Raw genomic sequence first — 63,418 nt, 5'->3', positions numbered from 1 at the left:
GCCATCTTGGGTGGCCTGATCATACAACAATCAAAAAGAAATGCTAGAGATAAAAAACACTGTAATAGAAATGAAGAATACCTTTGATGGGCTTATTAGTAGACTGGACTGCTGAGGAAAGAATCTCTGTACCTGAGGATAGTTCGATAGGTACAGAAAAACCAAAAGGCAAAGAGAACAAAGACTGAGAAAAACAGAACATTCCAAGTACTGTGGGACAACAACAAAAGGTGTAACATATACATAATGGGAATACCGGGAGAAGAAGGAGCAAAAGGAACAGAAGAGATATATATTTTTTATTTTTATTTTTTTAGAAGGACATTTATTTATTTATTTATTTATGGCTGCATTGGGTCTTCGTTGCTGTGCGCGTGGGCTTTCTCTAGTTGCGTTGAGCGGGGGCTACTCTTTGTCACGGTGCGGGGGCTTCTTGTTGCGGTGGCCTCTCGTGTTGCGGAGCACGGGCTCTAAGCACGCGGGCTTCAGTAGCTGTGGCGCACAGACTTAGTTGCTCCGTGGCATATGGGATCTTCCCAGACCAGGGCTTGAACCCGTTTCCCCTACATTGGCAGGCGAATTCTTTTTTTAAATAATTAATTAATTAATTTTGGCTGCGTTGGGTTTTCATTGCTGGGCGGGGGCTTTCTCTAGTTGTGGCGAGCGGGGGCCACTCTTCGTGCGGTACACAGGCTTCTCATTGCGGTGGCTTCTCTTGTTGCAGAGCACAGGCTCTAGGTGTGTGGGCTTCAGTAGTTGTGGCACATGGTCTCAGTAGTTGTGGCATGCGGGCCCTAGAGTGCAGGCTCAGTAGTTGTGACGCACTAGCTTAGTTGCTCCGTGTCATGTGGGATCTTCCTGGATCTTCCCACCGCAATGAGAAGCCCACGCACGGCAGCAAAGAGTAGCCCCTGTTCACTGCAACTAGAGAAAGCCCACGTGCAGCAACGAAGACCCAATGCAGCCAAAAAAAAACAAAAAAAAGACAGAGATTGTCAGGGTTAATCAAAAAACAAGACCCAACTATACACTGTCTACAAGAAACCCACTTTAAATATAAAGACATGTACAGATTAAAAGGAAATGGATAGAGAAATATACCATGCTAATACTAATCAAAAGAAAGCAGGAGTAGCTATGTGAATTTCTGACACAGCCGACTTCAGAGCAAGCAAAGTTACCACAGATAAAGAAGGGCATTGCGTAACGATAAAGGAGTCAATTCTCCAAGAAGCCATAACAATTCTAAACTGTATACACCTAACAACAGAGCATCAACTACATGAGGCAAAAACTGATAGAACTGAAAGGAGAAATACATGAATCTATTATCATAGTTGGATATTTCAATATCCTTCTCTCAAAAATGGACAGATCTGGCAATAAAAAAGCAGTAAGGACATAGTTGAACTCGACAACACCACTGATCAACTGAATATAATTGACATCTATAGATTACTTCATCCAACAACACAGCATACACATTTTTCTCAAGTTCATATAGATCATCCACCAAGACAGGCCACATTCTGGGCCATAAAACACACCTTAACAAATTTAAAAGAATAGAAACCATACAATGTCTGCTTTCAGACCACAATTAGCAAACTGAATCCAAAACAATATAAAAAGAATTATACACCACCGACCAAGTGGGACTGATTCCAGGTCTGCAAGGCTGGTTAAACATTCAAAAATCAATTAATGTAACCCAGTACATCCACAGTCTAAAAAAGAAAAATCACGTGATCACATCAGTAGATGTAGAAAAAGCCTATGACAAAATTCAACACCCATTCATGATAAAAACTCTCAGTAAATTAGGAATAGATGGGAGATTTCTCAACTTGATAAAGACTATCTACAAAATAACCTAGAGCTAACATCACACTTAATCGTGAGAAACTCAAAGGTTCCTGCTAAGATCAGGTACAATGCAAAGATGATCCCTTTCACAATTCTTTTTCAACATTGTACCCCAAGTGCTTGCTAATACCATAACGCAAGAGAAGGAAATAAAAGATATACAGATTGGGATGGAAGACATAAAACTGTCTTTATTCACAAATAACATGATCATCTATGTAGAAAATCTGAAAGAATCAATGAAAAAACTCCTGGAACTAACAAGCAATTATAGTAAGATTGCAAGATACAAGGTTAATATACTGAAGTCATTGCTTTTCTATATACTACAATGAACAAGTGGAATTTGACATTAAAAACATAATACCATTTACATTAGCCCCTCAAAAATGAAATACTTATGTATAAATCTAAAACAATATACACAAGACCTATATGAGGAAAACTACAAAACCCTGATGAACAAAGTCAAAGAACAATGAAATAAATAGAAAGATATTTCATGTTCATGGATTGGAAGACTCAATACTAAAGGTGTCAGTTCTTCGCAACTTGATCTACATATTCAGCGAAATCCCAATCAAAATTCCAGCAAGTTATTTTGTGGATATCAACACGCTAATTCTAAAGTGTATATGCCATGGCAAAAGACCTAGAAGAGCCAATAAAATATTGAAGAAGAATAAAGGAGGACTATATTACCCAACTTTAAGACTTACTATAAAGCTATGTTATCAGGACAGTGTGGTGTTGGTGAAAGAACAGACAAGTAGATCAATGGAATAGAATAGTGAGCCCAGAAATAGACACCCCTAAATATAGTCAACAATCTTTGACAAAGGAGCCAAGGCAGTGCAACGGAGTTAAGGTAATCTTTTCAATTTTTCAACCTTTTCAACCTGTCAGTGATGTTAGACCGACTGGACATTCACATGCAAAAAAATCTAAATATAGACCTTATATCCTTCACTAAAATTAACTTAAAATGGATCATAGACCTAAATGGAAAACACAAAACTATAAAACTCCTAGAAGATAACATAAGAAAAAAACCTACATGACTTGGGGTCTGGTAATGCTTTTTTGTATATTTTTTATTTTTATTTTTTTTGGGGCACACGGGCCTCTCACTGTTGTGGCCTCTGCTGCCGCAGAGCACAGTCTCCGGACACGCAGGCTCAGCGGCCATGGCTCATGGGCCCAGCCGCTCCGCGGCATGTGGGATCTTCTCGGACCGGGGCATGAACCCGTGTCCCTTGCATCAGCAGGCGGACTCTCAACCACTGCGCCACCAGGGAAGCCCTATTTTTTATTTTTAAAAATATTTATTTTTTGGCTGCGTTGGGTCTTTGTTGCTGCGCATGGGCTTTTTCTAGCTGCGGCGAGCGGGGGCTACTCTTTATTGTGGTGCACGGGCTTCTCACCGTGGCTTCTCTTGTTACGGAGCACGGGCTTTAGGCACGCAGGCTTCAGCACTTGCAGCACACGGGCTCAGTAGCTGCGGCACGTGGGCCCTAGAGCACAAGGGCTTCTGCAGTTGCAGTGCGTGGGCTCAGTATTTGTTGCTCACAGGCTCTAGAGTGCAGGCTCAGCAGTTGTGGCACACAGGCTTAGATGCTCCGCGACCTGTGGGATCTTCCCGGACCAGGGATCAAACCTGTGTCCCCTGCATTGGCAGGTGGATTCTTAACCACTGTGCCACCAGGGAAGTCCCTGGTAATGCTTTTTTAGGTACAACATCAAAGGCAAAATCCGTGAAAGAAAAAATTGATAACCTATACTTCATTAACACTAAAAACTTCTGCTAGAATAAAAACCATATGATCATCTCAGTAGATGCAGAGAAAGCTTTTGATAAAATTCAATATCCATTTATGATCAAAACTCTCCAGAAAGTGGGCATAGAGGGAACGTATCTCAACATAATAAAGGCCATCTATGACAAACCCACAGCTAACATCATACTCAGTGGTGAAAAACTAAAAGCATTCCCTCTAAGATCAGGAAAAAGTCAAGGATGCCCACTCTCGCCACTTTTATTTAACAAAGTTTTGGAAGTCCTAGCCACAGCAATCAGAGAAGAAAAAGAAATAAAAGGAATCCAAATTGGAAAGGAAGAAGTAAAACTGTCACTGTTTGCAGATGACATGATACTATATTTAGAAAATCCTGAAGATGTCACCAGAAAACTACTAGAGCTCATCAATGAATTTGGTAAAGTTGCAGGTTATAAAATTATAACACAGAAATCTCTTGCATTTCTGTACACTAACACAACTATCAGAAAGAGAAATTAAGGAAACAACCTCATTTACAATCACATCAAAAAGAATAAAATACCTAGGAATAAACCAACCTAAGGAGGCAAAAGACTTGTACGCTGAAAACTATAAGACGCTGATGAAAGAAACTGAAGATGACACAAACAGATGGAAAGATATGCCGTGTTCTTGGATTGGAAGAATCACTGCTGTGAAAATGACCATACTACCCAAGGAAATCTACAGATACAATGAAATCCCTATCAAATTACCAACGGCAATTTTCACAGAACTGGAACAAACAATTTTAAAATCTGTATGGAAACACAGATGATCCCAAATAGTCAAAACAATCTGGAGAAAGAAGAATTGAGCTAGAGGAAACATGCTTCCTGACTTCATACTATACTACAAGGTATAGTAATCAAAACAGTATGGTACTCAGGACTTCCCTGGCAGTCCAGAGGTTAAGACTCCGTGCTTCTATTGCAGGGGGCATGGGTTTGATCCCTGGTCAGGAAACTAAGATCCTGCATGATGTGTGGTGCAGCCAAAAAAAAAAAAAAAAAACACACAGAAAATAACCCAGTATGGTACTGGTACAAAAACAGACACGCAGATCAATGGCAAAGGATAGAAAGCCCAGAAATAAACGCATGCACTTATGGTCAATTAATCTATGACAAAGGAGGCAAGAATATACAGTGGAGAAAGGACAGTCTCTTCAATAAGTGGTGCCGGGAAAACTGGACAGCTACGTGTAAAAGAATGAAATTAGAACATTCTATAACAGCATACACAAAAATAAACTCAAAATGGATTAAAGACCTAAATGTAAGACCGGATACTATAAAACTCCTAGAGGGGGCTTCCCTGGTGGCGCAGTGGTTGGGAGTCTGCCTGCCGATGCAGGGGACACGGGTTCATGCCCCGGTCCGGGAGGATCCCACATGCCGTGGAGTGGCTAGGCCCGTGAGCCATGGCCGCTGAGCCTGCGCGTCCGGAGCCTGTGCTCCACAACGGGAGAGGCCACAGCAGTGAGAGGCCTGCGTACCGCAAAACAAAAACAAAAACAGAACAAACAAACAAAAAAACCCCAAAAAACTCCTACAGGAAAACATAGGCAGAACACTCTCTGACATAAATTGCAGGAATAGTTTTTTGAATCCATCTCCTAGAGTAATGGAAACAAAAGCAAAAATAAACAAATGGGACCTAATTAAACTTAAAAGCTTTTGCACAGCAAAGGAAACCATAATCAAAACAAAAAGACAACACACAGAATGGGAGAAAATATTTGCAAATGATGCAAGCAATGAGGGATTAATTTCCAAAATATACAAACAGCTTATACAGCTCAATATAAAACAAACAAACAACAGAATCAGAAAATGTGTAGAAGACCTAAACAGACAGTAGGGAAGCCTCCTACACTGTTGGTGGGAATGCAAATTGGTATAGCCACTATGGAAAACAGTACAGAGGTTACTTAAATAACTAAAAACAGAGTTACCATATGATCCAGCAATCCTACTCCTGGGCATATATCCGGAAAAGACAGAGACTCTAATTTGAAAAGATGTACCCCAATGTTCACAGCAGCACTATTTACAATAGCCAAGCCATGGAAGCAACCTAAATGTCCATCAACAGATGAATGGGTAAAGAAGATGTGATACACACACACACACACACACACACACACACACACGCACAATGGAATATCATTTAGCCATAAAAAGGAACGAAATAATGTCATTTGCAACATGGATGGACCTAGAGATTATCATACTAAGTGAAGTAAGTCAGACAGAGAAAGACAAATATCATATGATATCACTTAAATGTGAAATCTAAAAAAATGATACAAATGAACGTACTTACAAAACAGAAATAGACTCACAGACATAGAAAACAACTTATGGTTACCAAAGGGCGAAGAGTGGGGAGGGATAAATTAGGAGTTTGGGTTTAACAGATACGCACCACTATATATAAAACAGATAAACAAGAACCTATTGTATAGCACAGGGAACTACTGGGTTGGCCAGAGTCTGTTTGATTTTTTTCTGTATGATGGCTCTAGTAGTGCTTGTCTTTAACTTCATTCGAAACAATTTTGTTAGATTGTATTGTGACAGCATATCAGCATGCATTAAAAAAAAACTTATCAAAATTGGTGAATTTTTGTGTAGCCATTTTAATACTGAAGTTGGAAGAAAAACAGCAACATTTTCAGCATATTATGCTTTATTATTTCAAGAAAGGTAAAAACGCAACTGAAATGCACAAAAGATTTGTGCAGCGTATGGAGAAGGTGCTGTGACTGATTGAACGTGTTGAAAGTGGTTTGCAAAGTTTCATGCTGGAGATTTCTCGCTGTATGGTGCTCCACCGTCGGGTAGACCAGTTGACGTTGATAGCGATCAAATTGAGACATTAATTGAGAACAATCAACGTGGCTATACCACATGGGAGATAGTCGACATACTCAAAATACCCAAATCAAGTGTTGAAAATCATTTGCACCAGCTTGGTTATATTCATAGCTTTGATGTTTGGGTTCCACGTAAGTTAAGCGAAAAAAATCTTCTTGACCATATTTCCGCATGCGATTCTCTACTTAAACATAACGAAAACGTTCCAGTTTTAAAACAAATTGTGATGGGTGATGAAAAGTGGATACTGTACAATAATGTGTAATGGAAGAGATCGTGGGGCAAGTGAAATGAACCATCACCAACCACACCAAAGGCCAATCTTCATCCAAAGAAGGTGATGCTGTGTATATGGTGGAATTGGAAGGGAGTCCTCTATTATGAGCTCCTTCCAGAAAAACCAAACCATTAATGCCAACAAGTACTGCTCCCAATTATATATATAACTGAATCAGTTTGCCGTACACCTGAAACATTGTAAATTAACCATACTTCAAGTAAAAAAAAAAATTCTGCTCTGGGAAAGACAATATCAAGGGAATTAGCAGACAAGCCACAAATGGGGAGAAAATATTTGATAAAGACCGTTATCCAAAATATAAAAAGGATGCTTGAAACTACAAAATGTAAACAACCAATTAAAGAATGGGACCTTAACAGACATCAACCATCAATAGACCAAAGAAGATCTACACATGGCAAATAAGCATATGAAAAGATGCTCCACCTCATATGTCATCAGGGAAGTGCAAATTAAAACAAGACACCATTACACACTTGTTAGAATGGCCAAAATCTGGAACACTGACAACACCAAATGCTGGTAAGGATATGGAGCAATAGAATCTCTCAGACATCAAGGGTGGAAAAGCAAACCGGTATAGCCACTCTGGAAGACAGTTTGATTTTGTAACAAAACTAAGCATATTCTTACCATATAATCCAGCAATTGCACTCCTTCATAATTACACTCCTTCATAATTACACCCCCAAAGGAACTGAAAACTTCTGTCCACACAAAACTCGACAAATGGATGTTTTTAGCAGTTTCATTCATCATGGCTCAAACTTGGAAGCAACCAAGGTGTCCTTCGGCAGGTGCATGGATAAACTGTGGTACGTCGAACAATGGAATATAATTCACAGCTAAAAAGAAATGGGCTATCAAGCCATGTAAAGACATGGAGGAATCTGAAGCTCATATTACGAAGTGAAAAAAGCCAAACTGAGAAGGTTCCATACCGTATAATTTCAACTATTTGACATTGTGGAAAGGGCAAATCTATGGAGACAGTAAAACTAATCAATGGCTGCTGGGGGTGAGCGTGGAGGGGGAGAGATGAATATGCAGAGCACAGAGGATTTTTAGGGCAGTGAAAATACTCTGTACGGTATTATAATGATAGATATATAGCCATTAGTCATTTGTCCAAACCCACTGTACAACACCAAGAGTGAACCCTTAGTTAAATTATGGATTCTGGGTGACTATGATGTGTCAATGTAGGTTCATACCTGGTAAAAAATGTACCATTCTGGCAAGTGATGTTGATAAAGGGGGAAGGCTATGTATATCTTGGGGTAGGGGGTGTATGGGAGATCTCTGTACCCTTATCTTAATTTTATTGTAAACCCAAACTGCTCTCAGAAAATAAAGTCTTTAAAAAAAAAAAAAGAACGGAAGGAGCATTGCACATAGACTCTGAGGGGATACATGGAGACTGGTGGTCCCTAGCCTTGGTAACCAGCCCCCTTGACCACGTACACAGGGAACATAAGGACACCTCTGGATGCAGCTTCTGTGGTTGCAGAGGTTGACCAAACTGAGGGAGGAGGAGTGCCAGAGAGATACAAGGATAACCTGTAAACAGATTATTTAGGCCACAGATGCTAGGAAAATGACAGGTATGGAGTAGTGCCTCAGGTAAGTCACAGAGTGCAGATTTAAGAAATAGGGCCACTCTTACCCTTCCTCAAGGGAGGTCACAGTCAAATGAGCCAGACAGGGCGTAGTAGAACGGGCAGTCACAGGTGCCAGCTCTGAAGACAGACTGCCCAGGTACCTCACCAGGCTCTGTCATTTGCTGGCTGTACGGGCAAATTTCATAATTATTCAGGTCAGCGTCCTTACCAGTAAAATGGGGATAATATTACCATTGCTGTGAGATGAGGAATGTAAAATAACATGCTTATGTCTTATTACAATTCTTACTTGTCTTCCTTATTATACAGATTTCATTTTGCATTAGGAGAGGCAGTTTACCTTCCCTGCTATCAACCTTAACCTTTATCTCCCGGTGCCCAGTACTTGTGCTTCTTAGAGACATCTTCAGAGGTCTTCCAGACAGTCAAGTGGGAGACAGGGAGAGATGTAGGAGAGAGTTATTAAATCCCCGGGTCTGGACCTTAGCTTTACAGGAGGGAGAGACAGGAAATAACATTTGTTGAGCTCCTACCATGTCCCAAGCTGTGCTAAGTAGGCCATCTACATACATTTTCTTACTCCAGTAGGTATTTTTATCTTCTCCATTTTAATTTTAATTTACATTAAGCCTCAGTGTACAGATTACATTCAGATTACATTTTCAGTAAGTGGAAGAATCAGCATTGCAGAATTCAACCTTCTTCCTCAGGTTATAGTGAGCCTGGATTTCTAGCAGTATCAACTCATTCATTCACTATTCTTTTGACAAATAATTAAGGCCTTTGATAGAGGTTACTGGTTGCCCCTCAGTATCTGCTCCCTTCCCCTCCTTCCTTATTTACTGAATTCTTGTTTTTAGATGAGCACATGACTGCCAATAATAAAAAACCCTCAACCTCCCTTGCAGAGGGAAGGCTGCCATTACAGGCATAGTTTTTTGTAGGACAGTGGGAGCCTCAGGATTAGGTGATGGTGGCCATCAAGACCATCTGACTAACTCCTCTCACTTTGATTTTGTACTCACCAAGCAACAACTGATTATTATGTGAAGAGAGAGAGAGAGAGAGAGAGAGAGAGAGAGAGACAGAAAGATGTGAGAGGGTCTATGAGGTATTACTAGAACAGCCAGCTGGCCCCCTTCTCTCTCATCTCAGTTGACTCTGACAGAATTAATTTTTAAAGATAGACTTGCTTTGGGACTTCCCTGGTGGTCCAGTGGTTAAGACTCTGCACTTCCACTGCAGGAAGCACAGGTTCCACCCCCAGTCGGGGAACTAAGATCCAGCAGGCCCTGCGGTGTGGTAAAAACAAAACAAAACAAAACAAAACAAAACCCATAAAAACCCCAACAGAGTTGCTTTTGTTAAGAACATCTATAAATCTGTTTTAAAATTATTTATTATTAGATTAATTTTAAAACACACACAAAAAAATCCCTTAAAAGTCAGTTTTCTGTCCGCCAACACAAAAGACAAAAGAATCATTCCCTTAGTAAATATTTTGGTGACAGTTAATGATTTGACTACTATGAGTTTAAAATACAAAGATACCAAATAATTATACAGTGGGAAAGATGTGCTGATGACTTTGTAAGGAAGGTCCCCAGGGTGGTTTTTCACTGATCCTTACCTGGATTAGTGGGTCCCAGCCTCAACTGCATGGCTATATCTTGTGCTTTTAAAAAAATCAGGATGCCCAGGCTGTGCTAATTAAATCACAGTCTCTGGGGAGAGGTCCTAGAAATCAGTATTTCTTTTCCCCACACTCCCAAGGTGATTCCAAAGTTCAGTCAAGCTTGAGAGCCACTAATCTGAATTTTTGGTCTAATGTTTAAGATCACAGAGCTATTTCAAATGGAAAGGTTTGTTTGTTTCTGTTTGTTTTTGTGGGCTTTTAAAATTACTTTTGTTTTACAGTTTTAGAGTTGCCATGAAAAATGAGAGAAAGTTCACTCGTACAGGAAGCAGAAGCACAAAATATTAAAAGCTTCATATTCTTTTTTTCTTTGTGGCCAGGGAAATCTAAAGACAGACCTTAATACCGACACACATCCAAGAAAGACTCAGAAATAGATATTTAGAAAAGGAAAGAGTTTACTTGCAAAGGTGCAAGGTAGGCAGACTGAGAAACTGGTTTGCCGAATACAAGAACTTAAAGAAAAAAAAACTACTACAAAAATTGCTAGAGTTACTAGTTTACATAGCCTGTTTATGGTAGACAAACAGTAACTTTCTCACATGATTATCATACAAAGGTTGTAAAATACCATTACACACAGCAAGGCAAATATTAAAACTGAGGGGAGGGCTTCCCTGGTGGCGCAGTGGTTGAGAGTCCGCCTGCCGATGCAGGGGACACGGGTTCGTGCCCCGGTCCGGGAAGATCCCACATGCCGCGGAGCGGCTGGGCCCGTGAGCCATGGCCGCTGAGCTTGCGCGTCCGGAGCCTGTGCTCCGCAACGGGAGAGGCCACAGCAGTGAGATGCCTGCGTACCGCAAAAAAAAAAAAAAACTGAGGGGAATCCAAGGAATTATTCAAGGCGTTATTATTTGGGGAATCAGAACAAGTCAGGATGATCCTGCAGTTTTTGGATTACCTAGTGTGAAGTTTGGTCATACCGGAAGCAGGCAAAACAGGAGATTTTGCTTTAACACACCTGTCAACGCTCTAGGCTGGTTCTACCCCGAAGAGGGCACAGTGTATCTGACCTTCTGCGCACGCTCCGACCCGGCTCCAGGGGGCGGGGCGAGGGCACGCGGGGACTTGTGGGAAAGCCCAGGAAGGCGGGGCCCGGCGTGAGTCATTGCGGGCGGGAAGCTGCGGCAGTGGGGACGGTAACAGCACGTTAAGGTGAGCCGGCTTTGCGGTTATCACCGGCTGCAGCAGCGAGGAGGCTTTTGGGGTCGCCCTGCGGGAGGAGGGGTGCAGCCGTGGGTCCCGGGTGAGGCCGAGAGGGCAAGGGCGGACGGCAGGGCCCGGCGTTGGGGCGGCGCGGCGGTGTCTAGGGTAGAGGCGCACCGGCGAGCTCGTTCCGGGAGGGGCTCGCCCCGAGCAGCCCGGGCCTGGACGGACAGCCTTGCTGTCGGTCTCTCCACCCCGGCTGCCTGGATTATTGGGCGATTTGCGTTGGTCAGGACCTTAGATCCACCCTCCCTAGGGTACCTCGGTGGGGCCCGCCGCCTTTTGGCGTGGGTGTGCAATGCTCGCCCGGATATTGGGTATGAAATTGATACCCCAGGCGGTGGAAGTTTCTGGTTGCCTGCCTGGACGCAGGTTCCGTGGGAGCAGAGGTGATAGGTGAAATGGAAAAGGTTTCTTCTCCCCCCCACCCCCCAACGTATCTCAGTGGCTTGCTGCGCTTTTATTCACTTTTTTTTTTTTTTTTTTTTGCAATACGCGGGCCTCTCACTATTGTGGTCTCTCCCGTTGCGGAGCACAGGCTCCGGACGCGCAGGCCCAGCGGCCATGGCTCACGGGCCCAGCCATTCCGCGGCATGCGGGATCCTCCCGGACCGGGGCACGAACCCGCGTCCCCTGCATCGGCGGGTGGACCCTCAACCACTGCGCCACCAAGGAAGCCCTTATTCACATTTTTGAGTCCTTCGGCAAAACATTGTACTAGCTTTGTTTTTTAATGAGATATACGTATGTGATCAAACATGGGCACTGCCTGAAAGAAGCTTAAGTTTAGTTTACTTTCTGACGCAAGGCCGGGGGGTCAGAAGACCTATATGCGGTTGCAAACATCTGTTCCTCCTCCTAAACGAATCCCTTTTCTAATCTCTTCTGTCTCTCCCATCCTAACCAACCCTCACCCCCCTGTCCACCCCATACACACTTAAGCTTTGAATTCCCTCCCACCTTTTTGGGGACCTTGCCGCATCACGCATCCCCTTTCCTATATTTTCTTTTACCTTGCTCCTCAATTCTCCCCTATACTCGTGGGCAATTTTAGGTTATGAAAGGCAAAATTATGCTAATCCCCATATAATCTCATTTACTCAGCTCATTTTATTTCTCTCCTTAAAAAAAATCCCATTAAAACTAAATCTTTATATGACTAAATATAATGCACTTTATTTCCTCCATGTGACTTCTGTGGCCTTTGACACTGCTAACTTTCCGTATTCTTGAACTAAAACTTCTCTTCCGTGACAGTACTCCAAGTTTTCCTCCCAGCTCTCTAGATGCCACTGCCTGATTTTTACTGTGTTGGCATTTCTTCCTTGGTTTGTTCCCTAGATATGTGTTCTTCAGGCTTCCCCCAGCGCCCCCCCCCCATTGTCACAGTAATTAAACATATCCAAATCTCATGATTGTAGCTTCTACCTTTATGCTAGTGACACCCAAATTTATATTTCTAGCCCTCTGTAACTACATACTGGCTATGTCCTGATGTCCCATAAGAACTCAGTCACCTTATCCCAAACTGAAAAAAATCTGTCTTTACACATGTTCTGCAATCCTGAAACCTCTTTTCCTTTTAAAATTGTGATTCCTGACTCAGAGTGGTACCACTAATCTTACCAGGCTCCCAAACCAGAAATCTAAGCCTTTGAGTCCTTCTCTGCTCACCAACTCCTCAATCTAATGAGTCATCATGTCCCTTTTATTTTACCACCTTAATGTTTCCCACAGCTTTCAGACTGTAGGTCAGATCTCATGGCCTGGCATTTCCTGATCTGTCCCGTATTTGTCTTCTCTTCCGTTATTCTCCCTCCCAGTCCCTCATTCTCCTGGCCCACTCCTCCACATTAATCACTTGGCTGGCCCCTTTTGAAACATGGCTAAATTTCAGCACCTCTGGGGACTCTTTCCTTGAACCTGCCACTCTACTGTCTGATTTATACCTGTCCTTTGTGGTCAGCCCCATTAGCATCTGCATGTACCGCTAGCACAGTGGTTCTCAGCCAGGGGATATTTGAAAATGTCCGGAGACATTTTTGCTTGTTACAGTCCAGAGGGAAGGGAGTAATACTGGCAGCTAGTTAGTAGAGGCCAGGGATGCTGCCAACCATCCTACAATGCACAGGACGGCCAACCCACAACAAAGAATTATCCGGCCCAAAATCTCAGTAGTCCCAAGGTTGAGAAACCCTGCCTAGCATAATATTTTGTTACTCAGTACTTCGATCATTTTCTTTTCTCCTCCACTAGAGAAGGGACCTTGTCTTGTTTTTGCATCCCTAAATCTTGATACAGAGCGTTTCACATAGCCAAAGTTCAATAAATGTTGGAAAAAAAAAAAGAGTAAAGGAGGTAATTAGGCTAAACTTATAAACTCTAGAGATGAGCAGCCAATCTGCTACCATAGGCTGCTTGCTAATTTTCAGTGATTTCCTCCCTGTTGCCTTTCATTCACGTTGCATGGATGCCCAGCCTATCTGTTTACTTTGCATTTGTCTATTCAGCAAACATTGATTGACTCATTTTAAGCATAATATACTGATATTTTCTTTCTTCTGCATCACTGTAGGTTCCTTTCCTTACATGTATCTTGGCCATTTATGAAGAGGTAAAGATCATTAATTAGCTGGATTTCAAAAAAAAATAAACCAAATAATTCTATTTAATTCTTATCAGAGGTTGGTTGATAAAAACTGTGCAGGCCACAATGACTTCAGCAAGTAAAGCAATTGAATTACAACTACAAGTGAAACAAAATGCAGAAGAGTTACAAGACTTTATGAGGGATTTAGAAAACTGGGAAAAAGATATTAAACAAAAGGATATGGAACTTAGAAGACAGAGTGGTGTTCCTGAAGAGGTAAATTGCTTAATTAAATTCCTACTTTAGCATCCAGCAAAACTATCTTAAAGTAAAGCACCACCTTTAAAATGTTTTGTGGAAATACTGATTGAAGTGATTTGCTTTCTGCCAACATTTTGAAAAATTCTACTTTTTAAAGTCTTTGTAATAATTGTATTAACTATATTAAGACATTTTAAGGCTTAGTGAATAGTTCCTGAAAGGAAGACCATGTGATAATTTTAAGGTAAATGAACAGAATCATAAAATATGTGGGTTTGTATATAATTCTGTATATCATATGTAATTATATATTTAGTGATATATTAACGTACAGTATTGCCGTAAAAACTTAGGTAGTACCTAGGCTCAACCAAATGGTTTTCTTAAGACAGTGCATTCAAATACGGATAGCGTTTTCATACTGTTTGTAATGATGTGGAGTCAGTTCAGTGTGCCATTGTACTGCTGCTAAATCATTGTACCAAGGCTGAAGATCAGGCAGTTTTTGAATTTAGGATTGCAAATCCTAAAATGCAAAGTGTATAATTAAAATTTCTAGGTAATATCAATACTTTTCTTATGACTGAACAATGTTCAATATTTGTCAAAGGATGAATTAAACTTTTCAGGCATAAGTTATCATTATAAATGAGTGAATTGGTATTTCTAACCACTTGAAAATTAAATTAAAAATTACTTTTACTTGAAAATATACTTTAGTGAGAATTTTGAACATCGCTAGTTATACAGAAAAGAAAAGAGCAGTCTTAAAACGTTGTGTTGTTTTCCCTTCCTAGAATTTACCTCCTATTCGAAATGGGAATCTTAGGAAAAAGAAGAAAGGCAAAGTTAAAGAGTCATCTAAAAAAACCAAAGATGAAAACACAAAAAACAGGATAAAATCTTACGATTATGAGGCATGGGCAAAACTTGATGTGGTAAGTTAATCTGCTTATATGCTTCTTAGTATTTGAGTAAAATTTTCTTGGAGTTAGTTAAGAGTCATGGATTAAATGAAAAATCATGTAGAGTTCTTAGGACCTGTGTCTTTCTCTTATAGAGTATTTTGTGTGGAATAAAAACTTAAATACCTAGCTGTTCAGTTAACTAGATTATGTTTTCTCCTACAGTCCTCTATCAGTGAATAGTGGCTAAAACAGCTGGATTCTTTTCTTTTTTCCTATTTTTTCTTTTTTTCTCCTTTTGCACAAATAGTACATAAGAGATCCAGTGTACTCTTCACCCAGTTTCCCCTAATGGTTACATCTTATTTAACTATAGTACAGTATCAAAACCAGGAGATTGATATCGGTGCAATGTATGTATAGTTCTTTGCCATTTTATGACCTGTAGATTTGGGTAACCACCATTGCAATTAAGGTACAGAAATATTGCATCACCACAAAGACCTCTCCACCTATAGTTGCGCCTACCTCCTTCCTCTTCATCATCTCTAACCCGTAAACAGCCAGAATTCTAAGATAGTAATAATATGAGAAAAGAAGGACTCTACCAACATTTTTTTTTTTTTTTTAATAGACTGAAGGACCTGTAGAATACTGGCTAAAAGAGAATGCCTTTGGGTTTAGTCTTAGGGCTAGGGCTGCGTGACAGTAGAATTAGGGCTATCTTGATTTCAGGAAGGGCCCTTCTAGGCTGGTGTGGTGCATGCCTCCCATCTCCCACACATGAGACACAGTGTAGCTGGAGAATTAATTACTCTGCCTCATAACCCTCTACCCAGTATTCCAAGCAGCCACTGTCAGGCCAACCTGTGAACGGGAACCTGTTGGCCAGCCTTATTCTAGACTCTGACCCACCCTAAGGGTTGATTTTGTTAGGTTGATTTGGAATACACACTCGCTTTTAGTCTTTTTAAAAGTGTTCATTATGTAATGTTTGATTCATACAAAATAGTTTGTAGAGATACGTGTTCTAAAGCATGATAATAAAGTGAATACATAAACCCACCACCTAACATAAAGAGAATTTTTTCAATCCCATTGAAGCTGCCATTGTGCTCCTTCCCTGTCCCATCTTCTTTTCTCCTCTCTATCTTCAGAGGTAACTACTATTCTGATTATTATGTGTATTATTTTCTTTGCACTTTTTTGTTTAACATTTTTATTGAGGTATAACATTCATACAGTAAAGTCCCAAAATCTTAAATGTACAACTTCCTGAATTTTCACTCATGTACAAAACTGAGAAACTACCATCCAGATCAAGATATAGAACATTTCTCGTATCCCAGAAACCTCCCTTTTCGGTTGATTACCTCCCAAAGGTGGCCACTGTAGGAATCTCTAATATTGTAGATAGGTTTTGCCAGTTTGGGAATTTCTTACAGTTGTATCGTACAGTATGCACTGTTCTCTGTTGGCTTCTTTTGCTATTATTGTCTGAGATTGATCTGTACTGTCAGTAGCAGTAGTTTGTTCTGTTTCATTGCTCATCAGAATTCCATTGTGTGGATATATCACAGTTTGTGTATCCATTCTCCTGTTGATATACACTGAGTTGTTTTCAGCTTGGGGCCGTTATGAATAAACCTGCTATGAACATTCTTGTACATGTCTTTTGATGGATATAGCACCTGGGATGGTATTTGCTTGGTCATAGTTTGTATATGCATTTAGCATTAGAGGATACTGCCAAATGGTTTTTCAAATTAATTGTATTTCTCTTTTTATAAAACATTTATTTTTAATTAATTAATTTTTAAATTGAAGTATAGTTGATTTACAATTTAGTTTCAGGTGTACAGCAAAGTGATTCAGTTTTATATGTATATATACACACACACTTATCTGTACTTTTTCAGATTCTTTTCCATTATAGCTTATTACAAGATACTGAATATAGTTCCCTGTGCTATAGTCGGTCCTTATTGTTTATGTTTTATATATAGTAGTGTATATCTGTTAAACGCAAACTCCTAATTTATCCCTCCCCCACTTCCCCCTTTGGTAACCATAAAGTGTTTTCTATGTCTGAGAGTCTGTTTCTGTTTTGTAAGTGAGTTCATTTGTATCACTTTTTTCTTTTTCTTTTTTAATTTTTATTTTATATTGGAGCATAGTCGATTAACAGTGTTGTGTTAGTTTCAGGTGTACAGCAAAGTGATTCAGTTATACATATACATGTATCTGTTCTTTTTCAAATTCTTTTCCCGTTTAGGTTATTACAGAATATTGAGCAGAGTTCTCTGTACTATACAGTAGGTCCTTGTTGGTTATCTATTTTAGATATAGTAGTGTGCACATGTCAATCCCAAACTCCCAATCTACCCCTACCCCCCGACCCTTCCCCCCGGTAACCGTAAGTTTGTTCTCTAAGTCTGTGAATCTGTTTCTGTTTTATAAATAAATTCATTTGTATCTTTTTTTTTTTTTTTAGATTCTGCATATAAGCAATATCATATGATATTTGTCTTTCTCTGTCTGACTTACTTAGTATGATAATCTCCATATCTATCCATGTTGCTGCAAATGGCATTATTTTATTCTTTTTTGTGGCTGAGTAATATTCCATTGTATATATGTACCACATTTTCTTTATCCCTTCCTCTGTCGATGGACATTTAGGTTGCTTCCATGTCTTGGCTATTGTAAATAGTGCTGCTAGGAGCATTGGGCTGCATGTATGTTTTCAAATTAGAGTTTTTGTCTTTTCCGGTTATATGCCCAGGAGTGGGATTGCTGGATCATATGGTAGCTCTATTTTTAGTTTTGTAAGGAACCTCTATACTGTTCTCCATAGTGGCTGAACCAATTTACATTCCCACCAGCAGAGTGGGAGGGTTCCCTTTTCTCCACGCCCTCTCCAGCATTTATTATTTGTAGACTTTTTGATGATGGCTGCTCTGACTGGTGTGAAGTGATACCTCATTGTAGTTTTGATTTGCATTTCTCTGATAATTAGTGATGTTGAGCATCTTTTCATGTGCCTATTGTCCATCTGTATGTCTTCTTTGGAGAAATGTCTATTTAGGTCTTCTGCCCTGGTTGTATTTTTCTTAATGAAACCAAGGCTAATTGAGTCCAGAGAGAGCACACATTATTATTTAAATAGTATGTCATCTGCTTTAGTAATGTCTCGATGCAAGAGAAGTATGATTTTGGGTCTTGAATTTATTACTGTTGGAAATGATACTTTCTGAACATGATTTATTCTCTGCTAAGTATTATTTAGTCTGCTTTCATTTTTTGTAACTTTACCCCCTTCTATGTAGCCTTTTCCTTTTCATAAATTGGAATCTTCTTAGAATGCCCTTTCCTAAAAGGCATCATGTCAGATGATTTCTTAGAGAGTTGCTTTCTACAGTCATTTATTCATTCAACAGATATTGATTGAACTCCTGGTTTGTGTGGCCAGTGCAGTCATGGTTGTTCCATTCTAGTTCAGATCTGAGCAGTGGCTTTGGTGTTCTGCTGCTGTTAGTTTTCTACACGTCTGTGTAACAGGGTGGGACAGTCTTGGCTTTAATCTTGGTAGGCTGATGGAATTTCTAGAATCTTCATGCTAAAACACATAGCTAAATTTCAGTCCATCTTTGAATGTTCATTCAATGAAACTAAGCATAGGTCTTATTTTGTTTTTTAATTTATCAACAATTTTTTCCTACATAAATTATTTAAAATAGTATATTGTTAAATACAGAAAGGATTTTGTTTATATAATAATTAAGTTTTTGTTTACATGAGGTTTTTTTTAATAAATTTTTAAATTTTATTTTACTTATTTTTGGCTGCATTGGGTCTTCGTTGTTGCGTGCGGGCTTTCTCTAGTTGCGTCAAGAGGGTGTGCTACTCTTTGTTGCAGTGTGCGGGCTTCTCATTGTGGTGGCTTCTCTTGTTGCAGAGCATGGGCTCTAGAGCACGGGCTCAGTAGTTGTGGCTCACGGGCTTAGTCGCTCTGCAGCACGTGGGATCTTTCCGGACCAGGGCTTGAACCCGTGTCCTCTGCATTGGCAGGCGGGTTCTTAACCACTAGCGCCACCAGGGAAGCCCCGTTTACATGAGTTTTAATGAACTCTTTAATGGTTACTGGTTTAAAATCTCTTACTAGGGAGTTCCCTGGTGGCCTAGTGATTACGATTCTGGGCTTTCACTGCCGTGGCCTGGGTTCAGTGGGGAACTGAGATCCCGTGAGCCAAGTGGTGTGGGAAAAAAAAGAAAAATCTCTAACTAAAAATCATTCTTTTATTATATGTGCTAAAAAAAATGATTAAAAAAATACTGATGGGGTCCATGAAATGATTCATTACCGTGAAAGGAATGTGTGAGTCAAAAGAGATTGGGAATTGCTGGACTAGCATGTTATGTATTTTCTTTGGTAGAGTCAGTTATATTTGGAATAGACTGAGAAACAGTATAATATAGTCATTGAGAGCCCTCTGGAGGAGGCAGACTGCCTGGGTTCAGATCCTCATTTGGCCACTTACTAGCTGAGTGACCCTGAGTGAGTTAACTAACTTCTATTTGTCATTTCCTTCAAGTGAAACACATGGGTAATTATGTCTACCTCATAGGTTGCGGTGATAATCAGGAGTTAATTGTGCTCTACAAGCAGTTTTTGTTTTAAAAATAAGAGAAAAAAAAGTTTTTAGATAAAACCTTTCTCTGCTGTTGGTTGCAATTACACAGATTTGGGGTTATTTGCAAACTTCTCTTATGTAAAGGAATAATACTTCACTGCTAATAGTTTGTGATTTAGGGGTGATTTTTAGACTCTATTGACTTAGCTTACTTTATGAATTCAAAGTCAGATTCTCTAAGTGGTTTGGATCTTGGTTTTCTAAGCAAGAATACCCTTTTGTCTGGGTTTAGTCTTAAGAATGAGAGGTTACTTGAGTTGCTTTTGTAGGCCTTTAGGTCCTTAGATTGTAACAACTTAATGTTCTGTTGAATGTTCTTTTGGGGGGGGCGGAGTTTATCTTCTGTTTTTAATGGTCATGTAATTATGAGCACTGTTTCCCTACTTTTGATTTCAGGACAGTATCCTTGATGAGCTTGACAAAGAAGAGAGTACCCATGATTCTGTGTCTCAAGAATCGGAGTCAGAAGAAGATGGGATTCATGTAGATTCACAAAAGGCTCTTGCTCTAAAAGAAAAGGTACTCTTTAGGTTAGCCGTTGGTTCCTTCAAGTAAGCAGGATATGTAGAAGATCATGTCCATCCCAAGATGTCTACAGCATAATTTAGGGGGTGTTCAAACTTTAAGCTGTTATTGGCTGTATCGCTATCGGGAGGCAGTACAGTGTAGTGGTTAGGAGTATGTGCTCTGAAACCAGATTATCTAGGTTCACATCCTGTGACAAGTTCTTTAAGTTGCCTGTATGTACTCAGTTTTCTCAGCTGTAAAATAAGATTAATATTATTACTAAACCTCAGTGGGTGGTTGTGTTATTAAATGAATTATTATATGTAAAGTGCTTGGAGCATACAGAGAGTTACTCCAGGGCTTTAAGTAGTAGACTGAAATACTAATCAGATCAGCGCGTGATTCTTGACATGGACGTCATATCCCACTCCTCCATATCACAGACCATCTTTGGTTGCTCTTTGGAACGTTCAACATCTCCCTGAGGAATGCCTCATTATTGTAAAACTGGCTGTATTGCTTTTCAAAGAGGTGGCACTCTTCCAGATTAAAATTTATCTTTATGCCTTTCTTTTGTTACATTTCTGTGGGTTCATATTGTCAACAAGAAGTATATAATGCTAGGGATTTTACTCATTTTTCTGCCAGGGCTCTTGGATTGTGACCAAACTGTGACTATGTAGTGAATTTTAGCACTTGTAAAAAGACCACTTTGCTTAATTCCCTTGCCTATCCTGTGAGCCTTGATCACATGGCTAATGAGATAGGAAGAGATGGATAATAATGAAAGAAAATGGCTCTGGAATTCTGTGCCAGTATATATCTGACTCGTATGCTTTTTCAGGGTAATAAACACTTCAAACAAGGAAAATATGATGAAGCGATCGAATGCTACACCAAAGGCATGAGTGCTGACCCATATAACCCTGTGTTGCCAACAAACAGAGCATCAGCGTACTTTAGACTGAAAAAGTAAGGAGTTTCCATAATGTGTGTGAATATTGTATGTGTATATGGAGACTTGAAAAAAAAAACTTCCGTGATAAAATGTGTGGGAACGCTTGAAAAAGTTTTACATTTCTTTTCAACTACAAATTTTTGTAACTCACTCCCTTTTATTCAGTTCTTTTACTTAAGCCGTTTTAAACATTCAGGTGCTCAAACCCTGCTCCTGTAGCCCACTTTACCGAGGTGTTCCTCCTCTAAAAGTTGAGTAATGATGCTCTTTACCTAATTCACAGGTGCAAAAAACGTCAGCTGGGTAAAAATTTTTTATAAATTAATTTTGCTTCATTATTTTGAAAAATTATTTATCCACTATTTAACACAGAGAAATTTTATTATGGTAAACTTAAAATGTGTTTCAACATTTGTTTAAGTCATACCCTTTAAATAAATACTTAATGTTGAAGAACATAAATGTGTATGGTCTTAATCCTAAGCAGGGAACTGACCTATCATAAGAAATTTTAAAAAGACAAATACCATCAAGGAGGACATGCTTACTGTTTTAATTATTTGGAAATACGAACTATATTGGTGTCTGAGTTTTTACTGTTTGAAATAGAATATTTTTAGATCTTTGAAACTCGTGCTATTCATATCCTGACAAATTAGGGGAATATTTACATTTTATAATATTTGATATCTACACTATGTAAGTGATGAAGAAAAATTTTAAATAAACCTGCATGAGCCTGCCACCCAGCTTAAGAACCAGAACATTATTTTTGAAGCTACCTTTGATATTCTTTTCCATATCCTGACCCTTGTCCCTCCCAGTAAACCATTATCTTGAGTTGTATATCATTCTTTTGATTTAAAAAAAAAAAAGTTCATTATATATGTATGTATCTTTAAATAATATATTGTATAACATTGCTTATTTTTGAGCTTTAAAAGTATTTCATACTGGATGTAGTCTTCTGTGGCTTGTCTATTTCTTTGAATAGTATCTTTCTAAGGTTTGTTTGTATTTTGCATATAGCTGTAGATCTCTCATTTTCACTGTTATATGCAGTTCCTTTTTAGTAATATACCATTATGTATCCATTCTCCGGTTGCTGGATTGTTGGTTTGTTCCTTTCTTTCTCTCTTTCCTTTTCTTCTCCCTGCTTTCTTTCTCTGCCTTCCACCCTCCTTCCCTTTCTTATTTAACAACAGTGATACTGTGAACACCCTTGTACCTATTTCTTGGTGCTGGGTCATAGGATGTGCACAGGTTCAACTTTAAATGGTGGTAACCAGTTGCTACAAGGGTAGTTGTAACATTCCTGTTAGCAGTGTATAAGAGTGAATGTTCCGTATCTTTACCAACACGGGTATAATTGGGCTTCTGAATTGTTTTCAGTCTAGGGGGTGTAAAATGGTAATTCACTGTGGCCTTAACTTGCATTTCCCCAATTTCTAATGAGGTTGAGCATCTTCTTATATGTTTATTCACCACTTATTTATTTTTTTTCTGTGAAACGTCTGTTTTATCTTTTGACCATTTTTCTGTTAGGCTGTTTTGCTGTTGATTTTTAAGAGTTCTTTATTCTAGATACTAATTCTTTAGTGTTTATAATAATTATCTTGTCTCAATTTGTAGTTGGTCTTCCTTTTTTTATGGAGTCTTGGTGAGCAGAAATTTTTAATTTAATGTAATTTTTTATTATTATTTTTATTTATTTGTTTAATTTTTGCGGTACGCGGGCCTCTCACTGCTGTGGCCTCTCCCGGTGCGGAGCACAGGCTCTGGACGCGCAGGCTCAGCGGCCATGGCTCACGGGCCTAGCCGCTCCGCGGCATGTGGGATCTTCCCAGACCGGGGCACAAACCTGTGTCCCCTGCATCGGCAGGCGGACTCTCAACCACTGCGCCACCTAATTTTATTTTTAAAAAATATATTATTATTTTTTCGACCCCACCATGTGGCATGTGGGATCTTAGTTCCCCAACCAGGGATTGAACCTGTGCCCCCTGCATTGGGAGCTCAGAGTTTCAACTACAGACTGCCAGGGAAGTCCCAGAAATTTTTAATTTTAATGTGTTTCATTTATTGATTTTTGTAAAATGTTGGCACTTTGAAAAATATGATTTGTTAAAGTAGTTTCCTTCCCTGAGTTCGTAACAGTCTCCTATATTTACTCCTAAAAGTTTTACTTTTCACGCTTAAGTCTTTTTATATATGCTGAAGGTAGAATTCCAGTTTCGTATCTTTTCACATGAATATCCCAGTTGTTTCAGACCTATTTGTTGAATATCCATGCTTTCCCCATGAATCTGCAATTCCACTGTTGTCATATGTCAAGTTTGCACGGATCTCTTTTTCATCTCTGTATTCTTTACGTTGATCTGTTGCCCATTACTATAACCATTCCACACTGTCTTTAATTATTATAGCATTATAATTATAATTTCTTGGTATTTGGTATAGGGCATTCTCGTACCTTATTATTCTTTAGGAATGTTGGGTATTTTTGAACTTTTACTTATCAATATAAATTTTAGAATCATCTTGTCAAATTCCTTGAAAACTTTTAATTACAATTGCATTGGATTTATAGATCAGTTTGGAGAGAACTATATTGTTGTGTTTTTGTGTCTTATTATAGATGAATGTGAAATTGCTCTACTTCTTTGATGTCTTTGAAGACAGTCTTGTAATTTTCTGCATATGGATCTTGTACATCTTTTGTTAGATTTATGAGTTTTTTGTTGCTGATCTCTAGTAGAGTAGCCACCTTGCTAAACTTTCATTATTTCTAACAGTGTCTCCAGATTGTTTTTGAGTTTTCTTGGTAGACCATCATATCATCTAAGAATGTCAGTTTTGTTCCTTCCTTTACAGTTCTTTTGGCTGTTATTTCTTTCTTATGGAACTACATTGGCCAGGACCTCTACCACAGTACTGAGAAAAAGCAGTGATAGTGGGCATTTTTGTTCTTTGCTTTAAAGGGAGTAGTGCTCAAGTCTCAGCATCAGGAATTATTGGTTTTAGTGGGCTTCACTAAAAGGAGATGGGAAACATGCCTTCAGTTGGGAAGTAAATTCCCTTTTCAGAGATTTCAGAAACAAATTTTTTGAAGTTTTGGTTTAACAGATGATTTTTATTTATTTTTTTAAATTGTAGATTTGCTGTTGCTGAGTCTGATTGTAATTTAGCAATTGCCTTGAATAGAAGTTATACAAAGGCTTATGCAAGACGAGGTGCTGCTCGAGTTGCTTTGCAAAAATTAGAGGATGCCAAAAAAGGTATTAATATTTTCCAAGTCATCCATATCTAAAAAATTATTTAAAATTTTAATTTAACTGATGCTATATGAAGAATAATAGAGAATGATAGTTACTACCTTCAGAGATCTGTCTATTATTGAATAAAACTCATTTTTGCAATTTAAACTGTGTCTTGATATTTTGGGAAAAGAGCATGTTATTTGCCACCAATTAGACTTTGGTTCAAATTCTCATTTGACCATGAGCTGTGTGACCAGGAGAAGGTTACGTATCTTCTCTGATTTTCAATTTCTCATCTGTAAAATAGGGATTAAAACATCTTGTTGGCTATTATGAGGCTAGAGGTAATGCATGTAAAGCCTTAACACATTTTTATTTATTTGTAAATTCTAAGCCTTCCATTATTCCATAAAATAGGTTTGCATAGTACAAATCACAAAATCTGAATGACGCTGATGTCTGAAAGATTGTGCTCCTTCTTGGTTTTATGAAGTATAACTTATGATAGCAAGTATTCTTCCCGGGGCTGGTAGAAGAAGGTGATCTGTCACAAGGATTCTGTCAGGGTTTTGTCTGTCCTGGGGGAATGGAGGCAGTCCAGTGGCATAATGTTAGTGTTTCTTAGTTCCTCTTAATTTTGCTACAGGATAGTTACCTATTTGTCACATGTAAGCAAATGATTGTTGTTCTATACCGGTTTTTTAATCTCATATGTCTTTCAAATATTCTTTATCTTCTGTTTTACTCAGATTATGAAAAAGTATTAGAACTGGAACCCAATAACTTTGAAGCTACAAATGAACTCAGGAAAATTAATCAGGTAAACTGGTTATTTAAATTAAGTACATTACTTATTACTTTTATTTGATAAAGTAAAGGTTTTTGCATAGACTTTGTACTATGTAACATAGACATTTTTCTACTTTTAATTCTTTGTACTATAGAGTTTTTTACTAAACAAATGTGTAAGCTAGAGGTGGTATAATGGTATTTAAAGATTCTTAATTAGTTATTATCTTAAAAAGTTGTCTGAGATATTTAGAACTACTGCTGCTTCACTTTTTCCTAGATGTCAGAATCATTTTTCTTTATCTCACTGATTTTTCTGATTTGGCTTGTGCTTTGATTTTTGTACTTTTGCATATTTCTTTGATTTTGTATAGTTTTAAAGTTGCTCCATCTTTATGGTCTATATAGCAAAAATAATACTAATTTTTTAACAGTAAGAAAATAGGTACTTAAATGTAAAATTTGCTGTCAAATGATACTGAACAGTTACATATTCCTTTTACTTTGCTGTTGAATCAGTTATAATTATTTTGCCATCTGTTGAAACTTTGATAAAAAAGTGACAATGATTGGGGAAAGTCTGCCTTTAAATATTGCCATTACTTATTGCACATAAAATCTGTTGGTAGATATATCAACTTGATTATAATTGTGAACTGTATTGTGTATTTTCGTGTTTTGTCCTAGGTCAAATAATGACTATGAATATTAAATTTGAGAAATTTGGTGATGTGGTCTCAAATACCTTCTTTATTTTTGAAAATTGTTCCTAGAACAGTGTAGAAATTCAATAAATATTTGTTGAATAAATAAATGAACAACTGTCTTTAGTGAATATTACTTATTTTAATTGGAATAAGATACACATTAAATTTCTTTGCTTTTTATTTTAGTAAGTAGAAAGATTTTGAATTGGCATAAATATTATTTTAATTATTTGAAATGTGGCAGGAATTCTAATATATTTGAATAATTTATTGTTTTAAAGTCAAATATGTATGCGTCTTCCATTACTTGTTTTATTTTAGCTGACTGCTATGTCTCCTAGGCTTTAACTTCCAAAGAAAACTCATATCCAGAGGAAGCTGATACAATGATTAAGTCAGCTGAAGGAGAGAAAAAACAAATTGAAGAGCAACAGAATAAACAGCAGGCCATTTCAGAGAAAGATCGGGTAATCCAGGATTCCAACAAATATATGTTTCTCTGAGCTTACTCTTAGCTTTTTGTGTATCAGTTAAGTTTCTGTCTTTCCTAATATTATATTAAAATTCTTCTTCAGTAGAAACTGAGACTTAAATATACTAAAACTTCTGGGGCCTACTAATTAAAACTTTGAGTAATTGATGACTTAATACATAATATTAAAAAAGTATTTAAGTTTAGGAAACAAATTATTTTTGAGCATTTTAACATATATTTACATATTGTGGTTATAAATTTAAAATACAAATAAATTACAATTCATTCTTACTTATTTTTCATTAACTCCCACTGAACTATTTCTGATAAAAATTTCTTTAGAAATCCTGAGTTGAGATTTAATTTAACATATTATAGCCTTTCATGGACCCACAACAAATACTTATGGAATGATTATTGATTGTGATATATCTGATTCTGATTAGAAATAAATGTTACAGTGAACTCTAGTATACACATTCCAATACAGTTTAATTTATCCTATGTTTAGGTATATTAATGTTACTGAAGAGTGAGCTGTACAGTCTGATACTCTGTTCTTTCACAAAAATTATTTGAGTTTTGAAATTCTTCTGTAGAGATTCTATTTTTTTTGGCCGTGCCTTGTGGCTTGTGGGATCTTAGTTCCCTGACCAGGGTTTGAACCAAGGCCCTCAGCAGTGAGAGCGTGGAGTCCTAACCACTGGAACGCCAGGGAATTCCCTGTACAGATTCTAATATTACTAAAGAGTATAATATTCGGGCCTATATTTATTTATTTATTTATAAAATTCTATTTACTTATTTATTTTTTGGCTATATTGGTCTTCGTTGCTGCGCGCGGGCTTTCTGTAGTTGCCGTGAGCGGCAGCTACTCTGCGTTGCGGTGCCCAGGCTTCTCATTGTGGTGGCTTCTCTTGTTGCAGAGCACGGGCTCTAGGCACACGGGCTTCAGTAGTTCTGGCGCACGGGCTTCAGTGGTTGTGGCTCACGGGCTCTAGAGTGCAGGCTCAGTAGTTGTGGCACCTTGGCTTAGTTGCTCCACGGCATGTGGGATCTTCCCAGACCAGGGCTCGAACCCGTGTCCCCTGCATCGGCAAGCGGACTCTCAACCACTGCGCCACCAGGGAAACCCCTGGGCCTATATTTATTAAAATGTGTTTTTAATTTAAGCTTTGTCCAATCTTAATTAATAAAATATGGTTAATGCCACAAGGTAATATAGTAGCATACTTTTTTTTTTAGTACTGAAAAGAGATTAACACCATTGGAAAAGCAATCCAAACTAACAGATTCTAAAACAAGTATCATGGATTTTTAGCAATTAAAATATAGTTTAATTACTGATATAATAATGATGGGTATACTTGCAGTGTTGCTAAAGATTTGAATTCAACTAACTTTTTTTTTGCATTTTCTTTTTTATTCTTCTCCATACTTCTTTCCAAAATGACAGGGGAATGCATTTTTCAAAGAGGGGAAATATGAAAGAGCAATCGAATGCTATACTCGAGGGATAGCAGCAGATGGCGCTAATGCCCTTCTTCCAGCTAATAGAGCAATGGCCTATCTGAAGATTCAGAAGTAAGTATTGGTTACTTTTAATTCTTTTCAAGATGAAAAATGAAATTTACCATAAATTGGCATATTAGCTAAATAATAAATTTAATTCATTTACTTCTAAGCATTAAAGTTAGAGAGAGAGAGAGAGTTGTGTATGTGTGTCATAGTACATATTCAGTAAAAGTTAGCTCTAAAATATTTTTCCAGTTTTAATGCTCTGGCATTACACAATTTAACGCTTCTTTTATTTCTTTATGTTATTCTGAATTAGCGATTTGAAAGTTATTTTTAACCTCAGAACCCTTTGGGCAGAATCTTACCTGGAAGTGTATACATATATAACAAAAGGGAATTGCTGTCATTGAAACTGCTGATTGATTACATATACAACTAAAACTTGGTCCTGTGATACTAACCACATATTTCTGGATGCGCTCAAGGGCTCCATGTTGGACAGTCAGCAGGATAATATCTGATGACAGAAACTATGTCTTTGAATCTGTTGTAATAATACTTTACACACTAGTTACAGAATTAAAAATTCCTATAAATATTATAAGTAAGGATTCTAAACTATTCTGGTGCCGTAGACCACTTGGGCTGCATGATGCATCTTTCTCAAGATAATATTTTTAACTGCATAGTGATACATTTAGGATTACAAAGGAAATCAACTATGTTGAAATAGAGTTTTAAAAATATTAAAATTTGTGATACATTGGTGTACATACTTTTAAAAATTAACATAGTACAAAATGAGAAACTATGTTTAAAATACAGGCAAGTTAAAAATAAAAATACAGGCAAGTTAAAGTTAAAAAATTTTTTAAAGACATATTATTGTGAAAGTTTGAATAAAGCCACTAGAATTTGGGGGTGTTCTTTGACACATCTTCCACATATTGATCAACCAGTATGTCTAGGTAATGCCCAGAAAGCAGCACAGATGATTACATTATACCAGTGTGATAACATATGGCTTCATTCTTTGGCATCCGAGTGACTGCTAGGGACAGCATTGCCTGGTAGCTGGCCAGCTGTGTCGTAAGAGCATTTATAAACAGGGGTACTATGATCACATGCAAACAAACAGCAGGTTAAACTGCCACTGTATTCCTGAAGTAGTTGTGTTATCTTAAAGATGTCTGTAACAAATGTAATGTGATATGAAAATAACTGATTTTTATTGGTGACAAAGTCATAGGTACTGTTTTTACTACTGTGGTTTGTTATCTACACTTGTAATTGAAAGGAAAGCTGCATTTCATTTAAAAGTTAATGAAAATAAGGGTACAGTATTTTTCCCAACCAAGTTTTCAGATCTCTCACAGGATCTCAGGATAGGAACCTCTATCATATAAGAAAATTTTCATTGTATATTTAACCTCATTGAAATTAATAGACACATTAGAAGTGTATTATTTTGATTAGTCAGAGTAAAGATCATTGCATATCTTACTAACTTAGGAAAATTTTGAATTTTGCTATTCCAGAATTGCACATGATTTAAAAATTGTAAGGCCTACATTTTTAGGTTTGACTAGTGCCAAGAATAATACCTTCTAATAGGTGATTATATTTACATTTATGAGAGCTCTAATTTATTGTGTTTTATTACTTTAGTTGATAACCACATAAGTATATTATGACAAGTTAACAGTATTTTTTAATTTGAAAGAACTATTATGTGACTTTTTAAAACACCTTTAGTGGAGTATAATTGCTTTACAATGGTGCGTTAGTTTCTGCCTTATAATAAAGTGAATCAGCTATACATATACATATGTCCCCATATCTCCTCCCTCTTGTGTCTCCCTCCCATCCTTCCTATCCCACCCCTCTAGGCGGTCACAAAGCACTGAGCTGATCTCCCTATGCTATGCAGCTGCTTCCCACTAGCTATCTGTTTTACATTTGGTAGTATACATATGTCCATGCCACTCTCACTTCGTCCCAGCTTACCCTTCCCCCTCCTGGTGTCCTCAAGTCCATTGTCTACATCTGCGTCTTTATTCCTGTCCTGCCCCTACGTTCTTCATAACCATTTTTTTTTTTAGATTCCATGTATATGTATTAGCATAAGGTATGTGTTTTTCTCTTTCTGACTGACTGCACTCTGTGTGACAGACCCTAGGTCCATCCACCTCACTACAAATAACTCTATTTCGTTCCTTTTAATGGCTGAGTAATATTCCATTTTATATATGTGCCACACCTTTTTTATCCATTCATCTGTCGATGGACACTTAGGTTGCTTCCATGTCCTGGCTATTGTAAATAGAGCTGCAATGAACATTATGGTACATGACTTTTTGAATTATGGTTTTCTCAGGGTATATGCCCAGTAGTGGGATTGCTGGGTCATATGGTAGTTCTATTTTTAGTTTTTTAAGGAACCTCCATACTGTTCTCCATAGTGGCTGCATCAATTTACATTCCCACCAACAGTGCAAGAGGGTTCCCTTTTCTCCACATGCTCTCTAGCATGTATTGTGTGTAGATTTTTTTGATGATGGCCATTCTGACTGGTGTGAGGTGATATACCTCATTGTAGTTTTGATTTGCATTTCTCTAATGATTAATGATGTTGAGCATTCATTTGTTTGTTGGCAATCTGTATATCTTCTTTGGAGAAATGTCTGTTTAGGTCTTCTGCCCATCTGCGGATTGGGTTGTTTCTTTTTTTGATATTGAGCTGTATGAGTTGCTTGTATATTTTGGAGATTAATCCTTTGTCAGTTGCTTCATTTGCAAATATTTTCTCCCATTCTGAGGGTTGTCTTTTGGTCTTGTTTATGGTTTCCTTTGCTGTGCAAAAGCTTTGAAGTTTCATTAGGTCCCATTTGTTTATTTTTGTTTTTATTTCCATTTCTCTAGGAGGTGGGTCAAAAAGGATCTTGCTGTGATTTATGTCATAGGGTGTTCTGCCTATGTTTTCCTCTAAGAGTTTTATAGTGTCTGGCCTTACATTTAGGTCTTTAATCCATTTTAAGTTTATTTTTGTGTATGGTGTTAGGGAGTGTTCTGATTTCATTCTTTTACATGTAGCTGTCCAGTTTTCCCAGCACCACTTACTGAAGAGGCTGTCTTTTCTTCATTGTATATTCTTGCCTCCTTTTATCAAAAATAAGGTGACCATATGTGCGTGGCTTCATCTCTGGGCTTTCTATCCTGTTCCATTGATCTATATTTCAGTTTTTGTGGACAGTTCCATACTGTCTTGATACTGTAGCTTTGTAGTATAGCCTGAAGTCAGGGAGGCTGATTCCTCCAGCTCCGTTTTTCTTTCTCAAGATTGCTTTGGTTATTCGGGGTCTTTTGTGTTTGCATACAGATCGTGAAATTTTTTGTTCCAGTTCTGTGAAAAATGCCATTGGTAGTTTGATAGGGATTGCACTGAATCTGTGGATTGCTTTGGGTAGTGTAGTCATTTTCACAGTGTTGATTATTCCAATCCAAAAACATTGTATATCTCTCCATCTGTTTGTATCTTTATTTTCTTTCATCAGTGTCTTATAGTTTTCTGCATACAGGTCTTTTGTCTCCTTAGGTAGGTGTATTCCTAGGTATTTTATTCTTTTGTTGCAGTGGTCAGTGGGAGTGTTTCTTTAATTTCTCTTTCTGATTTTTCATCATTAGTTTATAGGAATGTAAGACACTTCTGTGCATTAATTTTGTATCCTGTTACTTTACCAAATTCATTGATTAGCTCTCGTAATTTTCTGGTAGCATCTTTAGGATTCTCTATGTATAGTATCATGTCATCGGCAAACAGTGACAGCTTTACTTCTTCTTTTCCAATTTGGATTCCTTTTATTTCTTTTTCTTCTCTGACTGCGGTGGCTAAAACTTCCACAACTATGTTGAATAATAGTGGTGAGAATGGGCAACCATGCCTTGTTACTGATCTTAGTGGAAATGGTTTCAGTTTTTACCATTGAGAACAATGTTGGCTGTGGGTTTGTCATATATGGCCTTTATTATGTTGAGATAAGTTCCCTCTATGCCTACTTTCTGGAGGGTTTTTATCATGTGTGTGTTGAATTGTGTTGAAAGCTTTCTCTGCCTCTAATGAGATGATCATATGGTTTTTATTCTTCAGTTTGTTAATATGCTGTATCACATTGATTGATTTGCATACATTGAAGAATCCTTGCATTCCTAGGATAAACCCCACTTGATCATGGTGTATGATCCTTTTAATGTGCTGTTGGATTCCATTTGCTAGTATTCTGTTGAGGATTTTTGCATCTATGTTCATCAGTGCTGTTGGCCTGTAATTTTCTTTCTCTGAGACGTCTTTGTCTGGAAGTGTTTGAGAAGGATAGGTGTTAGCTCTTCTCTAAATGTTTGATGGAATTTGCCTGTGAAGTCATCTGGTCCTGGGCTTTTGTTTGTTGGAAGATTTTTAATCACAGTCTCAATTTCAGTGCTTGTTTTTGGTCTGTTTATATTTTCTATTTCTTCCTGATTCAGTCTTGGAAGGTTGTGCCTTTCTAAGAATTTGTTCATTTTTCCAGGTTGTTCATTTTATTCGCATATAGTTGCTTGTAGTAATCTCTCATGATCCTTTGTATTTCTGCAGTGTCAGTTGTTACTTCTCCTTTTTCATTTCTAATTCTGTCGATTTGAGTCTTCTCCCTTTTTTTCTTGATGAGTCTGGCTAATGGTTTATCTATTTTGTTTATCTTCTCAAAGAACCAGCATTTAGTTTTATTGATCTTGCTATTGTTTCCTTCATTTCTGTTTCATTTATTTCTGATCTGATCTTTATGATTTCTTTCCTCTTCTTAACTTTGGGGTTTTTTGGTTCTTTTTTCTTTAATTGCTTTAGGTATAAGATTAGGTTGTTTATTTGAGATGTTTCTTGTTTCTTGAGGTAGGATTGTATTGCTATAAACTTCCCTCTTAGAACTGCTTTTGTTGCATCCCATTGGTTTTGGGTCGTCATGTTTTCATTGTCATTTGTTTCTAGGTATTTTTTGATTTCCTCTTTGATTTCTTCAGTGATCTCTTGCTTATTAAGTAGCATATTGTTTAGCCTCCATGAGCTTGTAATTTTTACAGATTTTTTCCTGTAATTGATATCTAGTCTCATAGCATTGTGGTTGGAAAACATACTTGATGCAATTTCAATTTTCTTAAATTTATCAAGCGTTGATTTGTGACCCAAGATATGATCTATCCTGGTGAATGTTCCATGAGCACTTGAGAAGAAAGTGTATTCTGTTGTTTTCGGATGAAATGTCCTATAAATATCAATTAAGTCCATATTATTTAATGTATCATTTAAAGCTTGTGTTTCCTTGTTTATTTTCATTTTGGATGATCTGCCCAGTGGGGTATTAAAGTCTCCTACTATGTTTGTGTTACTGTCGATTTCCCCTTTTATGGCTGTTAGCATTTGCCTTATGTATTGAGGTGCTCCTATGTTGGGTGCATAAATACTTTCAATTGTTATATCTTCTTCTTGGATTGAGCCCTTGATCATTATGTAGTGTCCTTCTTTGTCTCTTGCAATAGTCTTTATTTTAAAGTCTATTTTGTCTGATGTGAGAATTGCTACTCCAGCTTTCTTTTGATTTCCATTTGCATGGAATATCTTTTTTCCATCCCCTCACTTTCACTCTGTATGTGTCCCTAGTTCTGAAGTGGGTCTCTTGTAGACAGCATATATATGGGTTTTGTTTTTTATCCATTCAGCCAGTCTGTGTCTTTTGGTTGGGGCATTTCATCCATTTACATTTAAGGTAATTAGCAATATGTATGTCCCTATTACCATTTTCTTAATTGTTTTGGGTTTGTTATTGTAGATCTTTTCCTTCTCTTCTGTTTCTTGCCTAGAGAAGTTCCTTTAGCCTTTGTTGTAAAGCTGGTTTGGTGGTGCTGAATTCTCTTAGCTTTTGCTTGTCTGTAAAGCTTTTGATTTCTCCATCGAATCTGAATGAGATCCTTGCTGGGTAGAGTAATCTTGGTTGTAGGTTTTTCCCTTTCATCACTTTAAATATGTCCTGCCACTCCATTTTGGCTTGCAGTTTCTGCTGAAAGATCAGCTGTTAACCTTATGGGGATTTTCTTATATGTTATTTTTTTGTTTTTCCCTTGCTGCTTTTAATATTTTTTCTTTGTATTTAATTTTTGATACTGTGATTAATATGTGTCTTGGCGTGTTTCTCCTTGGATTTATCCTGTATGGGACTCACTGCGCTTCGTGACTTTGATTGACTATTTTCTTTCCCATATTAGGGAAGTTTTCACCTATAATCTCTTCAGATATTTTCTCAGTCCCTTTCTTTTTCTCTTCTTCTTCTGGGACCCCTGTAATTTGAATGTTGGTGCATTTAATGTTGTTCCAGAGGTCTCTGAGACTGTCATCCATTCTTTTCATTCTTTTTTCTTTATTCTGCTCTGCAGTAGTTATTTCCACTATTTTATCTTCCAGGTCACTTATCCGTTCTTCTGCCTCAGTTTTTCTGCTATTGATTCCTTTTAGAGAATTTTTAATTTCATTTATTGTGTTGTTCATCATTGTTTGTTCACTCTTTAGTTCTTCTAGGTCCTTGTTAAACGTTTCTTGTATTTTCTCCATTCTATTTCCAAGATTTTGGATTATCTTTACTCTCATTACTCTGAATTCTTTTTCAGGTAGACTGCCTATTTCCTCTTCATTTGTTTGGTCTGGTGGGTTTTTACCTTGCTCCTTCATCTGCTGGGTGTTTCTCTGTCTTCTCATTTTGCTTATCTTACTGTGTTTGGGGTCTCCTTTTCGCAGACTGCAGGTTCGTAGTTCCCATTGTTTTTGGTGTCTTCCCGAAGTGGCTAAGGTTGGTTCAGTGGGTTGTGTAGGGTTCCTGGTGCAGGGGACTGGTGCCTGCATCTGGTGGATGAAGCTGGATCTTGTCTTTCTCGTGGGCAGGTCCGTGTCCAGTGGTGTGTTTTGGGGTGTTTGTGACCTTATTATGATTTTAGGCAGCCTCTCTGCTAATGGGTGGGGTTGTGTTCCTATCTTGCTAGTTGTTTGGCATAGGGTGTCCAGCACTAGCTTGCTGGTTGTTGAGTGGAGCTGGGTCTTAGCGTTGAGATGGAGATCCCTGGGAGAGCTTTTGCCATTTGATATTATGTGGATCTGAGAGGTCTCTGGTGGACCAATGTCCTGAACTTGGCTCTCCCACTTCAGAGGCACAGGCCTGACACCTGACTGGAGCAACAAGACCCTGTCAGGCACATGGCTCAGAAGAAAAGGGAGGAAAAAAAGAAAGAGAGAGAAAAAAAAGAAATAAAATAAAGTTATTAAAATAAAAAAATTAAAAAGTAATAAAAAAAGAAAAGAAAAGAAAAAAGAGAACAACCAAACCAAAAAACAAATCCACCAATGATAACAAATGCTAAAAAACATACAAAAAACCCCCCAAAAATTAATGGACAGACAGAACCCTAGGACAAATGGTAAAAGCAAAGTTGTGCAGACAAAATCTCACACAGAAGCATACACATACACACTCACAAATAGAGAAAAAGGAAAAAAATATATCGTTGCTCCCAAAGTCCACCTCCTGAATTTGGGATGATGCGTTGTCTATTCAGGTATTCCACAGGTGCAGGGTACATCACGTTGGTTGTGGAGATTTAATCCACTGCTCCTGAGGCTTCTGGGAGGGATTTCCTTCTCTTCTTTGTTCGCATAGCTACAGGGCGTTCAGCTTTGGATTTGGCCCCGCCTCTTCGTGTAGGTCACCTGAGGGCGTCTGTTCTTAGCTTAGACAGGATGGGGTTAAAGGAGCAGCTGATTAGGGGGCTCTGGCTCACTCAGGCCGGGGGGAGGGAGGGTTACGGATGTGGGGTGAGTCTGCGGCGGCAGAGGCCGGCGTGACGTTGCAACAGCCTGAGGTGCACCGTGTGCGTTCTCCTGGGAAAGTTGTCCCTGGATCATGGGACCCTGGCAGTGGTGGCTGCACAGGCTCCTGGGAGGGGCAGTGTGGAGAGTGACCTGTGCTCGCACACAGGATTCTTGGTGGCTGCAGCAGCAGCCTCAGCATCCCATGCCGTCTCTGGGGTCCGCGCTGATAGCCGTGGCTCATTCCCGTCTCTGGAGCTCGTTTTGGCAGTGCTCTGAATCCCCTCTCCTTGCGCACCCCGAAACAGTGATCTCTTGCTTCTTAGGCAGGTCCAGACTTTTTCCCGGACTCCCTCCTGTCTAGCTGTGGCGCACTGGCCCCCTCAGGCTGTGTTCATGCTGCCAACCCCAGTCCTCTCCCTGCACTCCGACCAAAGCCCGAGCCTCAGCTTCCAGCCCCTGCCCGCCCCGGCGGGTGAGCAGACAAGCCTCTCGGGCTGGTGAGTGCTGGTCGGCACCGATCCTCTGTGCGGGAATCTCTCCGCTTTGCCCTCTGCACCCCTGTGGCTGCGCTCTCCTCTGTGGCTCCGAAGCTTCCTCCCTGCCCACCCCCTGTCTCCACCAGTGAAAGGGCTTCCTAGTGTGTGGAAACTTTTCCTCCTTCACAGCTCCCTCCCAGAGGTGCAGGTCCCATCCCTATTCTTTTGTCTCTGTTTTTTCTTTCGCCCTACCCAGGTATGTGGGGAGTTTCTTGACTTTTGGGTGGTCTGAGGTCTTCTGCCAGCGTTCAGTAGGTGTTCTGTAGGGGTTGTTCCACATGTAGATGTATTTCTGATGTATTTGTGGGGAGGAAGGTGATCTCCACGTCTTACTCTTCTGCCATCTTGAAGGTCTCCCTACGTGACTCTTATTTGTATCTTTTTCTAGTGTGTCTTTTAGATTCAGTTAATATCAGAAGTTTTCTCTTCTACATAGTGACTGCTGTCAGATATTACAGACTAGATGAGGAACAAGGAGAAGAGCAACTCTTTCAAACAGGAGTTTGACCTGAACCGAGATCTAAAGGGATAGTATGATTAGTGAGGTGAAAAAACAGGTCGAGTGTCCTCGTGCAGGTTCACAGGCACAGGAGTTGGAAATTCCATGGTACCTCTGGAAAGGACAAGTGGTTCATATGATGGCTGGCATGCAGGGGCAGTGATAGAGATAAGGCTGGAGCGTCATGCAAGCCCCCGACTTTGTGCTCTGCAGACTTTATTGTAAAAAATGTGGGGACCATGCAGTATCTTGAATGGGAGAATGATATAATCAGTCAAGTAGAACATATACTGGTTGGGGCATGGACACGAACACACACAAACATGTTCTTTCTCTTGCTGAAAAGTGAATTAAAGAATTCAGAGGTGTTTAATCTTTTTCACCCTAGGTCTTGTTTTGAAGGTAGAATGGCATTCACTTAGGCCTTGGGAAGAATGTGATCACAGAAGATTCTTTTTTAAAAAAATATTTGTTATTATGAAACTTTTCATAATAAGCTCTATGTACCAAATCATCTAGTGTTCACTAGCCATACCTTTTTTGTCATATTTGTTTCAGCTGTTTTCCCCCGGAATTATTGTAAAGCAAATCAGAGACATTATGATATTTCATCCCTGAAGGATGTTTCATACATAACCACAATACCATTATTATGCCAAATAAATTCACAATAATTCATTAATGTCATTTTAATATATATGAGGGTCTCAAGTTTTTTCTATTGTTTGGTTTTTTTTTTAGCTTTTCTTAGCTTTTTGTTGTCATAAAGCAGTACTCAGACTGAATTAATTGCTGGTTGCATGACTGAGTAGAATTTATGAAAAGTAGTAGGTGGTATGCTTTCACGTATATAATGGATCCTGAGTTCTGTGTGTGCTGTTTTCCTTAGGTGATGTGTACTGTGGGTAAATATTAATGAAGTTTGGAGATTTAATGCCAGTTATAATTTTTATTATAGTAGCTGTACATACTGAGAGTTGGAGGGGAGGTACACTGCCAGCAGTGGTGTTCTTTTGTCTGCTCTACTCATATTTTATCATCATTAATTTCATCCTTCCAGCAGACTCATTCCTGACTTCCCCTTAATCTGATACCTTCTCTTTCCTCACCAGATGATTCCAAAATTTGGTGAGAATAAAAAATTTAAAAATTAGTCTTTTCCCTCAAACACAGATTTGGGAGCTGGTAATTGAAATTATATGTATATTTTTATATTAGAAACTCAGTTTATATGAAGTTTGCTGTAAGCTACATTTTTCCACTTGGTCGTTTTATCATGTTTAATAGGTATGAAGAGGCTGAAAAAGACTGCACACAAGCTATTTTATTAGATGGCTCATATTCTAAAGCCTTTGCCAGAAGGGGAACTGCAAGAACATTTTTGGGAAAGCTTAATGAGGCCAAACAAGGTAAGACTATTTTTATAACACCCGGCCCTCACTCTTCCTGTTGACACTCCTGTTATAGAAGCAGAGATTTGCATAGCCTTCCCATGTTTCAAGGATACAGAACCTAGAAAAGTACGTTTTCTTTCACAGTTTAGATCATGAATACGTTTGTAGATTTGAAGGAATTCAGCTTCCATAGTGGACCTGGTTATCTTTTAATAGCATACAGTACAATCTGACCAAAATTAATGAAAAATTCGAATTATAGGTGAGAAGGAAAAAAGCAAGAAAAAGGCAAGAATGAAAAGGGAGTCAGCAACCAGGAGGTAGAGGATAATATGAGACTGTAGTGATGCCCCCGCTTTTTTTCTTATACTAGTTATTCTTATTTTTTCATGATCTTTTACATATTTATTCTGTTAGTTATTTTGAAGAACCAACTTACTTCTCTTGTGTGTTTTCTGTTTTACATATTTCTGCTTTTTATTTCCTTCCTTCATCTGTCTTTTGGCTTAATTTGCTGGTTTTCTAACTTCTTGACACATCAATGCTTACATAATTGGTTTTCAGCCTTTGTGTTTTGAATGTTCATTTAAATCTGGCAGTTTAAGTCTGGCTTCAGCTGTAGCCCATGCATTTCTTTATCATGGTAAAATAGACATAACATAAAATGTACTGTTTTAACCATTTTTAAGTGTACAGTTCAGTGACATTGAGTACATTCACATTGTTGTCAGCCATCACCATTACACATCTCCAGAACTTTTTCATCATTCCATTCTGAACATGCTACCCTTTTGACAATAACTCTCCATTCCCCCTTCCTCCAGCCCCTGGTAATCAACATTCTACTTTCTGTCTCTGAATTTGACTATTCTAGTACCTCATGTGAGTAGAATCATGCAGTAGTAGTAATCAAACAAGTAGTCATACAGTAGTAGTATCATACAGTAGAATCATACAGTAGTAGTAATCAAACAAGTCTCTGGCTTGTTTCACTTAGCACGTCTCTAAGGCTCATGCATGTTGTAGCATATATCAGACTTTGATTCCTTTTTAAGGCTTAATAATATTCCATTATCTGGGATTCTCTTAGATTCTGTCTTATGTTTGGTGATTACCCTGTCGTTTGTTAACAGTGTGAGTTTTGGTAAGTTAGATGACCTCTAGATCAAGGCCTCAGTTGTTTCACTGTAAAGTGGAGTTGTAGTCATGGTTACATGAGAATTCATATAAAGCAACTAGAATAGCAGTTGGTAAATGTTAGTTCTTATTATTGCTCACCAGCTTCCTAGCATCCTGAGTAAAACTTCTTGAGATAAATATGGGGTTACTAACTAAATATATAATTTTTTGAACTCCATAAAGTATTTTCACTAATTTATTATATTTCTTAAAAATTCATTTTAGATTTTGAAACTGTTTTACTTCTGGAACCTGGAAATAAGCAGGCAGTGACTGAACTTTCCAAAATTAAAAAGGTATGCATTCTTTCCACCAAAATATGGTCTTATTTTCTGAAGCATAAACACATTTATTTGCTGCGTGATTAACTTGAGCATATTTTGATAGTCATGGTTACACATTTATTTTCAAGGAATTAATTGAGAAAGGACACTGGGATGATGTCTTTCTTGATTCTACTCAAAGGCAAAACGTGATAAAACCCATTGATAATCCACCTCATCTTGGATCAACTGTAAGTAAAGCCCTTTAATTTTTTCCCTTGCTATTTAAATATCAGTGTTCTATTAATAAGAGCTGAAAACAAATGTTGAGTTAGTAGACTCTGAAAAGAAATGTTGAAATCTCTTCCAAGAGCCATTTTTAGAATCTTTAAAAAATACTTCTTAGGAATATTGGCATAATCAAATTGGGGAAAATTGAGCTTTTTAAAGTTCTGGGGTAACTTTTTAAAGCGACTTTTAATTTAGCACTAAATATTTCTACATATTTTCTGGCTTTAAAGGAATTTGGAGCTGTTTTACATTTTGTAATTAAATATTTTTATTTCTATTACTATTATTTGAGATTGGGATTTTATTACAGTAGTGTTGCATCTTCTGTGGGGTTTGATCTAAAGTTAGCACTTTGGCAAACATCTAGTACAGGCATACCTTGTTTTATTGCACTTTGCAGATACTGCGTTTTTTACAGATTGAAGGTTTGTGGCAACCCTGTGCTGAGCAAGTCTATCAGCGCCACTTTTCCAATAGCATTTTCTTACTTCGTGTCCTTGTGTCACATTTTGGTAATTTTTGCAATATTTCAAACTTTTTCATTACTATCATATTTGTTATGGTGATCTGTGATCAGTGATCTTTGTTACTATTGCAAAAAGACTTGCTGAAGGCTCAGATGATGGTTAGCATTTTTTTGCAATAAAGTATTTTTTAATTAAGGTATGTACGTTTTTTTAAGACATAATGCTATTACACACTTAAAACAGTACAGTATAGTGTAAACATAACTTTTATATGCATTGAGAAACCAAAAGATTTATGTGACTTGCTTTATTGCAATATTCACTTTATTGTGGTGGTCTGTAACTGAACCTGCAGTATCTCCAAGGTATTGCCTGTATAGGCAGAGTTATTCTTAAGAATATACACTGCACATTGTTTTTGGTATGCCATACTGTTTTTCATTAAATCCAACAAAGCCAGTTTTTTCCTGCAATATTGGAACAGAAAGAGTAGCTGGTAAAATGCAGTGGTTTGTTTTGTTTATATATATAGATATGTATCTATATAGTGTGTGACTCTATGGTAATTTCTAACATTTACATGGTATTATATATAGAAATAATGAAAGATAAAATGCATATAGAAAAGTACACAGAACAAATTAAGATTTAAAGAATAAAGTGAACATCTGTGAAACCACCAACCAGGTCAAAAAATTGAAAGGTATCAGCCTCCAAAAATCTCCCTGTGTGCCCCTCACTGATCATGATCTCCCTACACCCTAGAAGTAACTGTTATGCATGGATGATGCTTTGAGAGAAATAACAATTTTACAAGGAAGTCGGAGCAGATATTTTTATCCTCCTTTTACGAAGGAAGAAGGTGAGGCAAAGAAAGTTTTGTGTTTTGCCAAGCTCATAGTTCAAGTTAGTAAGAGATAGAGAAATTCTTTGTTTAATATTTTTCTTGGGTTCTTATTTTGACTTTATTCTTGAATTTTCTGAGATAATAATTGTTTCATGGGCCAGGCATAAATCTTAGTTGCTTTCATACATTTTCATATATCATGTTCATTTTCAAATATCATATTCACTTGCTATTATTCTATTAACAATAAAGGTGATTAAATGTTTAATCCAATGTGATTTAAACTTTTATCTCTTTGTAAAACTTTGTCACAGAAGTTAATTCAAAAGGTAAAAACAAAGCCTTTGTCAGACTTTTGCTGTCCATAATTATAAAGACATTACCATGTGGTAAATCAGATATCTGTGTATGGAAGAATGTCCCATGGCCAGTATACCCTAAACAGCTTTTATAAATCTGTTGGGTACTCTTCTCCCTCAGTTTAAAAATCAGTTTATGTTAATAGCTGTGAAAATGCAACATAAATTTGAATCTTTTGTGGCTGGATCTCAAAACAGAACACCTTCATGAATTGAGAGATCTGGGGTAAACCATTTTGTAACTGATCCAACAGAAACAAAATCATTATCCTAGTGGGAAGGGGAAAAATTGCTATTTATTTTTATAATAGGTCTCCATTTAAAAAAGTGGGCATTATTTAAAAAATAGTAGGTGCAGTTTGGTATGATGCTTTTGAGTTGATTTGAGCCCCATTTCATAAGCTTTAAAATTTTAGGCGAGTGTGAACCCTATGTGATTCTTACTTTTTCTACTTAAGTTGAGAATAACTCACAGGTTAGTTGAGATCAAAGGAAATAATGTCCAATAATGCTAAGGCAGTTTCACGTAAAACAAATGTTAATTTCCTTTTCAGTCATATATGTGTGAGGCCAGCTGGACACTGAGGAAAGTGGTCAGGAAAGAAAGGAAGGCCCAGGAGGTGGAGAAAAAAGAGTCCTGGGGTTACTTTATTCAAGCGAGAGGCTCAGTTGGGGTGTCCTGTGCTTGAGGGTTTGCAGCGGGGAGTACTGTTAATATATCTTCTATAGAGAGACTGTAGGAGAGCAGTAATGTACGTCAGCTGGGCCTGGGGTTCCTAGGTAGGATGGTGGTAAATGAGAGTTTGTCCTGATCTCTTGGTCTCCACTAAAATATTTAATTTTTTTCGTTTTCCTGTTTCCCCATATAAAAAATTCACCTTTCTGCTTGGTCTCCTTTGTCTCTTTCTCCTTTTCTGTTTATTCTTTTTTTTAAAAAATAATTTTATTTATTTATTTTTGGCTGTGTTGGGTCTTTGTTGCCGCACACAGGCTTTCTCTAGTTGCGGCATGCATTGATACAATTCAGTAGTTACAGTCTATTTTTTATAGTCTGTTCTTTAACACTATTTTTTAACACTAACACGTATCCATTCTTGGTCAATATCTTGATAGAAAACTATTGGTGTTGATAGTTATCAGCAAAGCAAAGGCCTTAGATTAACATGATTATCCTTAAAGATAGAACCGCTAAGGGGATTCTGTTAACAGACTTTTAATAGCTTTTTTATTTATGTGCATTCATCTAGTAACACTCAGTTGTTACCATTAGGTCTTTTCTTAGTTATGCTAATGGAATGCCTGGTTTTAACACTGAGTTTAGTATATATGTCAAAAGTTTTCATATTTACAGCTTTCTGATTTAAAATTCAACTGTACAGTTGGAATGAAAACTTAGAGTATACTGAAGAACGTCTTTTATTAAAAAGCAAAGAGTATTACATGTAAACTTAGGAAGAAATTGAAAATATTTGCCACCTGTTATGATTGAAATAAATAGTGAATGCTATTTATATTAATAAATTAAAGACCATTATTGTGGTCAGGTACTTACCAACTTTGTGTAAATTATTTGGCAAATCTTTAATTCTAGGCTGGTTTTATCCAGCAGTTAGAGGATGCAGTTAGGTTTTTGTTTTTGTTTCTTAAAAATATTTATTTATTTCCTTATTTGGCTGCATCAGATCTTAGTTGCAGGATCTTCGTTGCGACATGCAGGATCTTTTCTTTCATACAGAATGCAGGTTATTGCCTGGCCTTGTTCTACTTGCCTTCAGCCCACAATACTGATGTCACTTGGTCATATTTTTTTCTTGGCTTTGTTGCCTCTAGGATAAACTTCAAGCTCCTTGATACAGCACACAAGTCCCTTTATAAGCTGCCTTTAAGCAGCCTTTCAGGCTTTGTCTCCACCTCTCCTCCCCTTGCACCAGCCCTACTGGACTTCTCACCTTTCCACTGACCATACCCTTCAACACTGCCATTCCTGGGTACTTTTTCTGTGAAGCCCCCCGATGTCAATTTTTATCTTCCTTCCTCTGTTCTTTTAGCACTTTGTACCTGTACCTTTTATAATGCATATTCCATTGCCTTGTAATTATTTATATATGCATCTTCTTTCCCCCATTTAGACCTACATATGGTAGTCTGGCAGTATGACTCCAAATTGAATTTACTTACAACTGGGATGTTGGCTGTAAAAACACTGTAACCTTTTAATTTGTGCCCCTAAAATAGGAAACCTTTGTATGTTGATGCAAAGAATTGATTTTAATTGTTTTAGAAACCACTCAAGAAGCTTATTATCGAAGAAACTGGTAATTTGATACAGACTGTTGATGTGCCAGATAGCACTACTACTGCTGCTGCTCCAGAGCGTAATCCTATTAATCCAGCAAAGGTAACAGCAACCGCTGGCACAAGTAAGAAGAACTCAAGCCAGGATGACCTTCTGCCCACAAGTGATATCCCAAAAGCAAAAGTATTGAAAATAGAAGAAATCAGTGATACTTCAGCTCTGCAGTGAGTAGAAATACTTTTATCTGATAGTCATCTAGAATGGCAGTAATCCCACTAGAAAATAGATATTGCTGATGAGACTTCTGGTTTGTACTCATCCACATAGTTTTTTGAACTATCCAACTTTACATTGTAGTTTTTCTTTTAACTGTAAGAGAGGTTTTGCTGAAGGAATGATCACTATTCCTTTACCACACTGAGGACTTTAGAAATAAGAGAGAGTATCTTTTTAAAAAAATATATTTTAATTTTATTGGAGTATAGTTGATTTACAATGTTGTGTTAGTTTCAGGTATATAGCAAAGTGATTCAGTTACACATATACATATATTCATTCTTTTTTAGATTCTTTCTCAATATAGATTATCACAGAATATTGAGCAGAGTTTCCTGTGCTATACAGTAGGTCCTTGTTGCTTATTTATCTTACATATAGTAGTTTTTGTATGTTCATCTCAAGCTCCTGATTTATCCCTCCCCTCCACGTTTCCCCTCTGGTAACGATAAGTTTGTTTTCAATATCTGTAAGTCTGTTTCTGTTTTATAAATAAGTTCATTTATATCTTTTTTAAAAAAATTAGATTCCACGTATGAGTGGTATCATATGATATTTGTCTTTGACTTAATTCACTTAGTATGATAATCTCTAGGTCCATCCATGTTGCTGTAAATGGCATTATTTCATTCTTTTTTATGGCTGAGTAATATTCCATTATGTGTATGTACCACATCTTATTTATCCATTCCTCTTTCGATGGACATTTAGGTTGCTTCCATGTCTTGGCTGTTGTAAATAGTGCTGCAGTGAACATTGGGGTGCATGTATCCTTTCAGATTATCGTTTTCTCCAGATATATGCCCAGGAATGGGATTGCTGGATCATATGGTAGTTCTGTTTTAAGTTTTTTAAGGAACCTCCATACTGTTCTCCATAGCAGTTGTACCAATTTACATTCCCATCACCAGTGTAGGAGGGTTCCCTTTTCTCCACACCCTCTCCAGTATTTATTGTTTGTAGATTTTTTGATGATGCCCATTCTGACTGGTGTGAGGTGATATCTCACTGTAGTTTTGATTCGCATTTCTCTGATAATTAGTGATGTTGACCATCTTTTCATGTGCATTTTGGCCATCTGTATGTCATCTTTGGAGAAATGTCTGTTTAGATCTTCTGCCCATTTTTTGATTGGGTTGTTTGATTTTTAGACATAGAGCTGCCTGAGCTGTTTGTATATTTTAGAGATTAATCCCTTGTCGTTTGCTTCGGTTGCCAATATTTTCTCCCATTCTGTGGTTTCTTTTCGTTTTGTTGATGATTTCCTTTGCTGTGCAGAAACTTTTAAGTTTAATTAGGTCCCATTTGTTTATTTTTGTTTTTATTTTCATTATACTAGGAGGTGGATCAGAAAAGGTATTACTGCAGTTTATGTCAAAGAGTGTTCTGCCTGTGTTTTCCTCTAAGAGTTTTATAGTATACAGGCTTACATTTAGTTCTTTGATCCATTTTGAGTTTATTTTTGTGTATGGTATTAGAGAATGTTCTAATTTTATTCTCCTACATGTAGCTGTCCAGTTTTCCCAGTACCATTTATTGAAGAGACTGTCTTTTCTCCATTGTATAGCCTTGCCTCCTTTGTCGTAGATAGTTGACCATAGGTGTGTGAATTTATTTCTGGGCTTTCTAGCCTATTTTATTGATCTGTATTTCTGTTTTTGTGCCAGTACTGTACTGTTTTGATTACTCTAGCTTTGTAGTATAGTCTGAAGTCAGGGAGTCTGATTCCTCCAGCTCTGTTTCTCTTTCTCAAGATTGCTTTGGCTATTCAGGGTCTTTTGTGTTTCCATATAAATTAAAAATTTTTTTGCTCTAGTTCTGTGAAAAATGCCATTGGTAATTTGATAGGGATTGCATTGAATCTGTAGATTGCCTTGGGTAGTATAGTCATTTTGACAGTATTGATTTTTCCAATCCAAGAACATGGTATATCCTTCCATCTGTGTCATCTCTGATTTCTTTCATCAGCATCTTATAGTTTTCACAGTAGAGGTCTTTTGTCTCCTTAGGTAGGTTTATTCCTAGGTATTTTATTCTTTTTGATGCAGTGGTAAATGGGAGTGTTTCCTTAATTTCACTGTCAGATCTTTTGTTGTTAGTATATAGGAATGCAGGAGATTTCTGTGTATTAATTTTCTATCCTGCAACTTTACTGAATTAATTGATGAGCTCTAGTAGATTTCTGACAGCATTTTTAGGATTTTCTATGTATCGCATCATGTCGTCTGCAAACAGTGATGAAAGTATCTTGAACAAATTGATTTTGTGCATTTTCTTTTCTAGAACTTCAGTAAATATGTTTCACTTTGTAATTCAGGATTTTTAATTTTTTATAGGGAAGCTTCATAAACAATGTAGAATTTAGGCATTATTATTCTAGCCATTAATATTTAAGATATTCATGGGCTCTTTAAATTTTGTTTGGAATTTTTCAAAAAGTCATGCATTTTCTTAATGATGAGAATATAAAAGACATAGTTTAGTAGTTTACTTTGGGGTGTTGAAATTTTATTCATATATTTTTGCATTGCTACTCAACAGTCCTATTAAAAGGTTTTTTTGTTTTAAACTTTGAACTTTAGTAGTTGTTTACAGTGACATTATAGATTGTGGGAAAACTTTAAGTAGGCAGTTTTTTTTTGTTTTTTTTTTTTTAAAGGAGGAAGCATTTCTTCCTTCTTGGAATCTTTCTTGAAACTGTGGTAATTCCCATAATTCAGAGTGAAAGGTTGACTTGTGAGTATATATGATATAATAATGCAGTGTATAGAAATGTTTTCTCAAAAGGTGGCCAGGCTATTAGCTCAGCTAATGAGAATAGTCATTACGTAACCAGCATCTGAAAATTTGCACAAGTATAATCTGTCTTGCCAAAAGTATACATATATTATCAGCTGAAAGAATTTACTACTGGCAGAATATAAATAGATAATACAGTATTAATAAAGTCAGAAATTTAAAAATCTCTGTTGATGTTTCCTTACATAAGCTTTGACTATTTGTGGTTCTTCTCTTTGTTTTTCTTTTTTATTATTATTATTTATTGATTTTTGGCTGCCTTTGGTCTTCATTGCTGCTTGCGGGCTTTCTCTACTCTTTGTTGCAGTGCACGGGCTTCTCATTGAGGTGGCTTCTCTTGTTACAGAGCACGGGCTCTAGGCGCGTGGGCTCCAGTAGTTGTGGCATGTGGGCTCAGTATTTGTGGCTCACGGGCTCTAGAGCACAGGCTCAGTAGTTGTGGCGCACGTGCTTAGTTGCTCCGCGGCATGTAGGATCTTCCCGGGCCAGGGATCAAACCTGTGTCCCCTGCATTGGCAGGCAGATTCTTAACTGCTGCGCCACCAGGGAAGCCCTGTGGTTCTTTTCTAATTGTTTGATGCTTCTGAAATATTTCAGACCTGAAGTCAATTTGAAAAAGGATGTATGTCGGACTTTCAGTGAGAAGATTTCTATAGAGGTAGACAAAACACCTGCTCAGTTTATCAGGACTGCTCTTCCTCCAGTTCCTGCAAACTCATTTCAGCTTGAATCTGATTTCAGACAACTGAAAAATTCTCCAGATATGTTGTATCAATATTTGAAGGTAAGAGGGAGGAAGGTGGTAGTTCTCCTGTAAGTTAGAGGTCAAAGAACTTCTTTGGTCACTATATAATAATAGTACTATATTTGCTTATAATATGATTGTAGAAAATGCTCTTATCCCTTGCCTGATACGTATATCAGCCTGGTCAGACCATTTTAAATATTTGCAACCAGTGAACCTCTGAAAAAGGTTCTGTGTTAAATTTTGTTTTCTAAAATAACTTAATCTAATTTCATACATCATGACTTAAACTTAATTCTTCATCCTTCAAGATGAGGAAAGAAGCTAAAATACATTGAGTGCCTTCTGTGTGCCAAGCAATGCTTGCAATATTTAGGCCGTCAGTTTCCTGAAAATGAGCTTTTATTTGCTCAAGAAAAAGAATTAACTCATATGAAATTTACCAAATAATGGATTTTTAGCATTGTCTTTTTCAAGTAGTTCTATTTTTTAAACTTTCTAATTCTTTTTATTGGTCCTTGAGAGCTCGCTTTCATTTCCTGTTTCTGTTGGGTAGTACACATCTCTCTATGAGATTTTTCTCTGTCTGGAACAGAGTGATTATTTTATAGTTCCTCTAACTTTCATTCTTCTATCATAGTTGCATTTCAGTATGACTCCATTATTATTCATTGAATACTAATGCATAATAGTTATTTTTTACTATGTTGAACTAAGCAGTTATTACATAAATAGTTTGTGATTGGGAATGTTGCCATAATTGAATTTTCTAACACCTTATATTTTTCCCAAGCAAATTGAACCATCCTTGTATCCCAAGCTGTTTCAGAAAAATCTAGATCCAGATGTATTCAACCATATCATTAAAATTCTGCATGACTTTTACATTGAGTAAGTAAGTTTAGTTATGCTTTCATGTTGTAATGCTCAGCTGTTTCTAGTGATTTGGGAAATTCATTCTTTTTCATGTCATATTACCTTTTGTATAGCAAAATTAGCTCTCTTATAAATTTAGCTGTTGCAGAAGTTGTAAAGAGATGACAAGTACAAACAATGAAAAAGGAAATGATTAGGAGGAAAAATGACTTAAAATTTTTTTAGAGAAAGGTAGAGTATGGAAGTGGCAAATATTATAGCAGATTAATAACGTCTGTGCTGTGCCACACATTTAAGAATATTACGATTTTTTCAGTTGACTTGATAAAATTCTTCATTTGGGCACTTAAAATATAGACAGTATGCAGGGGAAAATGATACATGAAGACCTTATTTATATATAATTAGAAATATTATTTTAGTAAGCAGACAATGAGCTGCTTTTAATTGATCATTTGTTTTTTTATTTGGATTATTTCAGGAAAGAAAAGCCATCACTCATCTTTGAAATCTTACAAAGACTTTCTGAACTAAGAAGGTTTGATATGGCAGTGATGTTTATGTCAGAACCTGAGAAGAAAAGTGAGTTCTGTGAAGAAAGCTTTTTCATATCTCTTTATTCTTGTGTGTTCCTTTATTCAACAAATGATAGCAAATATTTATTGAATGTCAATTATGTACAATTAAATTAATTACAATTAAGCTAATTAAATTGAATTACTATTAGATTAAGTAAAGTTAAATTTTTTCATCCTGACAACAACTTTGTGAGGTGTAGGTATGATTATCATTTTGGTTTTACAAAGGAGGAAACTGAAGCATACACAGGTAAGGAACTTGACCGAGGTTCCATAGCTAGGAAGCCAGACCCAGGAGTTAAACTGAGGTGTTCTGGGCTCTTCTACTAGAAAACACAGTGATAATGTAATGGTTGAGCTCCTGGCATGATGGAGCTCGTGCAGGGTTCCTGCCACAGGAGCTTGCAACCGGGCGTGGGTGCATCGGAGGTCTCACCCATTTTTTTGAGCTAATTTCCTTGAGTTTCTTTGATTTAAGCTGAATTCTCAAAAAAGTGCAGGAGTCAGTTGAAGGAGGTGGGAATGTGCAGAGGTTTTGAGGCAGGAGAGAGCAAATTGAGCTCAGAAAATTAAAAGGAGTGCAGTGTGGCTGGATTGTAGAGTTAGAGGGTAGAAAGAGGCAGGTGATGAGCCTGAGGAGTTAGATCCCTTGTTTATTTCTACATCTCAGTCTTTGGCATAAAATGTCAGTTTTGGGGAACGCTAATTTAAGTAAAATCAAACTATGGAGAAACTTCAATTACAATTGACCCTTGAACAACATGGGAGTTAGGGGCGCCAACCCTCCACACAGTTGAAAATCCACGTACAATTTTATATTCGGTCCACAGGATGTGAGGTTCCTCATTCACAGATTCAGCCAACCGTGGATCATGTAGTGCTGTAGTGTTTACTATTGAAAAATATCCGCCTGTAAGTGGATCTGTGCAGTTGAAACCTGCGTTTTTCAAGGGTCAGTTGTACTTGGAGTTTTAAGGCTATACTGTAGTTTTAGGAAAAAGAGAAAAATCATTAGAATGCAGGAGTACCAGTTTTTTAGTTTAAAAATAGCAAAAACTATGATTTTCAGATACTTTCTGGACTAAACATACTTTGGGCTCCTTTTCTGTTTCTTCTTTATGTTTGTAGCAGTGACATTGAATCTGAATTACTAAGAAAAATACTCTGTATGTTGAACTTAGGGAAGTGGACATGTAATTTAGAGAGATTCCTAATAGGGGTAAACCAAAAGAAGTTTCTGCTTAATCTTTAATCAGAAACAGTCCCTGAAAGTATTATCTGCATTCAGTTGAATGCAGACCTCATTTTTTATCACTTTTTTTAGTCATTCTGCCCCACCTCACTGACTTTGTGTCTTTTTAATATACCAAATTACCAAACTTCTTATAGCCTCAGGGTCTTTGTGTTTGACTTACCCCTCAGCCTAGACTATCCTCCCCTGCCTCTTCCTCACTTCATGCAGTTTCCACCTAATAGTCACCTCCTCAGAGACACCTTTCCTCACAGGCCTACTCACAGTAACTGCCTGCCTCCCTTTCCTCATCACCCTCTGTCATCTTACCTCGCTTTATTTTTCTTCATAATACAGAACGAGCTGACAGTATTTTAAGTATTTGTTTATTATTTCTCTCTCCCTAATAGAATGGAAGCTCCATGACAGCAGGAACTTTGTCTACCTTGTTCTCTAGGTCTCAGCGTGTAGAACGGTGCTTAGTACATAATAACCTCTTAGTATAAGTGCATGAGTGAATGGATTTCTTGCCACTATGATGTGATAACTTGAAGTGTGCTCAAAGAATGTGAGTTGGCCCTTCAGACTGGCCTCTACCAACAGTACTGTCTTGGTGGGGTCACCACTGTCCACTAAGTTAAACATGGGAAGCACTTACAGTGGTTCCTGGCGTGTAACTTAATATTCAATAAATAGTAGCTGCTGTTGTCTTTTATTATTGTCATTATTATTAAAAACTGTTAGCTAGTTTTAATGTTGAGGAATGTATGAACTATAATAGCGTTTTCCATAGTGTTGAGTGTAGACCGGCCATTTCAGTGGTATGAAAGATATTAAATGACTCATAAGCAAATCTTTTTTTAACTTTTAATTGTTATTATAAAAATGTACAGCTTGCCCATCAAACATGATTTTTGTGAATGTTATTGCTAATTCTTAATTTATAGTAGTGATATAAATTTTTCTTTTAAAATAAAATGATTTAAGTTTTGAAAAAGTTAATTGGAATATTAAATAAGTAAAAGTATACTTGTTACACAGGTCAAAAATCTTTAGGGTAGTACAGAATGAATTATGTTTCATCTGCAAAGTTAATGTCATTGAGGATGTAGGGGAAATTTTTTACTGCCAAAGCAAAATATTCTGCTAAGAAACATCATTGGACTGCTGTATAGTTTTCTGTTCTCAGGTTGGCTTTTTAAATATCTGAATTAGAATCTATAAATAATCCTAATGATTGCTTTATAATGTAAAAAATATTTAACAGATTTGATTACTCCCTTTAATTTTTGCCTTACTTTTTAAAAATGGAGATTAAAATGAATTTTTTTTCTTTTTCAGTTGCACGTGTATTATTCAATCACATAGACAAATCAGGATTGAATGATAATTCTGTTGAAGAACTCAAGAAAAGATATGGTGGTTGATTTCCATTTTTACTGAAATTATTGCCTTTGGATTTCATATGTAAATTTTTTTCTACTGAAAATAAAATGTTTTGCTTTTTAAGAAAATGATATACAGGAAAAGTACCATTTTTGGATGTAAGCTAATTAAATATAAAGTGAATTGTGATTTAACTAGTGAGAAATATACTTAAGTGAACTATTTATAAGTTTTTTTCTGAAAATAAAAATATAAATAATGAGGTATACTTGTAAAGATCGGTGTTTTATGTCATTTTATTTTATTATTTTTATCAACAAAATTTTTTTTATTTTTATCTTTGGCTGCGTTGGGTCTTTGTTGCTGTGTTTGGGCTTTTTCTAGTTGTGGTGAGCGGGGGCTACTCTTCGTTGCGGTGCACGGGCTTCTCGTTATGGTGGCTTCTCTTGTTGCGGAGCATGGGCTCTAGGTGCACAGGCTTCAGTAGTTGTGGCATGCAGGCTCAGTAGTTGTGGCTCACGGGCTCTAGAGCGTGGGCTCAGTAGTTGTGGCGCACGGGCTTATTTGCTCCGTGTGGCATGTGGGATCTTCCTGGGCCAGGGCTTGAACCCGTGTACCCTGCATTGGCAGGCGGATTCTTAACCCCTGTGCCACCAGGGAAGTCCTATAAGTCATTTTAAATGTTAAGTTTAGATACATTCTTCAGTGCCCCGTAAGTGTTACATTTTTAAAAATATTTTCATGAGTTTTTATAACCACATGACAAGGTTGCTTCCTTAGCATATGAATAAAGTTATATAGAGGGAGTTAAGTAGATATCAGATTGTTTCATTATAAAATGTTTTCGTACCATTGTGCCAGTTCATTATCACAAAATTGCTTAGTTGCAGGATGTGTATTTTTAGTATTTATGTTGAAAGGAGACTTTCAGTTAGACTTTGTAAATAGGTTACTTAGAGAGTCACAGCGTACTTAAATTTCAGTGCTACAGCTGTTTTTCCTCATGATATCCATGTCCATGTTATATGTCAACTGAATGCAGGTAATCTAAAGCAAGGTGTAAAAGTTTAAAAACTAGGAATGTTTAAGGTAGTAATTAGTGTATAGCTTGTGTGTGCGTGGCTCATGTGAGTGTGGTGTCTGTGAGCTTTTGAAATCCAGGCTAGTGTTCTACTTATCCTCGTTCTGCATGGTCCCTGGCCCAGTCCTTTGCACAGTTAGGTGCCCACTTGGTAAATTTAATTGAATATAAAATTTAATTGAATTGATGGTAGGAATCAATTTTAGTAAATGTTCAAAGTAGCAACTTAGCAAATTTTGGGCATCCTGTAAATATTGCTAAAATCAATTTAATTTTAGAGGCTGTCATGTTAAAAAAATACTAGGTCACCATCCTATAGCTGTTAGCATCAATAAGACAGTCAAATTTAAGACTTTATTTTTGTTGCAGCATACATATTATTATGCCTACAATTCCTTGAGGAATAATCAATCTGTTTAAAAAGATAATTTTCCCAGTTCATGGTATAACTTATTAGATCATAATTTGTATAGCTCAGTGTTTTACTACATGCTTGGAGTTTATTAATGTTATATGTTGCTAAATGTATAGTCTTATGATATATAAACAGGCAATGAAATTTAGTCATAAAGTATAGCTTATACATAATAATAATAGAATGACTTGAGTTTTTCTTAAGTCATTAATAAGAAGGTGATTTTGCAGGGATTTTGCAGTCATTAATAAGAAGGTGATAGGCAGGAGGGTGCTTGTGGGGGCTTGGCTGTGGGGAGGTGGCTGAGAGGGTGGGAGCCAGGGCATGAAGGGCCTTCCACACAGTGACAGAGAGGCTGGTTTTCTGAAAGTGATGGGGAACCACTCAAGGTTTTAAGAAAGAGAGTGACATGTGGTTTGAGTTTTAAGATCATTCTGGTAGCAGTGATGAGCAGTGGATTGGTGATGGTGTGGCTAGAAACGGGGAGACCAATTGAAGAATACAAGAATGCAGGAGATAAATAACATTTGAACTAATAATAATGGGTAACATGAAGTACTGCCTATTTGCCTGACATTAGGGGCTTTATGTCTTTTTTCATTTAAATCCTCAACAAACCTAGGAGGTAGGTTCTGTTATCTCCACTTTACAGGTAAGGAAATTGAGGCATATATCGGTTATGTAACTTACCTATGGTCACCTGGTAACAGGTAGTCTGTATCCAAAGGCTACTTGCCCAACCACCATTCTATACTATGCTGACTGGTGCAAAGGGATGGAAGACAGGTTGAGTTTAAGATATCTTAAGGAGGGAGAATCCACAGGGCGTGGTGGTATTCATTCACATCTATTCAAACATTTCTTGAGTGTCTGTAATGTGCTGGTAGGTGACTAAGCACCGGGGAAAACACAGGCCCAGTTTCTGCCCTCCAGTAGCTCGCAGTGTAGCTGGGGAGTCAGATAAACCAGCAGTTGCAGTACAGTGTCATGAGTGCCTTGATAGTTTGGAGAGGGCACTGGGGGAGCACAGAGGGTGCAGCTCTGAGTCAGACTGGGTGGCACAGGGAAGGAGGAGGCAGTGTTTGATATGAGATTTGAGATATGAGAACGATGGTCCAGGTGCATGATGGGAGGGAAAAGGTCCTGGCAGAGGGATCAGCATAGGTGGAGGTCATGTAACATGTCATGAGCCCCTTGACTTGCCCTGGGGGTTGTAGGCAATTCCATGCACTATCAAGACTGTTGTATGGGATAGAGTTTGAATTTGATTGGCTACAGTCTCCTTTCATTTGTTTTATTGTTTGTTTTTTTAATTTTATTTTTTTATTTATCTTTGGCTGCGTTGGGTCTTTGTTGCTGTGCACGGGCTTTCTCTAGTTGTGGCGAGTGGGGGCTACTCTTCGTTGCGGTGCGCGGGCTTCTCATTGTAATGGCTTCTCTTGTTGCGGAGCATGGGCTATAGGTGCGTGGGCTTCAGTAGTCGTGGCACGTGGGCTCAGTAGTTGTGGCTCGTGGGCTCTAGAGGCTCAGTAGTTGTGGCTCACAGGCTTAATTGCTCCACGGCATGTGGGATCTTCCTGGACCAGAGATTGAACCTGTGTCCCTCCATTGGCAGGTGGATTCCTAACCACTGTGCCACCAGGGAAGTCCCTCCTTTCATTTGTTTTTATTTGTTAATTTTTCATGTGCGCGCATCCTGACTCCATACTAGATTTTAAGCTCCTTGATGGTCGTGACACTGTCATGTGTGTTCTTAGTGCTAACATTGGCCTTGTTCATGACAGAGGCTCCGTTAACGTTTATTGATGGATCAGTCTTACCACCTTTCTTCTTAGATTAGGCTAGAGTTAGTGCATTTCTTCTCTCACTGTGGTTATTTAATGTAGGACGCTCATTAATCCTGGCTCTAGGAAAACAGTTTCTCCTTAGTGAGATTCAGTGATGTTGAAACCAACTCACAAAGAAGCTATCAATTTAGTTTACCACATACCAAATCCTTCCTTTTTTGGGGGCTGCTACTGATTGGCTTTGATTGCAGACATTTTGCTACAGCTAATCTTCACAGATGTGGTTAAAGAAACCTTGTTTTCATGCTTTTAAAAATCTGAAAAGGTAGAAAGTAGACTTTCAGGCACATTGGCTTTTGAAAAAGAGGTGAGAGATTCAGTTGTTTCCATGAAGTGAGTTATAAAGCAGGTGGCATTACAAAATAAAGCAGAATGTCTAATTCACTGGAGAATTACACTGTTCACAACTTTTCCACAGAAATCACTTGGAAAATAGAAGAAAAATGAAACTATACATCGTATGGGTTATCCCCATATCAGTAGGATTAAAATCAATAATAATTTGGGGCAAAAAAGGACTTGGTTAAAAAGCCTTTTTAACATGATTGTTTTATTGAGCTTGTGTAGGTATAAAAACTCAACTATTTCTCCTTGAAGCATGAGGATGGATAGCTTCCCTTTAACTCAGCCCTAACACCAGCTCATCTAGCCGTAGGACATTTAACAAGATGAGTGATGTCTTTTACTTCTATACAGCAGTCCACGTGGCCTTCTAATCCCAGCCTGGCAGTGGTGAGGAGGCAGAATTCCTTACATCTGAAAAGGGCTGCTCCTACTTGAGAACCTCAGTATGTGGAAACCTTCATTAACTGATGCTTACTGTGGAGTTTAAAAGTAAGCAGAAAAGGCCTCTGGGTAATTGTACTTCATAAATGTTCATCTGCTGTGTATGCCGCACTAGATGCAACTCTTGTGGCGACTGTGGTTAATAGTGCAGAGGGCCTACGGAGGGCTTGGTGTCTCAGTTCTCCTAGGCTCTTCCTATCCCAGGATCCGGGGCCGTGGGCAGCTTATCTAAGAAGACAGCACTCCTTCGCTTTGTGTTGACTTCTCTGATGGCAACCAGCCGAGCACATGGGAGATGGGAGACAGTAGATTCCCACGTAGCTCATGGAATCCGTGTGGTGCCTTGGCAGCGACTGGTGCTGTGCTGACAGCTGCAAAGCCAGCAGGACTGAGAGTGATGAAAGGCTCAACGGAGGTACGGTTCTGGAGCTGGAGATGTGGGGAACAGACAGGGAAGGTTGCAGGGAGAAGGTGGGGTCTGAGCGGGCCTCAAAGGACAGGTGGGATCTGGGTAGGTGGGGGAGGGGTGACGACATTCTAACTGTCCTGAGTGGCAGATGGGTAGTAAAATGGCAAAGTGGAAATTGCTGTGACGGCAGTTCCCTAATGGCACAGCAAAACCCAGTGCTGTTCACGCAGGAGAGGTCGCAGGGAGAAGAGCAGTAGTAGACTTGTCATTTGGTGTGTTTCCTGGAGGATCTTATATTTTACATAATGACCCTGCAGCATTTAAACTTCACGTTTTGAAATAATCAGCTTGAGGGGTCAGAGAATAAAAGGGAACAGGCCATGTAGTTGACATGGGTAAAACTAAATTTAGGCCTCATTAGAATCCTTCTTTTGTTTATTATCTCTGGGGAATAGTGTAAATGAGGAAGGTATGCCTGAGTTCCAGTGGTCTGGTTTAATCTACTGAAACTAATCTGCTTGCTTTACTGACCAACATTTAAAACCATCAAATTGAACATATTGATGATGACCCTGAGGCCGATGATGGGGGAAAATAGTTTCATGAAACCAAGGACATCCCTTGGGTGGTGTGGGGCCGATGAAATCAGGATAAAATATGCAACTTAATAAAGGTTGAGTATAGAAATATTGAAAAGTGTGTGAAAATGTTGTCAGTAATAAGAGATTCTCAGCTGCTGATACGCTACTGAAATACATCAAATGCTCTTCCAACCCCTGTCCGGTTGTCTTTCACTGATGAGCCTCCCGAGTTGCTTCCTGTCTGGGGGTGGAGGCCTACTGTATTTGCATAGAGCAGAGCACAGTTGGGCGCAGGATAAATGCTCACTGAATGGAAGGGAGTGGAGCTGGAGACAGTTGTTGCTGTGTATTGTCCACAAACACCAGGCAAAAGTGATGCTGAATTAATTCAGTTTTACAAAAGGAGAGTTTAAAAAAACAGCCATTCCTATAGCCAGAGTGGGAAAGACACACAAGGGTAGATGACTCAATCATTCCATTAATCACGTAGCAGAATGGAATTTGCAGCACTGTTTAGAATACATCTGGCATTTTGTCCCGAAGAATCAGGACCATAGAGAACATACAGTTTTTATCACAACAGTGTGCTCTGTGCTGTATAGTTTTCTTGACACTTCGTCCTATTTGACCTTTGAAACTTGAGAGATTTAGGGCAGCACTTAGGTTAAATTATTTGCTCAAAGTCATGTGAATAGTGATATAACTCAGAACTCTGTGCTGGTTCCAGAAACCTCTATCAGGTCTCCTCACATGGAATCCAGTAATGGTATGGACTTTACTGAGTCAAGTTTTACACCACAAACCACTGAGTGTGGACTCAATGGGAACTAGAACTAGTCTGCATATCAGTGGGATATAAACATGCAATGTGTTTTCAAGAGATGGTTTCCATAGCACATTACTTGGCTCATAATAGGAAGTTAATAAATATTTGCTGAATAAATGAATGAATGGATTCAAGTACTATAGAATGGGCTGAAGAATCCAGATGAAGAGCCTTTTAAGTTTGGCTCAAAGCACTTGCCTGAACGTTAAAGACCTTTTCATCGTCAATGGGGATTATTTCAGTTCTCTTTTACAGGACTGTGTTCAGAGAGCTCCTACCCGCAAACATTTTTTGAATACTAAATTAGTGTGGAAAGGGAATAGGAATTTTGTGGAACTCTCTTATTGGTCCTAACAGTTCAAACAGACTAGTGATACTGTTAGCTACCATTTGTATGCACTCTGTTGTATGCTGGGCACTGTACCAGGGCTTTGCCTATATCATCTCACTTAATGCTTACAATATGCTCAGAGAGATAGGCTGTCCTGTGAAGCTGGGAGTCCAGCAGAGGTCAGACTGACTTAGACACTCTTACTTCTACGCTGCAGTCACAGCTGAACAATCTTCGTGATAACACAAAAGCAGGACCAGGGGAGAGGCAGGCTGGCAGCTGGGATTTCTTTATTACTGCCACCCCCTGGATCGTCAGAAAATAGCATGTACGTGGCCGAAAGCATAGGAGTCAAAATGAAAGTGAATTTATTGTTTATTGAGGTAACATTGGTTTATATATAACATTATTTAAGTTTCATGTGTATAACATTATGTTTCTACTTCCATATACACTATAGTGTGTGCTCACCACCAAAATTCCATCTGTCACCATTCAGTTGACCCCTTTTACGCATTTTTCACACCCCAAAGTCAGTGCCCCATACTGACCATGTCAGAGGCCCCACCTTCCTACACCAAGCAGAGTCCCCTTTTCCACTTTCACAAGGTCTTTCTAGGGACCCGTAGGATGTGGAAGGGTATTCTTCCTTCAGTACTTTAGTGCATGGGACCTGGATCTAAAATAAATATCAGACCGGGCTTTGAAGAGGAAGAGACGTCCCAAAAATGCAGTCAGAACGCAGTGTGCAGAAATGTCTGTCTTTCCTTGGGCCAGAGAGAGGGAAGTACATGTTTGTGTGTGTATGCACGCCCGCGTGTGCGGTGGGAAATGGCTGTGTCTGTATATGATAGTCGTGTGTTTTAACTACCGGCATACAGGGATACCTGTTTCTCTTCTATTTTCCCTGCCTCCCAGTTTCTACCATCAATAAATTGTTTTGATATTTACTTTATAGAGTCCATTTACGTAATAAAATATAGTGATTTTGCTTTTTATAGTGATTTGCTTTTTTGATTCCATGGAATCATGGAATATGTATGTTCTGTGACATCAGAGCAAAAATTCATCAAGGCAGATCCTGAATTTTGGGAAAGGAGTGCATTTGCAGTGGCAAAAGGCCAAGTTGAGACCAAGAAGTTGTCACTGTTTTGTGGTCATTGGTTTGATATCCCAAAGATTATATCATGTTCCATCCTCTCTTTTCTACTCTTTGTATGAAGCCTTTTGTGAGTGCTAAACATCCTGGAATTCTCTGTGATTAGTTACTTGCTCATTGGTCAAGTGGTAGTTTATTAGGATGGCAAGAGGACCAAAGGAAAGCACTCATGTATTTATTAGCCAGCAATAGATAGAGACCACTGATGTGCCAATCTGTTTCTCTAGCTACTGATCTTATTTTAGCACCAGGAGACTACAATTCAAGACCCAAGCAGTGTTATCCAGAGAGTCTGGCAAGGGTGGAAGCTCTGCTTGGTTGTAGACTTGATCGTGTTCTCGGTCTCTGAGCAGTGCCAGAGGGCCCCTTGCCAGATACGTCTCCCCACTGGCTTGCTGCAGTGCCTGGAAAACCTATTCTACACCTCTTGGAAACACAAACAGTTTACTCGGCCCAGGCCTTATAATAGTTTGAATTTGAGCGAATCGGCCCATTAGCAGAGATAATTTTATCTGATAAAACCCACGCCATCCTCATGCTTTGGAGAAGAGGATTCTGCAAAACTCCAAAGGCAGGCCTTGGGACACCAAAGCCAAGGTGGAGTTTAGGGTAATCCAGAAGTGAAAAGGGTGATCTAACTGGGGAAATGGAGAAGCGTAAGGTAGGGAGCCTGCCGCCTCCCACAGGTTCAGAGCTTTGCCTGAGTGGGGCCTGGAGAAGCCGAGGTCCCGGGCTCACAACTTGACTTTGAGTATCCATGAGTCTCCAGGGTGAGCGTTCTGCTGAGTCAGTTTAGTGCTACGCACTCCTAACTTATAGCTCTGGTTATTGTTACCTCAGTAACAGCTGGGCTGAGGTTAGTAGAGGGTGAGGATGCTGTAAGATGGCCCCCATCTGCCTTCAGTTCTACTGCAGACCAAACAGTAAGGCCATGTGAAGCCCCCAAGATGCAGAATACCAGACTTAAATAGACTTAGGTATCATCACTAGGGCTCCAGCTCTAGGGGATCATTCCTCACTTTGATGCCCCCAAACAACCTGAGCTGCCTCCTTGTGTCACTGGAAGACACCAGGCTTTAATGGGTCCCAGCGACACCCAGCCCAGGGAGTGCTTACCCGCGCACAAGTCCATCCTGACTGCTCCTTGTCAGCTCTTCTCTGGACGGCTGCTGCAGGCTTCCCTCACAGCCTCCAGGCTTCGCTCCTCCCCAGGCCGGTTTAATCCCACGTGTGGGTACAGGCCTCTCCGTTAGCTTCCCAAACTCAGCTGATACCAGAAGGCAGAGTTTAACAAAACGTTACCGAATACTTGAGGATGCCATCAGAGCATTAGGGGACAGAAAAGAGAACAGGCGTCCCTGCTACCAGAGCCCACTGCTTCTTTGCACTGGTGCCCCTGCTCCACTACAAGCTGCCTAAGTCAGGTGAAACAAGCCCAGTTCCAAACCTCACAGTTTATGAGCAAACCTCATAGTCTCTGCAGAGTTTCACTACTCTCTGTGAAGACGGACCTTACATTTGAAGGCTCAGCATCTCAGCCTGCAACCTCTGCACTTGGCACTTGTGTTATTCCTGCTTTCAGGACTTCCCTTGACCAAACCCCGAATTGTGTTTCCCAGAACAACGGGAGAATCTTCCCAAAGGAAAAAGAAAAGCCGGGAAACACACAAGAATGCAGAAATGCTTGTGAGTCCCCAAATGTTGGCTTGATTTTGATTTTGTCTGTTACATTGGGTACCTGGGATTGGACTTTGCCCTTTTGACTCACCCTATCACCTTCTTTCCCATCCAAGAAAGCCTGATTTGGATAATCAGAGCCAGTCAAAATGTGGATTTCTAGTCTGTGGTAAAAACTCCAGCCTGCAGTCTGAAATGCTACAGTCAGGTTGCACTGCCTATTTGCCATCTTATTTTTCATTTCATTTAATTGTCATTGCTTTTGATAGAGCAAAGCAGAACAAAGTTTTCTCTAATATCGACCACATGAGAGCTTTGAGTCCAGGCTGGGTGGACATTCAGAGGAGAAAATCATGTAAGGGAATGCGGCTCCTTAGATGAACTTGGAAGACAGTTTTAACAGGTCACCTTAACTAGCTGTAAATGACCTGAATTCAGGACTAAGATTTTCATTACCATAGTGATCAATACTGATTTTAATTATATTATCCTTAACATTTGTTAGAAGGAGAGCAAAGAGTCTCATTTTCACCTATAATTACTTTTCATAGATCTGCTTTTTACTCGGAGCTGTATTCATTTTTCAAGGGCTGCATTATTAGCTTTGATCCAGGAGATGGCAGTGTGCTTTTCATTTGTGGACTTGGATGTGAACTCTTACACCTTCTCCCATAAGCTGTCATGTATAATAGGACTGGTGCATTGTGAAATCCATGATGTAATATGTTCATTGGTCCACCACATTAAAACATTAATAAAAAATTAAATTGGAATATAGGAATGGGGTCATATTATAACTATTATAAATTCATATTATAAATTATTTAAAAAATGGGGTCATATTATAAATTCTACTTATAAATAAGTAGAATTAATCTACTTATTTTTAGCAATCAAATAGTGAACACTTAATACTGGATATACCCACTGGATATTCAGTGGGTAAATAGAAATATAAAAAGCCATTATTACTTTAAAAAGCTTAAAACCTAGATGTGGACTCACAAGGCTAATAAAAATGAAACAGAAGACAGTTATATGTTAAATGAATTAGGAGTTAAGAGATTTCCATGGTCTAACATCAGCAAGAGGACTTCTCAGAGGGAGTGGTAATTAAAAGAACGAGTAGGGACTTCTGGATAAAGAGGGTGGATTAAGCACCATCACTTTCCCCCCTCTCCTCAGATCCTACTAAAATAATAGTAAAGGATTACAAATAAATAAATCACGAACAGCAAAAAGAAAGGCAACAGGGCATTAGGAAATAAGATACCAACAAATTTTGGAAAGATGAAGGTGGAGAGACTTATAAAAAGGATTTCCATGAAGGAACATAAGGAAAGTTTTTATCAAGTTGAAGAAAGTGCATTTGATTTCTATTTTTCTCAAAGTTTTTTTTTTCAAATCAAAAATGGGTGTTAAATGTTTTTCAAATGCTTTTTTGGCACTACTTATCATGTGATTTTTTTTTCCATTAGCTTTTTAATATGGTGGATCATATTGGTTGATTTTCAAATATTGAACTAGCCTTGCATCCCTGGGATAAATCCCTTTGGGTCATGGTATATAAATCTCTTTATATAATTCTGAGTTCTATTTGCTAATATTTTGTTAAGAATTTTTTTTACATCTATATTCATGAGGGATATTGGCCCATGTTCTTTCTCTCCCTTTCTTCCTTTCTCCTTTCCTTTCCTTTCTTTTCCTCTTTCTTCCTTCTTTCCCTTTCTTCCTTTTCTTTCTTTTTCCTTCCTTCCTTCCCTCCTTGCTTGTCTGGTTTTGGTACCAAGGTAATACTAACTTCACAAAATGAATTGGAAAATGTTCTTTCCTCTTCTATTTTCTGCAAAAGATGGTGTACAACTCGTGCTAATTCTTCTTCAAATGTTGGATCAAATTCTCTAGTGAAACAATCTAGGCCTGGAGATTTATTTTTTGGGAGTTTTAAATTACAAATTAAATTTCCTTAATATTATAGGGCTATTCAAATGATCTATTTAATATTGAGTGATATATGCTAATTTTTGGTTTTTGAGGTATTGATCAATCTCTTCATTGTTAATTTGTGTGTATAAAATTGTTTGTAGTATTCCCTTATTATCCTTATTATTTTAAAATTTGTTGAGGTTTGCTTTATAACCCAGGATATGGTGAATGATTTGTGGGAACTTGAGATAAAACTATGGATTCTGCTGTTGTTAGGTGTATATTTTATAAATTCCTACCTGTTGGTTGAGGGTATTGAGTTTTTCCATGTCTTTGCTGATTTTTTGCCTAGATATTTTATCAATTTTTGAGAGGAATGTTGAAGTCTCTAACTATAATTGGGAATCTGTCAATTTCTCATT

At 38.0% G+C, this 63,418-nt stretch overlaps 1 protein-coding gene across 2 annotated transcripts; it reads left to right on the top strand.

Annotated features, from left to right (window-relative positions):
* The first annotated feature begins 11,295 nt into the window (after positions 1-11,295).
* Positions 11,296-52,448, top strand: RPAP3 (RNA polymerase II associated protein 3). 2 transcript variants are annotated; one of them, XM_060024640.1, is made up of 17 exons: positions 11,296-11,339; positions 13,966-14,256; positions 15,039-15,179; positions 20,237-20,359; positions 21,192-21,319; positions 24,462-24,583; positions 25,315-25,385; positions 26,403-26,528; positions 27,993-28,120; positions 38,259-38,380; positions 39,770-39,840; positions 39,957-40,058; positions 44,053-44,291; positions 47,740-47,926; positions 48,681-48,778; positions 49,245-49,345; positions 51,914-52,448. In XM_060024640.1, exons 2-17 carry the CDS (start codon positions 14,104-14,106, stop codon positions 51,997-51,999), a joined length of 1,998 nt encoding a protein of 665 aa, XP_059880623.1. In that variant the 5' UTR covers positions 11,296-11,339; positions 13,966-14,103; the 3' UTR covers positions 52,000-52,448. The 2 variants fall into 2 exon arrangements, with proteins under 2 accessions (XP_059880623.1, XP_059880624.1); XM_060024641.1 differs by having other exon boundaries at positions 11,301-11,339; positions 14,073-14,256; positions 51,914-52,447.
* Positions 52,449-63,418: the final 10,970 nt, after the last annotated feature.

Source organism: Delphinus delphis, chromosome 11 (assembly GCF_949987515.2).
Source record: "Delphinus delphis chromosome 11, mDelDel1.2, whole genome shotgun sequence".
NCBI classification, from domain to species: Eukaryota; Metazoa; Chordata; class Mammalia; order Artiodactyla; family Delphinidae; genus Delphinus; species Delphinus delphis.
Note: the sequence above shows the minus strand (reverse complement) of the source record. Positions and strands in the feature narration are given on the sequence as shown.

Bases quoted from the DNA above. Each gene is read 5' to 3' on its own strand.
- RPAP3 (XM_060024640.1), top strand. From the start codon at position 14,104: ATGACTTCAGCAAGTAAAGCAATTGAATTACAACTACAAGTGAAACAA. The intron at 20,360-21,191 runs GTACTCTTTAGG...ATGCTTTTTCAG, and splicing joins CTCTTGCTCTAAAAGAAAAG to GGTAATAAACACTTCAAACA. The intron at 44,292-47,739 runs GTGAGTAGAAAT...GAAATATTTCAG, and splicing joins AGTGATACTTCAGCTCTGCA to ACCTGAAGTCAATTTGAAAA.